Here is a 72,089-nt window from a genome sequence, read left to right on the forward strand (position 1 = left end):
CTCTTGTCTCTATATATACTATCTAACTAGGGGCTATGTGGCGACGTTCTATAGGACCTCCAATATGTGTTGACTTTGTAGGACACATGCCTTGACTTACAAGGCAAGTTTTTCTACGTGTGGGCCACATAGTTAGCTTGATCTTCAAGCTAACAACATGTGTGGCACATGGCCAACTTGTTGACCACGTTTCTAATCCAAAAAGTCAATTAAAGACACCTATGAAGTCAAAGCAGCGTCTAGGAAGTTTCTAGGAAGCTTCTATATTAAATATTATACAATTAACTTACTTTTATCTACTTTTACTTACTTCTACCTATTTCTATATGTAATTATTAGCTTACATGATTATGGCCGTGACATTACCCCCCCTTCTAGAGACGAGTTCCACGAGGAGCGGTCATCATATGTTGAGGAAATCTATGATGCGACGAATTGTATTCGCCACATACTCTGATCTCTGTTCTCTTCGAAGATGATTGATAGGGCCTCTCAACCATCGGTAGTGTCCCATACCAGGGCGGGAAGACCACCCAGTTATTTGATCATTATTGAGGCCTTCATAACTTCCTTCGAATAGAATATTCGGAACACCATCAGGAGTTGTTCCTACCTCTAGCAAAATCACCAAACATCGCGAGTCCCTTTCCAAATCATGATACCAAACGTGTTGTATCTCACCATCTGTTCGAGGAAGAACATGTCGTTCTTGAAGATCTTCATCTCGATTGCATCGTCTTGAAGGTTGTGACAATCGTAATGTCTCGTCCGGCAGGTCAGCAAACGAAGGTTTTTGAGTTGAATCTGCTGGTTATTGGCTCTCCATCTAATTAGCGTCACAAATGCAAAGAAGTTACAAACAAGGATAGGAAATTGAATGTTATCTTGCCTCAATCTTGTCTCTTTTATAAGAGAGATTTTCATCTTGGTTTTGATGGATGTCGTTGATGAAAAACTTTGACTTTAGTTGATGCATTTGCTAGATTCCTGGATGGCTCCCATGTGCGTTCACTAATATCATATCCGCGCCAATGAACAAGATATTCCAGCTTATTTCGGCGCCGCCTTGAGTCTAATATCTCTTCCACCTCAAATTCTTCATTATTATCTATTTCTATAGGCCCCGGTGGCATTTGTCTTCTTCCTTGTATATCCACTGTCTTATATGGTTCAAGAAGAGATACGTGGAATACAGGATGGATCTTCATTGACTCTGGTAGATGTAACCGATATGCAACTGGGTTGATCTGTTCAGAAACAGAAAAGGGGCCAAGCCTATGATAGTCCAACTTGTCACAAGGTCGAGTAGTCTTGATATTGCGACGAAGTAGCCATACCTTATCACCCACGTTGATCTGTGGTTGCTCCTTACGATATAGATCTGCGTTTATCTTTTGTCGTTCTTGAGCTTCCTTCAATTGTGTCTTCATTATTGCATGTAACTCTGACAACCGATTTGCCATATCTTCTGCTGCAGGATTATCAACTTTTGGAAAATCAAAAGTATCAAGTCGTGGATGATAGCCATAATTGGCAAAGAAAGGTGTTTGTTGCGTGGAAGAATGTACCGTATTATTATAAGCAAACTCTGCCAATGGCAGAAGGGTTGTCCAATCATCTTGTTGGTAGTTGATAGTACACCTTAAATATTGCTCCAAGACTTGGTTTACGCGCTCTGTTTGTCCATCAGTTTGAGGATGAAAAGCCGAAGATAGTTTTATGTCCACTTTTAAAATCTTGAAAAGGGTCCTCTAAAATCTTGACACAAATTGAGTTCCCCTATCCGATATGATATCTTTAGGTAATCCATGATAGCGATAGATATTATCAATGAAAAGCTTAGCTGTTTCTTCACCTGTGATAGATTTTGTACATAGCACAAAATGTGCCATCTTGGTGAAACGATCTACTATCACAAATATAGAATCATAAGATCTTGAGCTTGGAAGATCTGTGATGAAATCCATAGAAACAGAAGACCATGGTTGTTCTGGTATAGGTAATGGCTGAAGAAGTCCGTAAGGTCGATGACGAGGAATTTTTGATCTTGAACAAATATCACATGATTGTACAAAGTCTTTGACTGACTTCCACATTTGTGGCCACCAAAAATCTCTTGATATGAGTTCCAAAGTCTTATTATATCCAAAGTGCCCTGCTGCTGGAAAGTCATGACGTGCTTGAAGAACACGTAAACGTGCTTCTCTTTCTGGAACATATAGGCGTCCTTCAAAATATAATAGATTATTCTTGAACTCAAACTTAGAAGGATCATGAGACTTGGAAGAATTATTCTCGATATCATAAACAAGAGGGTCTGAGGACATACTGGACTGGATTTGCTTGAGAAAAGTTGAATCAACAGTCAATGTTGATTTCATTGCTCGGAGATGAAATTGCTCCGGTTTCAAGAGGACCGTTCTTTGTTGCTCAAAAGTTGCATCTCCTTCTTTTGGTGCAAAATAAGAACGTCTAGATAGGGCATCGGATAAACCTTGTTGTTTTCCTGGCCGATAAGTGATAATGAACTCGAATCTTGACAAAGACATACTCCAACGAGCTTGACGACGATTCAACACGCGTGCTGACATGAAATACTCGAGGTTCTTGTGATCTGTATACACAGTGACTGGATTAGAAGCGCCTTCTAGATAATGACGCCATTCTTGAAAGGAATCCACGATCGCAAGAAGTTCTTTATCGTGGATCTCATAATTGATCTCGGCTGCTGAGAATTTTCTTGAATGAAAAGCTATCGGATGGAGTTTGTCATCTGTTCCCATTTGTGATAAAACTGCACCCAAGGCAAAATCTGATGCATCTGTTTCCATAAAAAATGCCTTGGAAAAGTCAACACGATATAAGACTGGTGCAGAGACAAACGATGTCTTCAAGGCTTCAAATGCTGCTTCCGCTTCTTGATTCCATTGAAATTTATCTTTACTAGTCAAGCGTGTAAGTGGAGCTGCAACTCGTGAGAAATCTTTGATGAAGATCCGATAGTAATTCGCAAATCCCAAGAAACATTGAACATCTCTTACTGTCCTTGGAATCTTCCAATCCACGATTGTTTGGACTTTCTTAGAATCCATCATGAGACCATCATTTGAAATGATGTATCCTAAAAAGTCAACTTGAGTAGTGTGAAATACACACTTTTCCATCTTGGTGTACAATCCTGCATCTCTAAGTTTTTGTAATACTTGACGAACATGTATTTCATGTTCTTCGACGTTCTTGGAATAGATCAGGATATCGTCTAGATAGCAGACGACAAAATTGTCTAAGAATTCACGAAATACATCATTCATGAGATGTTGAAAAGCAGCTGGTGCATTCGTGAGTCCAAAGGGCATGACATTATATTCGAAATGTCCATACCTGGTTCGAAACGCAGTCTTCCATTCATCTCCTTCTTTGATCCGTACTAGATTATATGCTCCTCTTAGATCTATTTTTGTATAGATTTTAGCTTAATTCAACTGGTCAAGGAGTCCTGATATCAAAGGTAATGGATACCTGTTCTTGATTGTGATCTTGTTGAGTCCTCGATAATCAACACACATTCGTAAAGATCCATCTTTTTTCTTTACGAATAGAATTGGAGCTCCTGCTGGAGATTTTGAATGGCGTATGAAATTCTTCGCTAAATTCTCGTCAATATATGTCTTGAGTTCAGCCATCTCATCTTGCGATAAACTGTAAATTGGTCCAAATGGTGGTTGAGTTCCTTCCTTGAGGTCGATTGAACAATCATATGGACGATGCTCAAGAAGAATATCTGCATTCTTTTTCTCAAAAACGTCTTGATACTCCTGATATTGACTTGGAATGCCACTTGAAGTCTTTACGTTTTCAGAAATAGGTGCAGCATAAATAGCAAAAGTTGATCCTTCTTTTGCTGCGTGTATAAATGCTTTTGCACCTATCAGTACGGGTTTTACTGTACTAGACTTATAATTTTTTACTTGGTTCGTAGAACTATTAATAACGCTTTTGGAAAAGTCAAGTTTACGCGAATTCCAATCTATTCGAGGGTTATATTTTTCTAGCCAGGATAAACCTAAAATAATTGGATTGGACGGGGATTTAATTATGTTAAAAGCTATGTAGCTATCATGACCGTCTATTGTTACTTTTATAGGATGAGTTTCATGAGTGACATCTCCAGAAGACAAGGGACGACCATCTATGACTTCTACATGTACTGGTTTAGGTTTCTGTACAAAGGGTATTTTACGACTTTTAACAAATTGTTCATCTAAAAAACATGCTGAGGCTCCCGAATCTAATAAAGCAGAGGCTTTGTAATTCTTAGGTCCTAAATATAAGTCTATTATAAAACAAGGAGAGGGTTTTGAGGAGAGGATAGGACCTTCATTAGGAATTGTACAAGGTTCCAGCTGCACGGTCCCTATTGTAGCTGGACGAATCCGTTTTCCGACATGTTGTCTTCTTTGACCGTCGTACCCCTCATTTTATAGTTGCGTCATTTCTTTGGACAATGTTGAGCAGTGTGCTTAGGTTCTCCACAATATAAACATAATCCTTCTTGATGACGACGAATCTTTTCTTGCTCAGTTAGAGGTTTAAAACGTTCTGCGTCAATTTGCATGTTTTCTACTTCCGAATGTACGTTTGGCAAAGATGTTGATGTTGCCATTGAGTAATAACGTTGAGGTTCCCGTGAATGATTCTCAGATCGAAATTCAAAAAGTCGATTATCACATTTTACCGCAAAATCGATTGCTTGACTCAAAGTTTGAGGATCAGGTAAGTTGAGCATCAATTTCTTTACTTCGTATTGCAATCCATAAAGAAATTGACTGATGAGTGCAGCATCATCCCACTTGATGTCAATTGCAAGTTGTCAAAATTGTGAAGCATATACTGTTACTGAGCGATTTCCTTGTCGCAGAATTCGGATCTTATTTGTTGCAACACGAGTTGCATCGTGTTCACCATACATAGATCGAAACTCCGCCAAAAAAGCTTCCAAATTGTCCAATATTGGATTTCGTTGTTCAAGAAAAGACGAAAACCACGATAATGCAGAACCAAAAAGTAGAGTGCCAATAAACCTGACTTGTGATCCTGGAGTTGGATAGCTTTGCGGTTGAAGTTCAATTGCCAATTGTACTTGATTGATGAACCCTCGAAACTTTGATCTCGTACCATCAAATTTCTCAGGTAAGGCAATTCTTGGTTCTCTAGTGCTTATAGGGTGTACAATTGGAGAAGGAACGTGATTTGTTGTAGATGTTGAAGCAGCTCCGATCATCTCTATATCTCCACTTTCTGCTATTCTTATTCTTTCCTGTGTTGGTGAATTGAGTTGATGCATCGCAAGCATTAACTCCCTCATTTGCTCTTGCATTTGTGCCATTGCACTCTTCATTTCAACAAGCTCTGCCATAATGACACTAAGAAGAAAAATTTGTTTGATATTGCTCAAGACAAAAGAAAAGAAAGACTTGATAACAAAGAAGATACTAAGAACAATATCAGTTTAGAAGTGGGTAATCCGCAAACTTCTAATACGCTTATGTCTTGTCAAGAGAAAGGGGTAATCCACTCTTACTCAAGAAAAAACAAAGCTCTGATATTGTAAGTGTACTCTTGTCAATCTGTCAAGGACAAAGACTCGATGAGGAAAAATATACACCAAAAGGCTATCTCGATATAATAAGTCAAAATATAAACAAGTAGGTATATTAAAAGGAAACTGGAATGGCTATTGCCACAAGACAAGAAACTAAAGACTCTTGAACCTGGACTAGAAGCAAGAAAGGAGTTGACAAGAGTGAAGAAGCCTTCACTCTTGTCTCTATATATACTATCTAACTAGGGGCTACGTGGCGACGTTCTATAGGACCTCCAATATGTGTTGACTTTGTAGGACACATGCCTTGACTTATAAGGCAAGTTTTTCTACGTGTGGGCCACATAGTTAGCTTGATCTTCAAGCTAACAACATGTGTGGCACATGGCCAACTTGTTGACCACGTTTCTAATCCAAAAAGTCAATTAAAGACACCTATGAAGTCAAAGCAGCATCTAGGAAGTTTCTAGGAAGCTTCTATATTAAATATTATACAATTAACTTACTTTTATCTATTTTTACTTACTTCTACCTATTTCTATATGTAATTATTAGCTTACATGATTATGGCCGTGACAGTCGATTAGAAAGACATTCTAAATTTTTTGTATGAATTGAACTACCATTTCTATTCCTTTAGCTACCTTTATTATCATTGATGCAAGATTTAGAACTACCATATATATATATATATATATATCAATTTTTTATGTAGTATTTGTTTTTGCTTAAAGGTTGTCTCTATGAGTAAGTCTTTGATTGCAAATTTTCTTTCATCTTCACTTGATGCAGAGGTGCAAAGAGTCACCTTGTATCCAACATCTTTAAACGATATTATCATAACTATGCAATCAACTTGTCTATTTTCCATTTCTAGCTATGGCATATCAAAGATAACATCATATCTTAGGTTTTTCACCTTGAACTTCTTTCTTAAAATATAGGTGTCAGTCAACCTCAAGATTTCTTCTTCACATGTCTCATTCTATACGTTTTCTTGGTTATCTACAAAATATATACTTCTTCCTTTGATTATCTTAGTTTTGATTCGAAGTTGGTTACCAATATTAGTTGAGATGTAATTTTTCATAGAGCCATAATCTATAAGCACTTCACATGATTGTCTTCTTAGTAGTCTCATTAGATGTACCAGTTAATTCTTTTTATAATTATCTAAAACTATGCCATTTGTCTTTGAGAGACAATAGCTATCTCTAATATTGGCCCTTGGTGCCTTTACTGAGGAGCCATGTTTTTTTTACTTTGTCTTATTATTAACTTGGTGAGTTTTGAAATTGTGAATCTACCTTGTTTTGTTAGTGCTTGAATTTTGATATTTTAGACAACCTCCAATTTGATGGTCTAACTCCCGAAAATAGAAACAAAATCCCTTTTGTACCAATATTTGTTGTCTTTATGGTATCAATAATCCTTGTAGGATATCAATCTCCATTAATGTTGGTTTTTATGCCATAATATTAGATAGTGGAATATGACTTCATGCTATAAGTTGTGCTCTATAATTTTTAAAATCTATAGCATTGATCCTTTCTACAATCTGAATTACCTCTTCAAATGTTTATAAATCCTTTAATTCCACCTCTCTCTGGACGATAAGTTTCAAACCTTATAAGAATTGATCCATCTTGGCCTTTGAAACATTGCCAATTTGGAGACATATGAACTTGAATTGATAGACATAATCATGTACTAATTTAGATTGTATAAGATTTATCAATTGATCACTTATTATCTTCTCCACATTGATCAACCACAATTGATTCCTAATCTTGGTTTCAAATTCCTTCCAATGACAAAATCCACCTTAAGCTCTATAACTTTGAACTCGATGTCACCACCAAATGACTACTGCATCTCTTAAATAGCTAACTGAAGTCATAATTCCTTCATTAATATTTGTTCCAAATAGTTGGAGGTATTATTGAATATTAAAGAGCCATTGATATACATCTTCTTATCTTGAAGTCCCTAAGTATGTACTATGCTTATTCAATTTTAGCCTAATGTGTATTGAGTCCTTTGTCCTCAAGGCTTTTATTTGACTTTGTAAAGTAGCTATCTGGCCTAAAAGGTGTTATATTTGAACATCCATCTGGGATTGTTCTACTATATCTTTCATGCTATAATTTCTCCATTGAATTCTACTATTATAATTTATTTTCACCTCCTAATTGACTTTTTAAAAGTAGCTTGTGGTAGCTTCAACACAGTATCAAGTATGACTACAACAACTAACCTTGGACTAGATGATGACTATTAATACATTACCAAAAAAACAATCTAATACTTGCTCTGATACCAATGAAATAGGACAAGTCTATTTCAAGTGTTTAAGATCCTTGTAATCCAAATCAACATAAAATCTCATCACAAGATAGGACAAACTAGATCAGAACAAAATTGAATAAAATTGAATAGAATGGGACACAAAGAACAAAATTGAGCAACCAAAACTAGAACAAAATAAAACAAAATAAGAAGATACAAAATCCAATTGTATTAAGACAAAAGATCTGAAGCCATACCTAACTAAATATCCCTAAAGGCCTCAGCTAGTTCTATTTATATTTTATTCTATCACCTTGGACTTTCTAGAATGTTCTTAGATAATAGATCTCACTTAAATAACCGCTTTAAACTCCTTCTAGAAGGTTCTGTAGTAGGTCCTATCTAGATGACTATCCTAAGTCTTTTCTAGAAGGTTTTTTAGTAGATTCTACTTAGTTTACTAACCTAATTCTAATTTTAAAAACTTCCATGGTTCTAACTATCTATTCCTATGTACAAATATCTTATCTATACCTTTTTATAGAAGTTGTGTTTCATAAACATCCAAGAATCATAATAGGTTTCATCCATATAAAAAGAATGCAATTCAAATTTTAATTCAAAAGTACTTAAAGTCAATACAAAGTATTCAAAAATACTCTTTTTAATAACATTAATCATATACAAATTCCAAATGCCTTATTACTTTCATAATTAAGCAATTTCGATTTTTCTTTGCAAGCCCAAATCTTAATCAATGAGCTTTAATAAGCTATAACTCCTAATTTGATCATTTACTTGATGCAAAATTTTACACATAAATGCAATTACAAATCTCCTATATGTTTAAAAAATCTTAGTCTAATTCAACTTATAAATTATGATAAAACATCCAAAAAAAACTACATTGATGTCACTCAACTGCTCACATGAAAGTTAATACACATGTTTCAATAGTAATTTTTCTTTCTTCAAATATTAATTTTAATTCAAAATTAGTGTATAGCTTCATCTTCAAGTCTTCTAATACCATGCCAAATTTCATTTTGTTTCAACTAGTAGAACTTTAAATATCATAGAAATCCTACCTGATTGTAAATTATTAACTTCTAATATCTTCATGTATCAAAAACCAGATATCTCTCAACTCCATTATTAGATTAATAATAATATTTATATATACTTAGTGCATCTAATCAACCAAGTACTATCAAATTTTGAACTATAGATGTAATACCAGTTGCATAAAATAACTGAGAATATTAGCTCAAATTATATTGCATAAATTCAAAGTCACCAATACAAATCTTGATTTTGAATAATAATTGCAAAGATAGTCTAAATCTAATGAAAATAAGCCTTATTTCTTTAAAACAAGCTTAAAGCTTACTTTTCAATCTCAATTGCCAATCTCCAAATTCTTCCATATTTTATCTTATGCCGCTATTTTAGTGGCTAGAGGTTTGATTTTGATTGTATTCCACAAATGGTTGATCTTGGATATCAATTTAACCTATTCTAGGGATTTTTTAGCCCAATCCTATTGTCAATTTAATCCTAGTATCAATCATATTAATTATTTATCTTTTTTATTCTATTTTTATCAATTTGTAATTTTTGAAGGTAATAAAAAAAATTCTATAGCCTAAAAAATGAAATTACTAATCAATCTTTAATCTACTAATTATTAAGACAAGAAAATGAATTAAGATGATTTTATAAAAACCATGTTTAAATACCTTGAATTATTATTAAATTAAGATGATTAAATATTAATTAGAAATTTATTTTTGATTATATTTTCACTATGTAGTTGTATTATAACACAAAATTTACCTCCTCTAAATTTGTGCATTCTCCAATATGCACCAAATGAACCATATGTCATAATTGGTATCATATCATCTCTTCATTTTATCTTCTTTTGTACTTCTATAATCTTTCTTTATTATAGTACTCCCAAGAAATCCTTGAATTCTTCAACAATTCATGGCAATGAATTATCTCTCAATTTGTCTCAATTTTGCTCATAATTTGGAGGCACAATAAAAAATTATACTCCCATCTCTAATTCTCACTAAAAATTTATACTTAAACTAAACCATCATCAAGTATATTTGTTTTCATCCAAGTTGTAATAATATATGATTTCTTCAAAATGAAAGGATAAGATGTTGTATATTGAACAAAAAAAAAATCTCTATTACAATGTCACTAATTCAAATTTTTATAGTTGGACAAGCACTATATAACTTATCTTATATATTATTAGTTGTCTATATTATCCATCTATGCTTTATATCAATTAGCCACCTTTGTTTCATATAAAGATCCTTAGATATAAGATTTATTTCTAAATTAAGATCAATCAAAGAAACAACCAACTCATTCATATCTCCAACCTTCATCAATGCCTCCATTGTTACTCTAGCTCAATGCTTTTGAATATAATGGCTTAAAACCTCTTTATTCTTGTTACTTTAATCATTATAATGTATTCTTTAATTATGATTCCTTGCCTCACTTGTTGATTGTTTGCAACAATTATCAAATTCATCTTCTTCATTCTTACATACACATGCATTAATAGCATAATTAAAATCAAAATCATCTTTTAATTGTCTCTTTTGCTTAATACTATCAATAATAATATTATAAAAAAATTTCTTGATAATTTTTAAAATATCCTTCAATGTGAATTTAACTTAGCATTGAGCATATATTCTTCAAGCACTCCCTTTAAATTTGTTGTTGCCTTAATATTACTCAGTAGTTTATAAGTTATTGAATTATTTTTGTCTCTTATATCTTTTATTTTTCTCTTTAATAATATTGAATCATCTTCCATTGGTACTTTTTATAAAACCATTTCACAAGCCTTATCTCTTTGAATTTGTTTCTTAAAAGTACTTCCTATTTTTGTATCTTTAAAAATATTTGTCTCTTTTCTTCTATCAAGGCTTCATGATGACTCTTAACAACATATGCATGAACTAAAAGAACCTTGATAAGATCTTCTTAACTTATTGCACCATATATAATAGCTATAGTTCTCAATAATGCCTCCTGAGGTTTTTTTTTTTTTTTTTTTTTGCATCATAAAAACGGCAAAAGTCAAAAATCCGCTTATTTCTATATTTTCATCAAAGTCAACATCTATCTTAGTATAATAACTTGTTATTTTTTGTATTGTTACTTCATAAACTATTAAAGAATCTTGAATCCATACTTTCAAACATTCCTTACAAAAATTGGTTTGAAGGAGGTTTCTTGTATCTTTTAATGTCATCTTTCCATTGTTTCAAAAAATAACTCCTTGTTGCACCATATCATTAAATTTATTATAATTCTTCCTAGTATGAAAAGCATTGTCACACCAAATGTATCTTTATATATATCTTTATTTAAAAATAGACTTCAAATTATTTATAAAAGTCTTCTCTTCCAATTTTATCAATTTGATTTAAAGATCCTACATCCCACATATAATTTTTTCATCTCTCATATCTTTTTTCTTTAATATAGTCACTTAAGATTGAATAATTGGTATTATCAATTATATTTTACATACTTGAGTTTTAAATGTATGTATTACTTTTGAAATATTAATCTTATCTTTTTTCTTTTCTTATTTTGTAAGCAAAACCACAACATCTTCAATATTTTTCTACTTTATTGTCAATCTTTCATCTTCTTTTTTGTCTTTAAGAAGCAACTTCAATTTTTCTTTTAATTTTCCATGGATAGCTTGATGAAATAATTCAACCTTATTTGGCTCTATTATTAACTTTTTTATCTTTAATAATCGAAAATATTACCTCTCAAATTCCTTCAAAAGCTTCAAAGCTTGTAAGTTCTTATTAGGCTACTCTGTTCATTCTAAAAATGATTTCTTAATAACCTAATCAATATCTTCTAAAAAAATATTTGTCCTTTAATCCATGTGAAAATATCTCCCATGAATCTCCAAATTGGTTCATAATTGATTTAACATGTTTTCATATCTCTAATATTATAGTATGTCAAAATAGCTCAATCATCTTTGTTTCAAAAATCCAATTAAATTCTATTTTTTTTATATAATATTTCAAATATTTAAAAATATCTCTTCTATCAAATTAGTCAATTTTGTTAATCATTGCTTGTAATACTTTGGTTATCAAAGCCTCTTTGCAATTATTGCCATGTTGTTGTTACATAAATAATATAAATTCTTGAAACATATTTGTAATATTTGGATCAAAATATATATATATATATATATATATATATATCTTATTTATAAGTAAAAAATCCACTTAAAGCTCTATTTAAAGATCCACTTGAAACTCCATCCAAAACTCTATCAAAAATTCTAAATTAAACCTTCTTGCTTTCTTATACCATCAATTTCAAATAACCACAAATATAATCTAATATCTTCTACTTCAAACTTTCACATTGGATTTATAATTTAGGTTGTATTACATATTTTCTTATTTGAAAAAGCACGAGACACCTAGTTCTAAAAATTGAAGTTGTATTTCACAAGCATCTAAGAACCTTAATAAGTTTTATCCATATAAAAACAATGCAATTCAAATTTCAATTCAAAAGTCCTTAAAGCCAATACAAAGTACTTAAAAACACTCTTTTTAGTCATTTCAACCACATATAAATTTTAATTGCTTTATTACTTTCATAATTAAGTAATTTTGATTTCTCTTTGTAATCCTAATCCTAGTCAATGAGCTTCAATAAGCTATAACTCCTAATTTAATTATCTACTTAATACAAAACTTAGCATACAAATGCCACTACAAGTTTTCTATATACTCAAAAAAATTTAGTCCAAACCAACTTATAAATTGTAATAAAAAATCCAAAAAAATTACATTGATGTTACTCAATTACTAACTTAAAAGTTAATATACATGTTCTAGTAGTAATTTCTTTTTTTCTAATCATTAATTTCAATTGAAGATTAGTATATAGCTTGATCTTCAAGTCTTCTAATACCATGCCAAATTTTATTTTGTTCCAATTAGTAGATCATTAAATATCATAGAAATCTTATCCGACCTCAAACTACCAACTTCCAATATCTTCTTGTACCAAAAACCAAATATCTCTCAAATCTATTTTTAGATTAATAATAATATTTATATATACTTAATATACCTAATCAACTAAGTACTATCAAATTTTGAACCATATATGTAATACCAATTGCATAAAATAGCGAGAGTGCTAGCTCGAATTATATTGTATAAATTCAAAGTCACCAATACAAATTTTGATTTTGAATAATAATTACAAAGATATTCTAAATCTTATGAAATTAAGCCTTATGCCTTTAAAACAAGCTTAAAGCTTATTTTTTAATCTCAATTGTGAATCTCCAAATTCTTCTATATTTTGCCCTATATGGCCATTGTAATAGCTAGAGGTCTAATTTTGATTGGGTTCCACAAATGGTTGGCCCTTGAGTATCAATCCAACCTATCCTAGGATTTTTTTGGCATAATCCTATCCTCAACTTAATCTTAGTATAAATCATATTAATTAGTTATCTTTTTTATCCTATTTTTATCAATTTGTGATTTTTTCAAAGTAATAAAAGAATTTTTATAGTCTAAAAGATAAAATTACTAACCAAACTTTAATCTATTAGTTATTAAGACAAGAAAATACACTAAGAAACTTTTATAAAAGCCATGTTCAAATGCTTTGAATTATTACTAGACTAAGATAAATACATATTAATTAAAAAATTATTTTTTATTATATTTTTACCACATAGTTGTGTTATAAGACAACAATATTTAAGAGATTTTTTTTCTTCTACTATATAGTATGGTGCTCCTTTCATTTATTTTAGTATTATTTGACTAATTTCTATAATTAATATTTACAAATATTTTTAAGAAGTTGAAATATTCTAAAGAAGAGGAATCTCAAGTTATTCAATACAACAAGAAGAAAATGATGAAGAAAGAAGCATTGAATCAACTCATAACAAATCTTGTTCTAACACCATGATGTAGTGAGAGAGTTTAGAGGGTAATGCTAAAAAGAAGGACACAATGCACATAGACAAGGTATTTATGAAAATCATTACACTGACACTACTTGTTTTACTCATTGCTATTGTACTCTTTATAATATTTTATAATTATAGTTATATTAGTTTAATCACCAGATTAGATTTAGGTCTTTTACTTCAAACCCTAAAGAGACAAAGTCTATAGCTATTCATCCAACACCATACTCATACTCTTTGGTGAGTAGATTTTTTCTCAACAATTCCCAGACTTGAAAGCTTACTCGACTTAAATAAAAACCTCCACGAGTATCACTTGTCTTCATTTCAAGCCGATGTATTGCTGTATTTTCTTCTTGACTTTGAAGACTTTGATGTGAACCATTGACGGGCCCTGTAACGCTCTTGCACCTCACTCTGAACGAACGGATATCATAACATCATAACATTGCTTCAACAAAGTTTTCTCTGGAACTGATACCGGCAAGCTCTTGTCTATTGACATCTTTTACAACCGAATTTCTCCAATATATGTACGGTAAATGATGAATAATGCCTATTTAAAGTGACGAGTCTAATTGTCTTTGAAGTTTTAGCCGTTGGCAGAGGTGAGCTCCGTGGAAACAGTGAGGTCCCACGCTTGGACTTTGGAGAATACGGTGTCAAAGATGACAGGCGAGGTATGGCACCCGGTTTCCATAATTGTGATACCAAGGCACCAGATGCAGAGGCATTAGGAACCTGCTTGGCCACTCGATGGTTGTTGGATTGATGTTGTCGCATTGCTAGATGCAAATAAGTTACTCGTCATACTTTGATCTGCATGAGTTCCGCTTATGCAATTGTCTAATGCACATGTCTTACAGAATGCCTGATATCGATGGAGGTTCTGCTTACTCATCATCCATCTGATTGTTCTAATCGAACTGGCATAAGTGGTTTTGGAAGTACGTTTCAACAATTCAGCAATCGGAAAAGATATTCTGATGATGAGGAATGAGGTGTGACTAATTCGTTCACACCTCAATTGAGCTTAACAGTGCCGTGCTACACGAAGACTTCTCGGTAATGATTGAAAGTTTATTTTTGAATCATAAGAATTTCTGGTCGGACTAAGGTTTTCTCATCTGAACTTCATCACTCTGCGGATCTGAAATCTGTCAACAGTTTTACTGCACCAGGCGGATCTTCAATGTAATCATGTTGAAGAATGTTATAGCAAAGTACATTCCTAACCCACCCCATGAATTTATGAAGATGTCATTCTGGTTCAGTACTTGCAACATTTTATTTTCTTGCATTTTTAGCAGTTCGCTGGGATTCTCCTGAACACTTAGTTTTGTATCAATTCAGGACTCTGAAATCTGGTTCACCTGGATAGAAGTACTTGATTGGTCAATGTGGGTAGATCATTGCAGATATATTCATGGTAATATGTACTACCCTAATAAGCTTTTACACTCGAGTTATGTTTTGTGATGGAGGTGATCATAGAAGGCACTGGGACTGATTTTGATTGATAATTTGTAAATGCTGTAGTGAGATGAGTTGGGGATGATGAACGAAGCTCCGAAAAAATTCAACCGCAAGTACAGAGATGGATAATATCTCTCAGGTAGAATGATCAACTCCGCAGCTCTCCTCAAGAGACAAGAACCTAACCAAGGACGGTTGTTCAAGGACTCATTCTTCACTCAGAGCTAAGACTGGACTTCAAAATCAGATGTCAGAATGAGCAACAGCATGGATGAGGACCCACCTCATTCGAAGCAACGATCCTCTTTAGAATTTACAGAGCCTGCTGCCCATTTGACTCAAGCTAGGTCCCACCACTATCCATGTGATTGTAAGCAGTCACAAAACTTACTGTTTATGTGGTACTGTACCAGTCATTTTATGTTACCTGGAAGATGAAGTGAACGATGTGTCTGGAAAAATACGGTTTTGTCTTGGCATACATAGAGGATTATTATTTTTGCTTCTCCCTCATCTTCACTGCAACCAATACACTACACTTTGGGACTCGTGACTTTAGAAACCATGCAGTAAAAGCTTGTTACTTAGTTCGGAAGTTTCCATCTTTTACAGCATGAATGAAAAGATGACCATTGTATCTAAGAGTGGATACCATGCTTTATGAGCTAAACAAGGATCTCGGGGAATAAATATAAGTGCTAGATACAAAAAAATTGATGAAAATTAAAAATTAAAAAAAATGTTGCGTTTTCATGCAAAATGGTAATTTAATCTGCGAGTTCACAGCTCCTAGCTTGCGAAACAAGGTGCTCTAATTTCACAAGGACATTGTTGAGATCATTAAATGTAGCCGGCGCTCTCCATAATATTTATTATAGACTACAATAAATACCATAGCCACAGTATTTAGAGTCTAGTGGAGAAGTATTGTTTATCCTCTCCTCTTTTCTCTTCTTGTATACGAGACACAACCAGATGAATAGATTTTTATGTGTGAAGCTCTCTCTCTTTAGAAACCCTCTTATGTATATGACTTATTACTATTCTTGTGTGTGTGTATGACTTACTATTACTCTTGTGTCTTTCTAAACATTCTCAACACGTTAATAGCACGACTTTCTTCTACATACTATCACAATTTTTTGCTCTAGTCTTTGATTCTTCAAACCTGTTGCTACTGTTGCTCAATATCTACCTCATGATCTTGTTCTTCTTGCTAGCCCCTCACACATTAGCTACTTGCTTAGAGCACTTGTTCCACCTCTGCCCTGCTTACTTAAAATACTTGATCCAACCCAACTCCACCTCAGCTTGCTCTCTGCTCCTTGCTATGCCCCGCACCTACCGCCGAACAGCCATTGAGCTGCCGTCAAATCTGCCACTGCCGCCGCTGCCACTCTATCGCCTCTAACGCTGCCGCCCGCCGCCATTGCTATCCACCGTTGTCCACTGCCGCCTGCCGCCTTATTGGTACCTGCTGCCGCCATCTTATTATTGTTCTGCTGCATTAATCTATAATCTCCTTGAAATATATATATATATATATATATATATATATATATATAAATATTATTTTTCAAATTCAAATTTATCATTTTATTTGACTTTATATTTTAAGGTACGTTTTACTCAACTTTTCTACTTGATCTTGTATTTTCTTTACAGATTTATTTATAATGAGTGCTTCAATTACTTCTACTATGGTTCCAACTATTACCAGTGCATCCCAACATTTTCAAGCTCTTTTATTTCTACCATTGACTGTAGATGGAAACAATTATTTATTATGGGTAAAAATGGTAAAAGCAAATTTATTTGCAGAATAACTCTCGGATGCCATTATGTTTGAAGAATCTCCTACAATAAGTATTTCTATACCTCCTACTATTTGTTGGAAAGCACTTCTTCTCCTTCGTCGTCATCTTGTACCTGCATTACAACATCAATATTTAGAAATGGAAGATCCTACAGATTTTTGGAAGAATCTTAAATCTAGGTTTGATCATCAAAAGACCATTTTTCTTCCATGTGCATGTCATAATTGGACACATTTACGTGTCTTGGATTTTTCCAAATTTAAATGCTTTCAATAGTGAAATGTATAGTAATGTCTCATAATTATGATTATATAGACAAAGCATTTCTAAAGAAGAAATGATTGAAAAAATTCTCTCTATATTTCTTCCTGTATCTATTGTGCTTGCACAACAATACACGAACATGAAATTTTAGAGTTATTCTGATCTCATATCCTATCTACTTCTTACGGAGAAGCAAAATGAGCTACTCTTGCGCAATGCGGAAGCTCGTTCTATTGGAACTACAATTCCAAAATCTCATGTACTTAATATTTCAAAGTCTAAGAAGAAATTATATAAACATGGGAAACGTACTCATAAGTATTAGGGTAGTCATAGTCAAGACCATTTCTAACCATATAGAAAGAATAAACGTTCTACTATTAATTATAGTAGAAAATAAAAATCAGAGATGCATTCTTGCTATAAGTGTGGAATGATTGGACATTTAGCACATGCTTGCCGTACTTCAGAATATTTTATTAAAATATTTTAAGAAAATAAGAAATTGTGAGTTGAGGCTCGTGAAGTTCATACCATGGATGCATCTATGGATTCAATTGGTATTGATGACTTAGAGGCTTATATGAATGATAGAACCTCTAATGATGAATCAAATGATGCACTCATTGATTCTGTAATAACACATACTATCTTACGATATAGATGATTTTTTATTAAAAAATGTTCAACTTGGCAAACTAAAAATATGATGACCATAGCTCGAGCAAATGTGTTTTATTTCCAAGAGGGCACGGCGATGGTAAAATTATCTACGGGTTCCATCCTAAAATATAAACATGCAATGTTTGCACCCTCAGCACCTCGGAGTCTGATTAGCTATCGAGATGTGCATATTAATGGTTATCACCTCTCGACCGCCACTTTAAATACAAAAGAAATTTTGGTTTTTGCGAAGAACCATAAAGTTGTTGAAAAAGCTTTTACTACAGAAAATGGTTTATACCGAATTGTGATTCAGCCTCCCATTATATTTAATTTTGTATCATCTATCTCAGAGAGTCGTATTTCTCTCTGGCATGGACGATTGGGACATCTAGGATCCACATTATTTAGAAAGATCATTCCATGTATAACTGGGCACAATTTCAAGCCTGCAGATGTAGACTCTATGGAATTATGTCGTGCATACATGCAAGGTAAAATGATTACTTGGCCTTCAATTTAAAAACTTCCACAAGAGTTACCACCAATGCTTGAAAATTTACATGGTGATATTTGTGGTCCTATTAATCCAACATCAGGACCATTTTGTTATTTTTTGGTCATTATTGATGCATCAGGTAAACAATCACATGTTTCATTATTATCAACTCAAAACATGGTGTTTGCCAATCTTATATCTATGCTTATTCACTTTCGGGTACATTTCCCTGATTATCCTATAAAAATATTGCGTATGGATAATGCAAAAGAATTTGCATCAAAGTCTTTTGAAGACTATTGTACTACAACAGGAATCGAGTTGACATATTGTGTTCCATATGAACATGCTCAAAATGGACTTGCAGAGTCATTTATAAAGCGTATACAACTCATTACGTGGCTACTCCTCCTTCACGCAAATCTACCTACATATATGTAGGATCATGCAGTTTTACATGTTGCAGCATTAATACGCCTCTTCCCTTCTTCTCTTGAAATTGTTTCATCACATGAGCTCATTTTGGGTCGTGTTCCAAATATATCTCACTTACAAGTATTTGGTTGCCATGCTTGGATTCCAGTACCAAAACCTCAACAACGTACCATTGGAGCTCATCGACAAGAAGGCATATATGTTGGTTTTGATTCACCAAGTATTATTCGTATTGTTGATCCATCAATTGGCACATTATTACGTGCACGTTTGTAAAATTGCCATTTTGAAGAAACTGTATTTCCATCTCTTCAAAGAGGAGTATCCAATCAACAAAGAAATAAAGTACTCATATTTGAAGCACCAAAAATATTTATAATGAATCCCGATCTTAGGACATCTTTGACAAAAACTGAAGTTGCTAAGATTTTACATCTTAAACGGATCGCAGATGAAACACTTGATGGCTTCAATGATGCACCTAGAATTACAATAGTTCCTATTAATGAAGCTCAGAATGCACGTGCTCAGATTGTAGTGCCATTGACTACAATACCTCAAGTTATAACAACAACAACTAAAAGAACTTGTAGACCAAATAAGCTACCACGTAAGAAGAAAACTATGAAATTGACTAATCCTAGTATTATTTCTCAAGAAATTGCCACACATCTTGCAGGACTATCAATTCATGATGATATATCCATGCATAATGTACCTTCAATTCTTATGAAAAACAATCTTGGAATTGGAAGGAATAAGAACAAGTTGAGTAAAGAATTATCTATTCTGTATTATGCTACAGATGATATTTGGGACAGACCATCTATTATGGTAGATGAATCATTTACATATATGATTATAGAAGTCCTTTCTTGTGAAGAAGATGATCCTGAACCTCAAACCATTAAAGAGGCGATACGTCGCTTAGATTGGTCAAAATGGAAAACTGCTATTGAGGAGGAGTATGCCTCTTTGCATAAGAGGAAAGTCTTTGGTCCAATTATAGACACTCTTACATCTTGCCCTGTAGAATATAAAATGGTATTAATATGCAAGCAAGATCCTCAAGGCTAAATAACCCACTATCGTATTATAGGCTATGTTGCTTGAAAACGTACCAAGCGTCTGGTTGTGGAAGATAAAACAATGTTTGCAAGTATCCAGGTAGGCTAGTGGGTTTCAAACATCTAAATACAAACTATTTCGGATTTCAATGTAAAAGCTTAATCCCAATACAAAGTGCTTAGAAATACTATTTTTAATAACTTCAAGATATTATAAGTATAAAGTTTTTTGTTATTTGTTAGTTTTTATTTTTTATTTTATTTTTATTTTATTTTATTTTATTTTTAACCCTAACTCTAGACAGCGAGCTTCAGCAAGTTGTAATTCTCAATGTGACCGTCCGATTGTTGTAAATTTCTACTACTAGTGTCTTTGTAAGCCTTCTAAATGTTCAAGAAGTTTCAATCCAATCTAACTTACAGGTTGCAAGAAAATGCCGTTGTCGTATTACGTGCTTTCTTACTCGAGAACGCACCGGGCCTCTGACTGTAGAAGGTAGTATATAGATTTGCCAATATTCAAGCAGTTTATCGATTTTTGACTGTTGGAATATAAATAACTATAAGAATATACTATAAATCTATACGGATGCCCTTGGACTGCTTGTCGAAGTCCTTTTTATCCCCAGCCGATAGGTCTCTAGACGTTACAGAGAACCTCGAACAACCCAAACTACTAATCTTCGATACCGCTTTATACTCACGATCTTGTATCCACTGACTGTCTTATTAGATTAACCCAATAAATTTCATTCACTCCGCATACTCAATCCTATAGACACCCTTTTAATTCTTCATAACAGACGTAACTCGATTTCACAAAACAGTCAAGAGTAATCAAACCCACTTCATTAAAAATCCCGATTCACCATTACAACACTGACTTCAGCAACGATTGCCTCAGTCTTCCCAAAATCCTATGAAGAAAAAAAACCCCAATCTCTGTCTTTTTTCCCCGCCCTCAAGCATGAAACTAGCTCTTTGATCCTTCTCAAAAAAAACTTATTCTCTCCCCTCATTTCTTAACCTATCCTCCTCTTTAACCCTAATTCTCCCTTCTTTCAAACCCTAACCTCTGAATTTCTTCAATCTTCCATCTTCGATCCGGAATTGGCTCCCGCCATCAGAGTTCTCTCTTTCGTTTTTACCTTTAAGAGATCCTTTTACCGAAAACAACGTTCCTTGAAATGGCACAGAGAACAGGACAGCCTAAAACAGAATCGAAACCGTGTAATCGGGACCAAATTGAGTCGCCCGACCAATTCAGGTCTCATATTGGCTAAGAAGCCCATAGTAAGACCTGGATATTCCCGTAACTGGGTCAAATTGGTCCTTCACGTCAAATTGGCTAAGAGGCCTGTAGTAAGACCTGGATTGGATGTCTTGAAATTGGATCCAATTGGCTCTTCGAACCATGTTCACCCGTCATTGAATTGGTCCTTTCCCTTCCTGCTGACTCCCGTTATTGGAATCGAACGGAGCATTTCAGTATGCCCCGGCTGACTGTAACGGGGTGACTGACCCTGGCCTCTCAGTATTTGCACTGGAATTGGTCGTAGCTCCCAATATTCGAGGTAACTGAATATTAATAAAAGTCCCCTTTCTTTATATTTTCACGGTATACTCGTGTTACAACACGACACCGTTAATCTACACTAATGTATTTTGACTGCCGCCTAAAAGTCCTCGACTTACCACGTCAAAAGCCACCTTATTCCAATTGATAGATCTCCAGATATTATAGAAACCCTAAACAACCCCAATCTGCTAACTTCCGATACCTCTTTACACTAATGGTCAAATATCCTCTATCTATTTTGTCAGATTAACACAAACTTTTGCATGCACTCGACATACTCAACCCTCTAGACACCTCCAAGTTTCAACCATAGAAGATTCTTCAATTTCACAAAATAGTCAAGAATACTAGCCATTACTTTATTGTAAAAAAAATCCAATTCACCAATACAAACACTGACTTTCAGCAACGATTGCCAAAGTTCTTCCAAATTCTATGAAACCCAATTCTACACCTTTCAAAGGAGCTTGAAAATCCTGATTTCCAAATGCTTCTTTCCTTATCCTCTCCTCCTTTTTAACTCCGTGTGGTCTCCTTTTTTCCCACCCTGAACTCCGAATTAGAACAACCGATGGCACTTCTCCGAAATTCCTATCTCTAAGAGGATCTTCCCATCGAAAGGACGTTTTCTCCGAAACGGCATAGTCAACAGAACAGCTTGAAATAGAACCGAAGCCTCCATATTTGGGACCTCATTGGATTGCCCAACCAAGTCAGGTCTCATACTAGATAAGAGGCCCGTACCAGGACCTGGATTGGATGTCCCCGTAATTGGGTCAAATTTGCCCTTCACATCAGACTCACCCGAATATTGAATTGGTCCTTTTTTCTTTTTTCAACTCTTGGTAAGAACAGCTCGGATTCATTCCACTCGATTTACTGGAGAATCTTGAGAACCTTGATTTATCTCCTCAATTTTTCCTTGGCTTTGGATCTACTGATCCCGTTTATTGAAATTGGATGGAGCATTATATTGTTGATAAGTATGCCTCGATTACTTGCAATTCCTTCACACTAGTGCATAATCATAACTGGCTTTGGGATTAAAACATTCATTGACATAATGACCAACCTGTCTGCAACAAAAACGACAAAGTGGTCTTCCTGCACCCCCATCATGCATATTGGGTGTTTCCACTGGTATATACCTACTAGGCTTGTTCCATGTAGGGTTGGAGAATGATCTTAGTTGTCCCGTTGGTATGGAGGGCATTTGGTTCGATGACGTCGGTGGAGTGACATTAACTGACCCTAAATATTGGCACTGCAATTGGCCACTGTTTCTAACATCCAAGATGACTAAATATTAGTAATATCTTTTTCATTTATATTTTCACTATATAGTCGTATTACAACATGACACCGCTATAAAGCTCATCTTGTTGCTCAAGGATTTACTCAATGATTTGGCATTGATTATGAATCTACATATTCTCCAATCATGGATTCAATTACATTTCGATATATTAATGGAATGATAGTTCATGCCACCCTTGAGATACATCTGATGGATGTAGTAACTACATATCTATATAGTTCTCTTGATACAAATATTTATATAAAAGTTCTACCTGGCTTAGAAATAGGAACTTCAAATCGACCCGCTCTAGAAAAATATCGTGGTATTAAATTATGTAAGGCCTTGTATGGTTTAAAACAATCCGAACGCATGTGGTATCAACATCTTTGAGATTATGTAATTACAAATAATTTTATAAGTGATCTACTAATCCCTTGTTTGTTTATCAAATGAGATAAAACTCGTATTGTGATCATCGCTGTATATATTGATGATCTTAATCTAGTGGGCACTACATCTGCATGTGTTACAGCTACAAACCTACTTATATATGAATTTGAGATAAAAATGCTAGGAAAAATAATTTTCTATATTGGTCTTCAAATTATGCATTTAACAGATGGAAGCATTTTTCTCTACTAACTAACGTATATTAGACGAATCTTGCAAAGATTTAATATGATTGATGCTTATCCATTATCCACACTAATGGTTGGACGTGGTCGTGATGGTCATGATCCATACTATCCATGCGATGAGGAAGAGGAAATATTGGGAGATCAATATCCATACCTCACAATGGTTGGTGCACTTTTGTATTTAGCTACATCTACAAGACCAGATATTGCATTTGTAGTTAGCGTTCTTACAAGACATAGTGCACGTCCAATACTACAATATTGGAATGGCATCAAATATTTATTACGTTATTTAAAAGATACTGAAGACTTGGGATTATACTACACACAATCTACAGATCCAAAATTGATTGGATATTGTAATGCAGGATATAAATCTAATATTGCAACAGCTAAATCTCAAACAGGATATGTATTCTTAAGACATGGAGCTGCAATATCATGAAAATCAAAGAAACAAAAAACAACTGCAACTTCATCCAACCATGCAGAAATTATTGTCATACATGAAGCATCTTGAAAATGTATTTGGTTGCGATTAATTAATAAATTCATTCAAACAACCTATGGATTTTCATATGATGATTCTCCAACTATCTTGCATGAAGATAATAGTGCTTGTATTGCATAGATGCAAGTTGATTTTATTAAAGGCAACAGGACAAAGCGTATTGATCCAAAGTATTTTAGTTATACCCATGACTTGATTACTAATCAAGCACTTATAATTAAGAAAATTGAATCTACAAATAACCTTGCTGATCTCTTCACCAAAGCTCTCCCATTAAGCAATCATCGTCGACTTACTTATGGCATTGGTATGCGGCGACTTGCTCTTCTTGAATAAGAAAGTTAATGAGCTCTTTAAATAATTAAAGAAAATGATGTTGTATTCTTTTTCCTTCATCTATGGTTTTGTCCTTAAATAAAATAAGGTTTTCTTAGATAAGGTTTTAATGAGGCAACAATTGTTAATCTTGCAAGATCACAGAAAAGTATAGATCATAATTCTATACAAATTTTATATTATGTAAATATTATGATAAGCGAGGAGGAGTGTTGAGATCATTAAATGTAGCCGGCGCTCTCCATAATATTTACTATAGACTATAGTAAATACCATAGCTACAGTATTTAGAGTCTAGTGGAGAAGTATTGTTTATCTTCTCCTCTTTTTTCTTTTTGTATATGAGACACAACCAGATGAACAGATTTTTATGTGTGAAACTCTCTCTCCTTAAAAACCCTCTTGTGTGTATGACTTACTATTACTCTTGTGTCTTTCTAAACATTCTCAACAAACATCAAAGAAACTCTATATGACCAAGCTTTATTGACTTCTCATTAGGGACAAAAAGTCCTAGTAACTGGCCAGCTACTGACAAGCGTCTGCTCGATAGTTTTCCTCACTTGTTCATAATTTGGCTGGCATGTTGCCCTCACAAGAGAATTCATGTTGGCACAATTTGAGTGGAATCTCTTCACTCGGTGATGTACAGAGATTTCTGCACTCGGCAGTCTCATTGGAGGGGCTGTAGGCAATGATGAGCTAAACTGGCTGCGACTTCTGCTCTGACGATGAATGAGAACAGCAATTTTACATGGTAGCACAGAAGGTTGAGTTCTAATAAAAATTTACCAACTTCAAGAGGTGCAGTGCAATATAGAAAAGTGTGTATAACGATTTCCTGTGTGTCCCTCGTGTATAGTCAGCTGTATGACAGTTAATAAATTTGTAAACAAATTCGATTGAATCAATTCTCCGAGGTCAACAATGCTGTTCTGAGCGTTCCTTGTTTCTCTGTTCTTGGTCTACTTGCGGACTGTTCATGTAAGTATTTTTGTGCATGGAAAATGTTTTATAAGCTGGTGAGATTAGCTATTGTCCAATTGTAGAGCCCACGAAAACTTGCTGCAGAAAACAGTGTGAGGATTCCTCTCTTGGATGCTTTGCACGGACGGACCGTGATCAGAAAGGCGTTTACATACAGGCTGTTTCCATATTGAAAGGTAGACCTAGAACGCAATATCTAAAGTGTTCTCAGTTGATCTATTTTAGGAAACTAATGTAAAGCTTATGATACTGCAAACCTGGTTATGCAGCAACGCCGGCAAGCGGATTCAACTGGGCTCCCAGACCATCATTTTTTGACATTAGGTGCAGTCACACTTTTATTTTGCCCACAGTGACACAGTGTCTTGGCTTTGTTTTACAACTACCCACCAAGTCTGCTATTAATCCATCTTCCCTAACTGAACAGGTAAGCCATGAAAACATTGCTTTGATTACATCTGTAATATTGAAAGATCCATTGGACTTTGCCCAAGTCACACGTGATTCTCTTTCAGGAGAGTACACCTTAGTTGGTGCGTAGCAGAATGGAGAGGGTAGCAGATCCAGTGCAATCGCTTGTAACTTAGAAATTCACAAATTCCTTTTGAGCACCAAACAGAGAGTCCGAATCCCAGCGGTTGTCTCCACGTTACGCAAACTTAGTAAACCGAACACATGAAATGTGTGAGCCAACACATTACTCATGTTATTTAATTCGATTATGTGCTGTATGTATCTTACTAAAGACTTATACGTTTCTATTACAGGAAAACTTGGAAACGATCAAACAAATCGTGTCAACAAACACTAAAAGCTCAAACAATTTCGTTCCTCATTTTTCAATGATTTTTTAATTCGAAATTCGGAAGAATAAATGAATAAAAATAGAAACATTATAAACATTATAAAAAAATACAAAAAATAAAAAAAACATTATTCGGTTCAGCAAAAATTAGGTTTCACCTTGGAAATTAAGCTGGTGCCCACAAGTTCGCAATAAATCGCTGTGACGTTAATGCTGAGTTGGAGTATCTCCATCAACCAGAGACTGAGCATATTCTTCCAGATTCAGCTGAAGTGACTTGTGGGGCAGTTTCGCAACAACACCAAAAGCAAGCATCAATATGGACTCACAACACACTGTAATGCGCTTCTGCAGATCGCGTCAAAAGCTGATACCCCGATACCTTTGTCCAAAACCTTTCGATGTTCAACGTGAATAAACAGAAGCTTTTCGACCGCCAGGAATTTGACCAAAGATGTGGCACTAAAGACGTGAAATTTCGACTTGACCGATCTAGCCGCCATATGTGATATTTTTCCCTGCAGACTTCTGTCATACTCTTTGAAGGCACTATTTACAGTTCTATAAAGATGCTCCATGGTGTTGAAGAGAATCATGTTTCGCACTCATCACGTCGAATTGGTGTCGCCTTTGAGAGAGGGGGATCTCAGGGTAGGCAAGCGGTTGGCCTTCACAGTTGTGGTATTTGTCGATCAGCCTTAACTGCGTGGGTTGTTGCACCAGACGGGATCAGATTTTGTGTCAACATTAGATGATTTTGTGTCAACATTGGCAGATCCAGTGCAATCGCCTGTAACTTAGAAATTGAACACAGATCTACTTCAGGATCGGTTTCAAGTGCCCACCGACTCCTGTGGAAGTGTAAGCATATTCCGCTTCTGTGAATTGGAATTTCAGGATTAGGATTAGATTGTGTTTCGAAAATTGGGAGTGTTGCACTGAATGAGCACTTGTAACATGGGAGTTTATCTGAAGACCGACCGACTGAGCTCATTCTTTTTAGCAAGTTCTGCTTCACCTCTTTCAGAATCCCTGTGCCAACTTGTCATAGCTGACTCCTAAATCACGCCAGCAGATTTTGTTCCGTTTTTATCTCAGTTACTAAGGATTCAATGTTATTCGGCATTACGCTGGTTTTGTATCTACTATTTTAACAGATGATTGTCATATGTGCAGAAAAAAATTCACGTTTTCATTGACATTTGCGCTGCACATCCTTCAGGCAGAAATCATGGCTCTAGCGAATGGTTCTCTGATTGTAGCACGACGGACCGAAAGCAACCCTCCTTTCATTAGTTCTTTCATTGGAGACCAAATCTCTATCAAGTTGCCGGCGCAATTACGACCTCCCCATTTGAAACGCAAGAACAATCGTGGCGTCCGCATTAATGTCACCGAAGCCGTGCACTCTGCCGAGCCTTTCAACGCCGTCAAGAAAGTCGAGAAAGAATTTTCAAGCACAGAAAAGAAAGGTGAGTTCATTTCATTGACGCAGAAAGCTCGACATGAGGAAATCGTCGTCGCAAGCATCTTTCTGGTCTGTAAGAACCGCTTTACTGCATCTTTCTCATTTGTGGGACATGGTGGCGGTGTGGTTATTGCAGAAGGTTTGCAGGCAAAGTATTGGTCCCTCAACAGTTGGAGGAATAAGGTTGCTCTCCAACAGCCCAACTACCCGGATCTTGAGAGGCTTGCAGAGGTCGAGAAGACACTCGCAGACATGCCTCCCCTTGTTTTCGCTGGTGAGGCCAGGAGTTTGGAAGAAAAGCTCGCCGATGCAGCCCTTGGAAAGGCTTTCTTGCTACAAGGCGGAGATTGTGCCGAAAGCTTTAAGGAATTTAATGCAGTTAACATCAGGGACACATTCCGGGTTTTGTTGCAGATGGGGGCAGTGCTCATGTTCGGAGGCCAAATGCCAGTTGTGAAGGTGAGATTGCACTACCCTTATCAAATGCAATTGTTCTGGAAACTTGAAACTGTGAAAGCCTTAGCACACTTATACTTTGATTAATGCCCCACACAGATCAGTAATATCTTGACAATTGTCTTCTGGCATGCTTCAACTTTTACAAAAGAACTGAAACATACTATCCATCAAACGGCAGGTTGGAAGAATGGCAGGACAATTCGCCAAACCTCGGTCTGAGGACACAGAGATGGTTAACGGCACAGAGCTTCCAAGTTATAGAGGTGACATTATCAACGCCGATCTACCAACGCTCGAGGCTCGAGTCCCCGACCCCACGCTCATGGTGCGCGCATACGACCAGGCCGCTGCCACACTGAACCTGCTGCGTGCTTTTGCTACCGGCGGTTTCGCTGCAATGCAGCGCGTCACTCAATGGAACCTTGACTTTGCAGCCAACAGCGAACAAGGTGACAAGTACCGGGAGCTCGCTCACAGAGTGGACGAGGCCCTGGGCTTTATGGCCGCGTGTGGGTTGACACCTGAGCATCCCGTTATGACAACAACCGAGTTCTACACATCGCATGAGTGCCTCCTCCTTCCATACGAGCAAGCATTCACACGAATCGACTCAACAACTGGGCAATGGTACGACTGTTCCGCCCATATGCTCTGGATTGGTGAGCGAACTCGTCAGCTCGACGGTGCTCACATTGAATTCCTGCGCGGAGTGGCTAACCCTCTGGGAGTGAAAGTGAGTGACAAGATGAAGCCAGAAGACTTGGTCACCTTGTGTGAAACGCTGAACCCAGACAACAAGCCAGGAAGGCTAACCGTAATTGTGCGAATGGGCGCCGCGAAGCTCCGTGAGAAGCTGCCCGCGTTGGTGAGGGCTGTGCGGCAGGCTGGATGCATGGTGACCTGGGTCAGTGATCCCATGCACGGGAACACAATCAAAGCACCTGGCTCCGGAACGAAGACGCGACCCTTCGATGCCATTCTGGTAATTGTCGAACCTTCGAGGACACAATCTTCATGAATTTCCTCCATCTAGATAGCAAATCTCATCCAGCCTGTCCCGAAACCAATTAACACCATATCCTAACACCAGTGTTCTATCACTGAGGACGCTGTGGCTGGTGTCTGGGCCCAATGCAGGAGGAAGTAAAAGCCTTCTTCGACGTTCACGAGCAAGAAGGCACGCATGCGGGCGGAGTCCATCTCGAAATGACAGGCCAAGACGTGACGGAGTGCGTGGGTGGCGGCATCAACCTATCTTACGAAGATCTAAGCTCCCGGTACCACACCCACTGCGACCCTCGCCTTAACGCTTCCCAGGCGCTCGAGCTGTCCTTCATCATCGCCGAGCGGCTTCGCAAGAGGCGACTGGATGGCGCAACCGATTCATTCCTCCACAACCTAGCCGCACAGATATCCAACGTATGCTGACACCGTGGGAGCACACGAGTTACGTAAATCCGACGACGAGTTACGTCGACGGTGTGTTTCTGTATCAACCTCGAACCCAGAAGTCCCAGAGTCTAGAGATGCGGCATCCTCCAGAGATCGTAATAAGCAAAATTCAGTGTAGGTGTGATCATGAATTGCCTTCGTATCAATAACATACATGCCTTAGAAGCATGCGGCGATTGCCATCGACCCTGATGGCCGAGCGCTTCTCCGGGACTCACACGAAGCTCGGCGCCACTAGTCCAGAAAAACACGCGACGAAGACCCATCGTGTGAATGGGTCCCTTTAGCTTCCCCTTTCAGTTCCCCGCTGTTGCCCGGGAAATACGTGTCACAATTTCATTACACGCTTCGATGATTAATGTTGGATGAATATCTTTAGTGGTAGATGGATGAACGGCTGTAGGTGCTACAACTTGTGATTACATTGATGTTTACAACATAAATGAAGGGGGATTGATTATTGGATGAACAAGTGTTGATAATTTCATGGCTACATGTAATTCTTTGCATGTAATTCTTTGCAAAGAATTGTGAATAAAAAACACGGTTTTGTAGGGATGATGACAGTAATTTTGTTTGATTACTTTGAATATATAATTTGTTACAGCATTAGTTATTTATTTTAAAAATCTAATCTAAAATTCATATGATGTATATTATATATTGATAATACCATAATACTAATCCTTAATAATCATTAATTATAATTCATGATGAAGATTTTTTTAATGTACATAAAATTAAAACTAATGATTATTAAGGATAATACCATGCTTTAATTTTTAAAGAAAAAAATCTTGAAATAGTGACAATATTTTTCTTTGCATAATACATTATTCAAATTTTAATGATATTTTTCTTATTGAATGCTATAATTTTCTTTAGATGAATATAGTGTTATTTAAGTCGTTTTGAAATATCTTCTTATTATTATGAAATCAATCAAATTCTTTTAAGAAACGTTTGTGTTATATTATTTAATTTAAAAGAAAATAAATTATGGACCTAAAAGTAAAAATGAGTGATCTTTGAAATTAGACTTAATCCAAATATTTGAATATTTAATAATACAATTTCTATCTAAAATTAAATTAAATTATATTTTAAATTATTTTCTATAATTTGTTGTATACAAAAGTTTTCTTTCAATGCTTTATAAACTACATATTGATATGTAGATAGAGCATTCTTTGCCTCAATAGAATAATAATAATAATAATAAAACTCTACACAAAGTGCACTATTTGTTAATCTTGTAGTTCTAAAATAAATAATATTTTATTATATATATATATATATATGTGTGTGTGTGTGTGTGTGTATATATGTATGTATGTATGTATGTATACCTACCCTATTGAGAAGAACAAGGGAGATTGGATTAAAGAAGGCTAGGAACATAAGGAACAAGGGGTTGGAATGAAAGAGGTCAAGATGAGGGCCCTTATTCTAATGATGGTTATTAGAGGTAATCCATTTTTTTTTATGATGGCTGTAATAGGGTGGGTTGATTTAATAAATGGATAACTCATTTTAATATATATATAATAAATTCACATACTATTTTAAAATATTTTTTTATGAATTATTTTATAAGAATAGAATTTACACTTTAAAAATTAAAAATCTTATACTTGCTATCTATCTAAAAATAATAATAAATAGAATCATCATCTAAATTTATTCAATTAAATTAATAAATCCAAATTTCCAAAAATAAATATAAAGATAAAAAAATCATGTACAATTTTTTTTTAGTATAGATTTAGTTAGGATGAACTCAATGTATGATTATATTAAATTAATACAGTTTTTTTTATGTTGAATTAATAAATTTTGTCCAAACATGTTGATAAATTGAATTAATCAATGTCAAATTAAGCAAAAAGAAATATATATATATATATATATATATATATATATTTTATAATATCAATTAGTTATAAGAAATTTTAAATATTTAGAAAAAATAATTATATATATAATTTTATCATATCTATTTTAAAAACCTAAGATAGCTTAAAACTTATTAGATATATCTTCAATTGCTATAATTTTTATTTTTTAAGTGTATAATTTATCATTTTTTTTTCTTTCTTACCACAAAAAAAAAAAAAAAAAAAAAAAAAAAAAAATCTAAATAGAAGAGAGATTTTGAATATGTAAAAATTTAAATGAAATTACTGATTCTAAATTATGATATTTAATAAAAAAAAATATATGTATCTTAATAATAAATAGAGACGATTCTTTAGATGTCAGCTGTAATATATTAGTATTTATTTGTGATATTTGAAGTTCTTCAAAATGAAAAGTATATTATACATAGAAAGTAATACATTGCATTCAAATTAAAGAGATTTTTATTATATGGATATGCATGTATGTGCATGTATATATACATGTATGAACATATATAAACATACAACCACATATGTGCCATTTTTTTAAATGAGTGAGTTGATCACTTCCTAACCTCAACTTGCATGGTTAGTAGATTTGTTAAAATTGGTGGTAATATGTGATTTTACATTGGCTTGGTTGTACAATTTTAATAAGATTAATATAAGTATAATGAATTCACGGTAATTCCCATTAACTAATGCATAAAACTATTTAAGATAAATCAATCAAGATTAAATACCATGAGTTAGGTAATAATATAGAATTTAATATTGGTTGCTGATACGATTCTAACAAATTGGTAATTTTCTCTAAGCTTTGATGTTTTGATCAATCATAGATATAAAGTTTCCAATTTAAATTTCTTTTCATAATATTTTAAATATAATATATTACAGTCATTTAGCAAGCTACAAATAATAAATATTAATTTTTTCGTACTTGTCTTAATTGATGAAACATTAATGTATTAATAAAATTATTTAGATATTTTGTAATCTATTGTGATAGATTTAAAGGATGTGCTATACTTTTAATAGCGCTTAAAATCACTAAGTATTATAATTACCTAACAAGATGTTAGAGTATTGTGAAGATATTAAAATGTATGAATAATTATAAATTTTGTAAAATATAGAATTCATGAAAATAACATTTGCAAAAAATGTTTTATTTTATTAATTGTTAGTAAACAAGCAAATAGACATAAGTAAGCTATTTTACTTATTAACTATTCTTATAGATGTTATTATTGTAGTGATGTGCAGCAACAAAATAAAAATGGAGAAGGTGCATAGACCATGAGAATTATATGCTAGAATATCCAAAAATATAATAGAAATCAAACAACTCTTTAAAAGACATCTTTGTTTTATTAAGTGATATATATATATATATATATATATATATAATTGATTGTGTAAATTAGATTTTTTTTGTGCTTTTGTAATATTCAACTTTTATTTTATTTAGCTTTAGTACTAAAAAAAACTAAAATATTATTTACAATAGCATTTTATGATGTCAAAGTCTAAATTGAATCCACAATGTTAATTTGAGTTGTCTGTGTAGACTAAAAGCAAGCAGAAAAAAGAAATAAAGAAATAATGAATTTAAATATTCTAAATTTTAAATTGATATACTAAAAAACCATATTGTAATAACATAAAAATATAACAAATATTAAATTAAAAAATAAAAATAAAATAGTTGAATTGAATTATTTCTGTTTAATAATGTTCAAAAATTCAGATATCGAATATTTATTTAAAGCTATTTCAATGCTAATTTAAGAACAAGAAAAAACTACTTTGAAAGTATTATGATTAGTTTTAAATCAATAATTAATACAGCATATCAATTGAAAAATTAACATAAAATTTTATTGTGTGTGTGAGTGTGTGTACATGTATGCATTTGGGTTCAAAATGTATTTTAGACTGTCTCATAAACTAGCAACATCAACCACAAAAAAATGATTCTATTAAACTTTCGTAATGTAAATTTCATATAATTTCAAAATCATTGCTTGCATTATTGCCGAATTTATTATTTTCATTAAACAACAAACAACTTTGGACAAATTATCTACAATTTAAATTTAAATCAGAAAGCATTGGCTTTTGCTTGTTTACTATGTGCTTTTCATGCATTCTGTATCGACATTCTCTTTTCATTTCCACCATGTGTTTTTATCATGGAAGTGTATGCCATTACCTGTGCAAAACTCAATTAAAGAAATAAACCTTGAATTCAACCATGGCTAGCTACTATTCTTTCAATGGATATTTTCAATGAATTCAACCCAGCATTTTACCCAGTTGAAGTAAAGTGAAGCAAACCTGTGAGAAATGGTGTTGTGAGGAACTCTTCATCCAATGATCTAACCACTTCGCAAAAGATGAAACCTATCTAGTTTGTTTGTGTGTGTGTGTGAATGTGGATGTAGGGTTAGCAACAATGGCAGTATTGGGATCAGTTTGTGTTTGTGATTATTATTTTGTCGGTTAATTATTCCTTTACTAAGGAGAGGGAGTAGAGTGGAGTGGAGGGGTCGAATGTTGTGTGAAGAGAGTTTTTTGCTCCTGGTTCACCCTTGCTGCTGATTCTCAAGGCATGGCAGCAGTGCCTCACCGAGATCCTCCCTTCCCATTATCGCATCCAACTTTGCTGCTGAACCGGAGCTTCGGAACATTCTCTTCAGCAACGTTGCGTAGCTGTTCATTTGACTCCTTTGAATACTACCATGGCGCAATTGTGAACTGGTTCTGCGTGGATAGCGCTTTTTGCATTTCATTGAGAAACAGAGAAAGAGAGAGCGAGAGAGACAAAGCGGGAGAGAGTTTGAGAGAGCTTAACCTTAAGGTGAGTGATGATCATGCTTATGGTGGTTTGTTATGCAACTGCGGGGATGCTTAGGGTTTCGGAGTTCACAAGGGGTTTGGCGAGTTCTTTGGGAGTTGCTGGCGTGGCGTTGGAATAGTAGTCGCTGGATGTTGAAGTGCTTGGGGTTTGGGGGCGGGGATGAAGTGGATAGAGGTTTAGCAGGGCATGGAGAGCAATTACAGAGTGGGAGGAATGATTGGATTGGAATGTGTGTTCGAGTTGGACATGGAAGTGGAGTATTGGCTTAGCATTGCGAATAATGCGAGTGTTGAGTGATGCATGGAGGAGAGAGTGGAAATGGCTGAGGTGTCAGAATTGCTTGGGACTAGTGAGTATGCTTTTGGAGTGTAATTTCTATTCTAGGTTGGGAGGATGGAGTATTGTGAATGTTGTGCGGGGTGAAGGTTCAGGTTGAGAAATAGCTCCTGAGGTTGATTCATGCACGAGGAATTTGCCTCTTGTTTGTAATTTTACCTTTTCCCCCTAGTGTTTCTGTTTCGGCTTAAACTCTGGTTTTTGCAATCACTTCATGCAAGGGAGTGTGCTGTGGCTGAATTGGTCACTGGCTTTTCTCTTTAAAATTATTAATGTCCCATTGTAGTGTAGTTCAGAAGGTGATGTTCAAGTTGCGCTGCCACGACGGAAGGGGAGGTGCTGGATTTCATAGCATTATGAACAATCAGGCTGATGACACTCACCTTCTTTAGCTGCGTCTTTCAATAGAAGCGCCCTCACATTTGAATCGATTGGCTGTCGATTCTGTCTTCAAACAACGGGGGGGGGGGGCTTGTGAGTTGGAAGGCAGGGGTATCGAGTGCGACACATGTTCAGAATCAACTCATGAAGCAATTTTGAGGAAACGCATTTGACTACTTGAAAGACTTGAATGAAATGAGCGATCGTACCGTCTAATCGAATGAGTGATTCTCAACCCGTTTTCGTTTTTTCTGGCCTCGTCCGTTCAGCTCATAAATAGTATTGTGTTTTTGCGTTATCGTTAAGCAATCCAAGTTCGGTCATGCTGCATGCCAAGTTTGGTTGATCAGAGTAATTTGTTTTGCCGCTTCCCTATCTTAAATTTTGGAACAGATTTTTTTTTCTTTTTTTCTAAAAAGTAAAATAGCAACTCTGATGTTGCTACATTGTAGAATATTGACTTGAGCACGCGCCTCAAGCGTTGGATGAAAATTTCTTTAAGAGTCTTCATGTTGAACTCGGAGGACTGTCGATCTATTCAATTAGATTCCAATATAGCTATCAACCCCCCGCCAGCGACTCCCATTATTCGCATCACTAATTAAGCGTTTCACAGGTTTTAGGATATGTCACTTAATAACATGGATAGCTCAAGTGCATTTGTGCATTGTTAGGATTGGGTTCTCTGCGTAGGTTTATGTGTTCAGCACGAAGAACTTTCATTTCACCTCACATAGTAGTGAGAGCATGTTCTGACGTGACGATCGTCTCTTTTTTTTTGGACTAAGTTTTCTAATAGAAGGCGAGCTTGCCGCTATGTTACCCTGGATATTACAACTGCAGATGTGTTGCTTCAAAATTAGATTACATGTCTCTGGGAGTTACTGGCATGGAATTGAATTGATGTTGTTCCTGTTTGTAAATCGTGTCCGATGTTGGTGTTGTTAAATCAATTTCTAGTCACATATGTGATAGTGCGTTCTATCGGGAAGCACATTCCGTCATCATTAGCTTGCTTGTTGGCTGTTGTTAATCCGAAGGCTGATTACTTCTTAAAACATCTTTTGTTGACTGATTTTCAGGAATACTGTTATTTTGTTGTACTGGTGTCATTGGAATGGTGATTCGGTCGATACATTTCAATCTGTGGAACGTAAACCCATAATTGACTCCTTGCACTGAATCAAAATGCGAGCAGAGTGAAAGACTTATCCAATTGTTGATGGTGAAGTTGAGATGGACGCCTCACTGCCTAGGGGGTGTTCAGCTCATAAAGTCTCTCTTCAAGTGGAGAGCTCTGGTGGTACAGAAGTTGGTAATAGCTTTTCGAATCAGGGGATTTTGGGCGTCTTAGAATTCCAGTCAGTTGGAGCAACACGTGTTGAGCCAGTAGCATACGGGAAGGTGCCGCCTGCGGATGGCAACTCAAAAATGGCACTTCACGTGTCAAAGGGGGCCACTAACGAGGAATTTAAGCTTGCGAGTTCAAGTATGATTGGGAATCATGTCGCGGCTACTGTCCAGAATCCTGAACAAAGACATGATGAAACCTTAAAGAAAGGGCGTGGACTGAGTTCGATAAAGAGTTCAACTGAGAATGAAGCACAGAAGGAGGACGAAGGAAGAAATGGGCTCAAGGTTTTCACCCTATCTAAGGTGAGAATCTTATGGGAAGTGCCATGGGAATAGCATTGTAGGGATGATCCTTCGCAAAGAGCCCGACTCCTAGCTTTTAGTAATTTTATTTGCTAGCTTGAGTGTGAATCGCAAGTTTTCCTTTCTACGACAAGTCGGGGAATCCAAGTTTTCAATGATAATGAAATGTCGCGAAGTTCAAACTGATGAAGACTTACACCAAACTCTTTACACCTCTCGCTTTTGAGGAGTGTTTTGCATGGTTAATTTAGAACATGCTTCCAATATAAACTTGGGAAGATTCGTCACACAAAACTTAACTGAAAAGATGAGCTTGCAGGAATGTCAAATTCGTGGGAGTTTGATTGGTAGGATCTCACATTTTCCTTCACTTAGCTGTATTTAACTTCACCATCATCCAAGTTTTTGTGACGTTTTGTATCAATGTCCTTGCATCTAAAAACTTATGACTGCTTAGGTGTAAAACAACTTCATTAATCTGCATATTTCTGTTAAATTTATATTTTAATGTTTGATCTATATTTGCCATAAAATTATGTTTCGCATCGTTTAAGTCTTTCTTCCTTTCCATCACCTTTTCTTGACAATTTTTAACTTTGGAAACACATTGAGTTCCTGAGTGTTCTAGCTGAGAACCTGATAGGTTAATCACTTACATTTCGTCATCTCTCCACTTATCGTGAAATCGAGATGCAAGTCTGAAGTTACTGTTTCTCCTGGAGATATGCCAAAACCAGCGTTCCGAAGGTTAGCCTTGTAATGTTCATCATGATGAAATCTGGTTGCTAACAATATATCGGGTGTTTCTCATTAGTCGGAAGTCCCAATGCGTCAATTGGCAAGGAAGGGTGGATTGTCGAAAGGAGAAGCAGCCCCTGCGCCAAAGCCTCTACTATCCGTTGCCGATGCAGTGAAGGAAGGTAGTTTTGCGTAGGATCTTGTATGTTGGGAGCCGTCTGCTTTGTTTTGCACTTATTTTATGGTATGTGTTTTTTTAATCTGTTGCCTCAATTTTGTAGTAGGCATAACCTACAATTAGAGATTGTTGGTCTCACCGTATTTCATCATATATTTGAAAAACATGAAGATGCATGCTTGCATGTTTTTGTCTTTGCTCAAAATCAAAGTGGATGTGAATGTTGCGAAACAAAGACGATGAATGAACTGTTGTTGTCATTCCACAAGGTACATTCTCTCAGATACTGTGGCTCTGGTGGTGAGCTGAATAGGGATACTGAAGAAAGAACGCGAAGAGCAAGATAGGATGGAGGCGATAGATGCTGTAATGGGTATTCATTGGAAAATGAAGGAAATTATTGGGTATGCAGCTCCCTTTCCTGGAGTAGCAGGGCCTGAAAGTGGTAGATTATGCCAATGTTGTAATAAGCCGGAAAGCTCGAAGTCCACTATATTTTGTGACAAGTGTGAGAGGGGGTTTCATGTGGATTGTGTGAAGAATTGGCCAAAGCCCGCTCAGGAACTTGATGTGTGGCACTGTGGACCCTGTGGTCTACAACCTGGTCACTACTGGCCCTTGGGCAAGGTTTTGATAAGTTATGATAATGCAGTCGCCGAGTACAAAAAATATTCCTCGAATTTTTTGACGACATTGCAAAAGGTGGAATCGAGCTTTGGTACCTTCTCACAAGGCGTAGGTACACGGACACATGAGAAGTCCGACGGATTTGAAAGTGTTCCAAAAGTGAAAGTAATCAGAGATTTCAAGAAAGAAGCCCGAAAGGGTAATTCTAGAGTAAGCGTGGCCATTACCGCCAGTCCACCAGTCGCCTCAAAGGCAGACCCTGGCACGCCCATGCATACAAAAGAATTTGGAACAACGGCTGGTATGCCAGTATCAGGAGAAACTCAATCACAATCAAAGTAAGTATCAATGATTCATCTGTTTTTATTAGTTTGTGAATGTGATGACCATGTTTTCAAGATTGCATACTAGGTTTGCAGTAGATTAGATATTACGATTGCTGTGAAGAATTACTTTCGCTTGTTCAAGAGTTCAGATGTTGAGTATCTGGTGCAATGGACTGTTACAGATAGACTATGATGTTTAATCTAAGATGCTGTCGTTCGCAGGATGCTTGGTTATCCTGGATTTGTACAGACGCATCCCATCTCAGTGTTCAACTCTGTTGCTCCAATTGTGAGTTCCATTGTCTCTCAAGATGCAACTGCTGTCAGGACGTTGATAACTCCACATGCTCCCATTATAGCTAGTCATCAATCAAGGACCGTTTTGCCTCTGACTGAGTATCCTGTGAGTTGTACACCACCTGTTTTTCACACAGAGTGCATATCCCCACATGGAACTCCATCGAAACTCCTGTATACGACAAATAATGATTCAACAGGTCCAACAGCTATGAAAGCGCAATTTGAAGTTGCTCCAGGTAGTTCTCAGTATCCGAAGACCTTGGTTACAAATCAGCATATTGCTTCATCTGAGCCAAATATCTTAGGCCGTTTAAATTTGTCTTATGCCCCAAATCAAACCGGCGTGCAGCAGAAAGCAGCTCCAGCAAGTGGAGCTGTTGGAATAGAGATTTCCTCTTCCGAGACACTCAGGCCTTTGGCGGTTGGAGAACGTTTAACAGAAAGAGAGGAACTTCTGAAAGAAGCAAAAGAGTCTCTGAATCAGTTGCGAACTTTCATAGCTGCTCTCAAAGGAAACCTTGCAGAAGGTTGGAAAGTTGTTTTAAGAAAGAGACCCACGGGTGCGCAAGAGAAATTTTATCTCTCTCCGGCTAAGCGGAAATACAGGTCTAGACAAGATGTGGCTCGGTTCCTTGGGCTCGTGGATGATCCCAAGTGTCAGAGAACAAAACCCAGTAACCTTGGGACATCATTAGATAAGCTCGTGGACAAGCAAGAAATCAACTTACCATCAATTCAAGCCTCTGAAGTGGTTTGTGCACATGCGTTTGAAGTTTTCTTTCAGTATGTTTGCATTTTGTAGTATTCTTTATTAGAGTGGTGTTGTGCTGTTGTTTGTTATACAGGGTTTCAAATTGCTGTTTTCTATGTTCGTTACTTGCACCTACTAGTGTACTGTATCAACGCTTTTACATATCTATATATTTTGTTCAAGAGCTGTAGCCTTCTATGGACTAGGAATTCCATCTGATAATATTGTGACTCTAGTCATCATGTTAATATCATCCTCTAGTTTGGTTTGTAATTTACCCACGTGTTTTCGTGTTCAAGCTTTCCAGTACACATAGGCTCAAATTCTCATCACCTGTAGGAACGTTCGCAAATGTTGTAATAATTTGCTACAGAATTAGGTCTGAAGTTAACGTTTCAGCTGACCTCTTTCCAGTTTTCAAAGGTTGGTTGTGGTAAAATGACAATTGGTTGATGACTTGTTTATACTTGCAGGCAAATCTACCCATGTTCTGTGGAGATGTGATGATTGAAAAGCTGGGTGTAATCGACTCTCGGCCGACATATTCTGACGAGTATCACATTTGGCCTGTCGGATTTCGGTCGTCGTGGCATGATTCTGAGACTGGGTCATATTGTATAAGTGAAATAGAGGATGGTGGAGTATTGGGACCCATTTTTCGGGTCACTAGAAAGCTCGCGAAAGGTGCTGCTGACAGCAACAGTAGTTTTTTTGCATCTTCAAGGTTAGAGAAATTTGTACTGGACATTAGTGGTATTCCTGGTGAACCTGCGAAAATGAAGATTGCTGAGGAGAAATCAAGTCCGCCCAAGAGCACATCAGGAGTGAGTGGTAGGATTGTAGATGGTGGCGTATTCAAAGTGTCTGCAGAAGGCATTCAAATCGATGCTCAAAAACGGCACTCGGGAGATGGCCGTGGAGAACTCATTAAGCACACTTACGAGCTTGGCGAAGACGACAAACCATGTAATGAGAAAGAGGAGATTGTTTTACTTCAGGAGTGTCAGGAAGGTGGAAGCAGAATCATAAACGGTGATGCTTCACATGCTTCGTCAACGAACCATAATGTGGCCAGTCAATCTGTTGGTGAAGTTGTCATTGATCCCATAGAGGAGAAGGAACTTCCTGTAAAACTTGGTTCGGATAATTCATTGGATGTAAGTGTGTCTACTTTAGATGTGAAGGGTGACTTCAACCTCGCAGAAACAGGTAAAGACGTAGGTGCCTTAGAAAGTTTGAAAGTAGACAGTCACCACTCAAAGCCAACCCTTGTTGTTCTTAATTTGTCTGGTGAAGAGGATGAGAAGTCTTCAGCTATAGTTTTTACAGACAAAAGGCCAGCCTCTGTAGAAGAAGGCATAGAAAAAGTGTCGAGATTTGTACCACCGCACATCAAACCTCTGCCTTACCTCCCGATGAATGAAATCACTGTGGAAGCTCGGACGCCAGGAGAAGCATGGAAATCGTTCGGTAAGAAATTTGTCGAGCATTACAAGAATTTTTTGGAGTCTGAGGTTAGTTCCTCAATTCATAACATAGACACTATCAATGGCTACATGACTTCCAACTCAGGCACTTCCAATCTTGGGAACGAAAGCATTGATGTTTCAAGTCCAGCTTTGTTGAGCCAGAAATGCACTGACAATGAGGAGACTACAAATACCGTGTTTTATGAAAGGCTGGAGAAGAGATTAGGGGAGAATCATTCCGGGCTGAACTTACCAACGGTGCAGAACATGATCAAGGCTCTTCACATTGGAAAGCTCTCAGGTCATAACAAAACATGGGTAAAGGAAGTTGATCAGATTGTTGAAGTTGCACGTACTGCAGCGTTGCCTTCACCATCTCATGCCAAACAGGTTGCAGTGAACTCATCTGATCCTTGGAAAAGGAAGAAGAGAGTTAAAAGAACTGATTTAACAGGTATGTCTGAGCGCTAAATGATTATTTTTCACCATTTTCGCTGGTTATATATTCTGCTAATGTGTTTGTGAATGCAATCGACTGGTAGTATCTTAATGTGCTAGTATCATACGAAAAGCTGTAGAAGAGTCTTCCTCGTATAAAAATTCTGGTCTGCTTGAACTATCATGCTTCTTTGGGTGTTGCTGTGTCGTAATGTATTACTTACTTTTGTGTTCAGATTAATGATCTCGGTTGCAATTTGCTTGGAACGTGTTTAGTGTTTTCGTGTTACAATTCTCTCAAATGTGTGAGTACGTTAATTACTTTTGGGCACATATGGTCCGATGCTCATGGCTTACTGATTTCATCAACAATCTTCAGTGGTTCAATCTTCACTGACCTCCTTCGAACTTCTAAAAGTTTTAGAGGGATACTATCTATGTAGAATTTAGGATATTAATGATAGTCTAATCAAACATCTGAATCTGAACTCTCAATGTTTTATCTGTTGCACTTCTATGTTAACAATGCAGCTGAAGAGAGTGTGAAAAAAATGAAGCGATCATGTGCTGAACCGGCAGTCCCACCTCTACTCCAGTTGGCATCAGAGGAACAAACTGGAGTTGAGAATGCGGTTTTTAGAAATTTTCCACCTGTTGTTGCGCCAGCACTTGTACCTCCTTTAACTCCGGCTATCGGGTCAGGGCAAGCAACTGAACCCTCAACGACAGCTCCACAAGTGCCTCATCCTGTAATTACAGTTGAAGAGCCTCGTCTACCACCTCCAGCTGGGCAACCTATTTTGAAGAGGTTGCCTTCAGAGTTGGTTGGAGATTTACTTCAGGTTTGCATGCCGCTCTACAACCCAATTAATGAATACGTGTGTATCGATTGTGTGTATCTCCGTGTCACTCGCAATGTATGTAGTATAAGTTGAAGTGGTACCACTGCAGTCTTGTGCTTTTTGTTTTGAATCGTGTAGGCGAATGGGGTCAAGCACTTCTTTTTACACATCGCATTTGTGTGATATAATGGCGCCAGGTGTGGGAGTTCTTGTGTCGATTCTCAGACTTATTTGGGCAAGACGTACACTTCACCCTTGAGGACTTGGAAGCAGGGCTATTAGATGTGGTACCTGTCAGAAGTGTTGAAGTCACGGGTAAAGACAAGGATTGGTCTAAAAAATGTTGTAAGAATGAGATGGTTAGCACTGTGGGGGATTCTCCTGAGCAAAGCGTGAGACTAGGACAGGAAGGAGAGAGAAATGTGATTGATCTTGACGAACCACTGGAAAGAGATCCAATGGGAGGTGACAGGGTGTCGGACAAGTGTATTGTTGCAGCAGATAGGAGGCAGGAGAGTGAAAATTCTGATCTTGGGCAAGATTTGAATGCCGCAACGGTGGCTCAGACTGGGATAAAAAGTTCCCTCAGTTCATGCTTGGAAGATGCTGAAGGGGAAAAGGAATTCTCTGAGGATCTGAAACGTTTGGGCAATAAGTCGGAGGGCCTGGATGCATCTGATGGAGAACCAAACGAAGTTAAGAATGGAGTTGAGTTTTATGAACAAACAGTGAGCAGGGCTCTTGCACTTCTTGCAGAAGCACACATTCCCTTGTTGAAATTTCTTGTGTCTGATCTAAAGTTCCGAATTTCAAGAGGTCTAAATGAGGATGAGGTGGATGAACCTAAAAAGAGAGGAAGAAAGCGTGTTTGTGATTTAGGACTTCTGCCTCCTGAATTTAGTGACGATCTTCCCATGAATGCTGTTACATGGCCAGAAGTTGCTCATAGATATCTTGTTGCCATTTTAGAGGTGAAAGAGCAGGGTGAAATAACAGAGTTAGCACCGGAAGAGCGCAAAAAGCTCGTGAGGTACTTTGAAGGAGATGGTGGTGTGATGGGTGGTGCTGTTGAGGGAATTGTGGGAGTTGAAAGCGATGCCCAGGTCAGCATTAATCACAACTTTATTTCTTGTGTTCTTGTTTTGGTTTCTCAGCATGAAGCGAGTTTATATTTGGTCATGGTTGCAATTCGTATCAATTCATAAGGTATGGCCTATTGCGATTAATACTGCTTTTCTGAATGTTGTGCCAATGCTAATACATCGTAGATTATCGACATTGCTCATCCCTAGACCCGACCTTAAAAGCATTTCTTATGGCTACTTAACTATCATAATTTTATGAATCGATCCAATATTGTTTACAGCTCTGCAATGGATAGAAAAATGAGAACATCTTTTTGGTTCATGGGCTTCATATGTAATAAAATCTCTTGTTATTGACGAACGCTACGTGGGTTTGATGTATATTTTGCTTAAGTTTTCTTGTGCGAGGTGAAATATCGTTGTTTCACTGATGATGCTGGCACATGAGAATGTAAGATGTTGTGTTGCTAGGTGTCAATGTTGGTGTTTAACTGAAGTAAAACTGTGTTTTCATTGCAGGTATTAGCAGAGGCAGAGAAAGAGCTAACACTTAGAGTGCCAAAAACAGTTGAGAAAGATATAGTGATTTTTGTTCCTCAAGAATGGGATGTTGCATTGACGCCTATTAATCCGGCCCCCAGAAGGGCCGAGGGTGGAAAAACTGGGGAACTTGACCCTCTACCAAAGTGGGTGGAGGCATTAGAGCCTGTACGCAAAATGCCAACTAATCTGGGTACAAAACTCAAGATTCAAGTTCAGGGAGCATTGGATTGTAACCCCCCTGACTGGGCTAAAGCCACGCTGGAGTGGTCACTTAGTAAGGGCACTTTTAAAAGCAATGCCGCTGGCACTACTAAGGTAATTGCAATGTCCTACTGTTTCATGATTGTGGGAGTTAGACAATGCAACTAATCATGACAGAAAGAGAGGCTTGTATCATACTCAATTTTCTTCGTCGTCCTCCGCCTTTGTTTACTCTTATTCTCGCTCTCGCTTAGAATGCTATATTGATTTTTTTCCTTGTGACAAGTTGTGTTTCCTTTGTCAACAACCTTGCAAAGCTTAGGCTTAAAAGTAGTTCTGTACAGAGGGTCCGAACCCCTTAGTTTTATTATTACCCATGCGGTTTATGCAATGTATTGTGAAGTGTCTCTGGAGTAATACAGAACGTGTTGCTTGCAGAGAGCTGTTTTGGAGGTCTTAGCACAGTATCATGGTGAGGAGTTGAAGGCTATTAATGCTCCTCGTATTCGGAAGGTGAAAGCTGCTCCATCTGCGGAACACCTGATGCAGCGGTGTAGAATTGTTTTACGTGAAGTGTCAAAAGCTGATAGCAAACAGGTCTTTAATAATCTGGTGGGTGGTGCTTTTCCTGTCAAGTCTAGTAAGAGTACAGTATTATTGGCACGGCCTTTTGACTTTCGAACCATTGATGCGCGCCTTGCTGCGGGAGCGTATGGAGGATCAACGGATGCATTTGCTTCTGATATGCGACAGGTTCATCCATGCCTCTGGTTTCGTTATTAGTTTTACAAGGACGATTTTTAATTTTAATTTTTTCTTAAATTTTAAAATTTTTATACATTTATTTACGTGCAGGTGCGTAGTGTATCTAATCGCTGGCTTACTTTCTGCCCTAGTTATATCCAATTTCGATTAAACTCGCAAAGTGGCTGTGTAATATCATGATAAATCGTTCCTTCACACGCGTTACTCTTGACGGATTGCCTCAGATTTGGAAGAATGTAGAAGCGGTGCATAAAAGTGGCAGCGCAATACTGGAACTAGCCAATCATTTGTCTCAGTTATTTGAAAAGCTGTATCAAAAGCAGGTACGCTCTCATGAATTTTTGTTGTTTGTAAAGCTGTACCTTTCATAGGAACCTACTTTTTCTTGCGAGTGCTCCTAGAACCTTGCCCTTCTTGGCGACATTATTTGTTTATGTATGTTCGAGATATATATTTTTTTCTTGTTGGGCTTCTATCTTTCCTAATCATTCTGTTCGATCATTAGAGTTATCTCGTCTGAGTCGGATGAATTTTCAAGCTCTTTTTTTTTTTTTTTTTTTTTTTTTTTTTTTTGTTTTTTGTTTTGTTTTTTTTCCTGAATCAGCTTCGTGTTGCCCGTTCCTCTCTTTACTAGAAACATGTCTTTGAAAATTACTTGTGGAATATGTTTTCTCATTTTCTATTGGCACCGCCTTCTAGGCACTTCGTTCCGATTTATTGGAACACTGGTATGTTAGAGAGTCCTGTTGGATACGTCTTTTTATCAACGTTTTTTGCGTCGTTGTGTTTTTCAAACTGTTGAATGGAAATTTTGTTGATTGAGTTGTCTGTAAACATTTCCTACTCTTACCTTCTATCTTGTTCAAATCTTATCTTACTGCTCCAAAATTATACTGTGTGGTCATCAGACATGTTTGTGGTCTTATTTCCGAAATTTTGATTCTTGATTTCAGATACTGATTGGTTGTGATAACATTATGGCAGGTGATAAGCCTAATCAAGGGTTTGGCAGAAAATGAAGACAAGGAGAAAGAAAAGGCCAGTATTGTGCATACAAAAGTTGATGATTCAGTAAGAAAGTCAAATAGTAAACCAAACACAAAAGGTTCTGGAAATGCCGTTGACGACAAGCTTGGAAAGGCACCCTTAGAGGATGATAGTACTTGTCGGGCGTGTGGCGTAGATGAGGACTATGACAGCATACTCCTCTGTGATGGTTGTGATGCAGAATATCACATATACTGTTTGGTTCCTCCACTCGAGAGAGTTCCTAAAGGTAACTGGTTTTGCCCATCTTGTGTGGCTGTCGAAGAAGGCTTTCCAGAGACATCTTCTCGTGGAGAGGCTGAATTGGCGGCATCACAAGAAGAAATGGAGAGGCCTGTGGCAGGCAGCATACTGAAATTGGAGTACGAGGATGTAAATGTGCATCCTGTTTTAGAAAGCAAGCCCGAGGCGGGAAGGACGGGAGGAGTGCTTAGGTCGGGGACTAAATCGGAAACAGATCCGGAGGATAATATCCTGAGTGAAGAACCTGATACTCAATCTCCTGCCATGGAAAGCACTGTACAAGGATTGCTCAAAGAGTTGGAAGAAAAAGAATATTGGCAATTGAGTCTCCCAGATGTAAGTACATACTTATCTTGGCGCTCTATCTTGTTCTAGCATCACACTTGGTGTTCTTAAGTTGCAGCTCTGGAAATTCCATCCAAGCTGGACTGTTATATTATGATTGGACTGCATTTTGCACATTGTAATAACTTGACAATATTTGAGTGATAATGTAGGTTCATCCTAATGTTGGGATGTTTAAGTTCATTGGTAGTCTTATCTAAAAACCATGGACCAGTCAAAGTTATGAATTGTGTTTGAAGTGTCCTTTTATACTTTATTATCTAGTTCTGTTTATTTGAATCTATGAAGCACTTCACTTTTGTGTATAGGTAAAACTACATATTTTCAACTGAATATGGATACTGATGCTATAAATATGTTATTTATGTCATTTCAGAAATTATTTCTGTTGAAGTTCCTTTGCGATGAAGCTCTAAAGACACCTCAAGCTCGTGCTCACCTTGAGAAGAGCGTAGAAGTTGCCCTAGAATTGCAACATCAGCTCCGAGATCTGGTTGCAGAGCGCTTGAAAATAGTAATTCCTATGGACGTCATAAACCATCCAAAAAAAACTGATATTGAGACTCTACACAAGCCTCAAACGAATTCCCTATCAGGGCCAAGCCTAGGTACAACACAGCTCAAAGATGGAGCAGAGGCAGTTGCACAAGCTCCTAAACCTGAATTGCATGCATTAGAAAGAGCTGAAGCCTCAACTGCCGCTACATTTTCATCTTTAGCGCCTTCTAGTGGCATTGGTATTGTATTGGTTGGGGATAACAGATCTGAAACGAATACACAAGAAATCAACGTGGAAGTTGATAAGGTAGTGCATTATCTGGACCTTAATGTTACAGCTGGAAAGGAACCTGAACATGATCATTTACGATTAGACCGTAACACACAGAGTGCGTCAGAGCAGGGTCATAAGTCACGTGAAAGCGAGAGCGGCTATCTTCATGCGGCCATTGTTGGTGAGGGTATAGAAGGTGATATCTCTATTCAGCCTGACGCAGCTCCCAGACCTCTGAATCTTTTGAAAAGGAGTTTTGAGACGACAGCGTCTGTTCTTTCAAGCGCAAGTGTGAGTGGCCCCAAGAATGTGAAAATGGCTAAGAAAGAAGACAATGCAATTCAAATCTCTCCTCTTAGTGTGAATGTTGCTGAAACAAATGGATCAGCCGAGGAATCGTCAGATACCCAGACTGCTGCTTTAAAGGTTCTAGATGATAGAAATGTCCGGATTAAGGCATTACAAAGTGCTAGAGATCTGGATTTGAAAATCACAAAATTGGGAGCTAAGCTTTTTAATCTCACTTTGAGAAGAGAGCACATGGGCTCAGATTATCTTGGGAGAGAGTATTGGGCCCTGACCGGTAACGATGGGAAACCTTGGTTAGTTGTTGCTGATTTGACCTCTACTCCTCAAGGCCAGGTTGGCAAAGTCACTAATCTTGATCCTGTCTGTCAAACGGTACAACTTCAGGGCCTTGGAGTCCGTATCCCTTCTTCAACACTTCTATCGGCATCTAAAGCTCCATCTGGTATGTTGTGCAGTTTTAGTCTTTTGTCGAATTTTTTTCAAGAACTGCACTTCACTGTAGTAAGATGTAGAGTCTAGGAAAGAACACATTGGTATCTGATGCATTTGGTCTACCATTGCTTTCTCTTCCTCATGTTGAGGTGAGCCCTTTGATCTAGCAGTATACTACTGCACTCAGTCTGATGTGCGTTGCCTCCTGGCTTTCTTGTTGACTGTGTTGTAAATATCAGTTTAATACTGTTTACTTCTTTAATTTTCATTTGAGTTATTCTGGATTAATAGGATTAGTACCTTTCTTAGGCCACACATTTGAACGCTACTAAAGCTATTCTATCTCTGCGTTGGGTTCAATAAACATTTTTGTATTCGTCTTCAATGCTTATGTCTGTTGAGGTTCCTTTTCTGTCTACTTCTAGTCTTTATTCTGATTTTCTGTATATCATGTGTGGGACCTTTGTGTGCACGTCTCCACAGAGGATAAGCTGCAGGATGATCCAGAAGTGAAGACAGTGCAGGAAGGAATCAAGTGGATTTATTATAAAGGTGACAAAGCTTTAGATGAGCTGGTCAAGTGGCTAAGTCCTAGAGATCAGCATGAACGAGTACTTAGGATAGCCATCTATCATTGGCGAAGATCCTTGTACTCGAGGCATCTTTGGGACACGCCTGCAATCACAACTGCACCTAGTAATGGCCATGCTGATACCATGACGGAGCCAAACAACGTCATCAATAAGCCTGGGACTATTAAGGAATCGCCTCTCTCAGAAGAAATGGAAGAAAACAGTAACATCTGGAGTTTTCCCGCAGCAAAAGCAACAAGGTTGCTGCAGAAAAGATATTCCCAATCAAATGCTTCTCGCAGCGATGATGTGTCGGACGAGAATGACCCTCACAACCAAAAAGAGGTTATGGACAAGCATGTCAGGGTGCTGAGGCGATGTGATTGCCTTGAGCTGCTGTGGACTTCTCGACATCATTGTCTGAAGTGTCATGAAACATACGAATCACTAGCCGAATTCCAGACTCACTCAAATAATTGCCCTCTTGGAAGTAAGCCTAGCGCAGAAATTGGGTCCAAAGACACTCAGCCACAAATACCTGCAAAGGCCAAGAAAATCACTCATGATAGTAGCAAAGTTGCAGTGAAAACAAAAAAGTTGGCATCTTTTGATAAATCATCAGACTTGTCCCAAACCTTTGCCAAGTTTGGGAATGCAACTAGAAGTGAGAGAGTTAGGAGAGGTCTGAAGAGAGGGAGTTCTCGACCAATTGTCGATGATGATGTGGATATGGAACCTGCTGAATCAATGAGGTCCCTAACTGAGTATGTTGAGAATTCGCAGACTCAGAAGATAGCAACTCCTGAGGCGCAGGAGCTTACTAAGTACACTCCTTCAACGGGTCTTTTGAAAGCTTTGGAAGAGTTAGTAGATACCTCTTCCTTGGCGATTTTGTCCCAAGCACATGGGCAACTCGTGGAGCCTACACCGGAGTCAAGAGAAGAAGTTGCCACTTTTGAAACGACTTTTACTGTAGATGATTTTGAAACTAATACATCGGCTGCAAAGTTTGATTTTAGGAGAGAGCAGGTTTCGGATGCTGTTCAGTTGCCCGAGCCTGAGGTTTTGAGTGCTAATCAATTGAATCTGAATCACTCAAACAATCTACAGAATGGTCAGGACAATCGCTCAAATAACCCTCAGGGCAATGAAGGGAGCATCAGTGGTTGGGCGAACGACTTCAACATCTCCGACCAACAGTTCAGAGACGCAAAATTGTACCTGCCTCAGTCAAATTGCTCAATTCTTGCACAGAATTGTCAAGGTAGTAACGGTGGATGGATGAATGGCTTGAACGTTTCTAGCCATAGCTTCAGCAACCATGTGCTGGATGCCAACAAGTTGAAATGCTCAAACAGTGCTCAAGGTAGTCGTGGCAATAGCGGTGGATGGGCGAATGATCTGAACGTTGCTACGCAACCCTTGAGAGAAGATGCTTCTTCATTTGGGTATCATCCTCCAGCTCCAGCAATGATTTCTACTCAGTCCGGTAGAGAGAGGACGAGCCAGATCGGTTTTTCAGGCCGAGATTCATCTTTTACACTCTCTGTGCAAAGCCCTCTTGCTTTTGACGCCTCACATGTGATGTCATCTTCTCCTGACTATCCATCTATTGCAGGTTTTAGTTCTCTAGAACCTTCAAACCCTGTGGCCTCCCAGTATCAACAGTTTAGGCCTCCTCGCAACGTTCTGAGCCAAGCATCTGTTCTAAATAGTAACTTTCCGCTCTCTTCAAATGACGCAAACCTTCAGTCTGTGCCTTACAATCAGTACCTTGCCCCCTCAGATCATACGAACCCTCAGCAATCAAGCTTTCAGCAATTGCTGTCTTGTTCTGATACTTTGAATACCTCAAATTCATCACATTCTAACTTCTTGCCTGATCCAGAAAATATGAATAGTATCCCGTTGTCCTACACTAACCTTCTCCATTCTCGTGACAGTAGAAACCCACAACCTTTACTGTACTCTCAGTATATTCCTCTACTCGAGAATATAAGTCCCAGTGCAACCAACCCCTCAACTTCCTCTTTTTCCAATATAATTTCCCTAAATCCATCTAGTACACCTTATTTGAATTCAAACCCCAGTTTTAACCAGCCTGACTCACATCACGCAGATTTGACCCATTCTAATATTCCTGTGCACACTAACTTGAACTCTAATCTAAACCATTCTTCACGTCTTACTGGCTTGAATATTAATTCTAGTTCTTTGTTCCCTAATTTAAACTCAAATTCGAACCTCTCTGTCCCAGAACACGTTGGCATGAGTGCCAATCGTAATCCTTCTTTGTGTACCAGCTTGAATGCTACCAGCCCTCTTGCCTCATCATCCAGCCACTTTCCTCTTAGCAACAATGTTGTGGACCCAGAAGCCAAGAAGTTTGAAGTAGGAAGGTTCAACTCCAATACATGGTTTGATTCTCAAATTCCTCCAGAGCCGTCGACGTCAGAGCGCCCTCCAATTATCCCTACCAAACCTACTGCACGGCGAAGTTCGACTTGGGATTATCTGATAAATCTTCCCTTGCCCTCATCTCAAGGAAATGAGAGGCCAGTTCAAATGCATCATATGAGGGCTTTTGGAGATCGTTCATCACCTCCATCTTTTGATTTGATGTTGAACAAGCTACAGCACGGAGATTTGAATATGCATTTAGTTCGTGAAACCAATGGTACTCAAGCCCTAGATCGGGTGTTTGATGGACAGCAAGTTGAAAATCTAATCAACAATTCCTCTCGACATGCAGTTGCTATGGGAGAGGACTCTGTTACTTTAGATTTGGTGCTCGAGAAACATGAGCAAGTGAATGGGGTTTTTCCTGCAACTGGTCCCAGTGAAGTGGGCTCTTTTCCCTTAGATTTGATGTCCCTACCAGAGGAACAGATAGAGATTGTGCAGGGGGATACTATGGACTCTGCCGAAAATAGATGCACTGACGGTGTGCAGGTTGTATCAGTTAGAGCTGCCGAAGAAAAGTGTGGTGGTGATTTCCATAATGATTGTAATGGAGCTGCCAGAGGATCATGTGAAGACATTGTCCAAGTTGATTGCTCTGAAGCTCATAGAGGTTCGTGTGGAGACACTTCGCAGGTTATCCCGGATGGAGCCCATACACTTGGTCGTGTAGATGATCTCCAGGTAGAAGCACAAGGAAAATCTACATTAGATACAGTGAAGGTCGAGGAAGGGGATGTGGGCACAAGCTCTAAGCAGGGAGCAATTTTACCACTTCCTGTTCCTTTAGCTGTTGCCTCAAGTGGGAGAAAGCCAGTAAAAAGATTTCTTGTAGCGAATGCATCAGTGCACCCTTTAATAGGTGAACAGAAGTATTTGTTGAAAGGACTGCAAATTAGTTTGTTGGATATGGAAGCTGCCATGGCTGATGACGTACTAGATTCTTCTCGAGCCTCGTCAGTGAGACGGCGTGCTTGGCGGACATTTGTGAAGTCAGCGTCTTGTATCTATGAGGTAACGCGTCGTTATTTACGCTTTTTAATTACTGTCCTACCCTGCTATATCTTGATTATTCCGAGAGTAGCAAATCGGCAGGGAATCATTATGTATGGTTATCTATTGACTAGGGAATTTGCAGGTACCTCGTCCTGTTTCTGCACGAAGTGTGCTTATATTTTACTTTATTTAAGCTGTTGGTTAACAGATGTGTTGAATTAGCAGGTGACGAAAGCCATTATCCTTCTGGAACTTATGGTGAAGGCGGATTGTTTGAAGCCAAACTGGGGTTATTGGTCATCTTTTACAGCAGCTGCCCGGTCTTCCTCCATGTCTTCATTGGCCTTGAGGCTCTTTGCGTTGGATTCATCTATTACGTATGAGAGGGTAAAGGCTCCAGGAGGTGAGAAGGAAGCCATCCAACCCAACAAAGGTTTTAAGGCAAAGAAAAAGAAATTGCCAGAGTTGCCTCTGCCTCCACCTTCTAAGAAGAAAAAAAAAATGAAATGAAATTCAAGATAGCGATGGTTTTAGATGTCCCTGCTGCCTGCCTGTTCCGTCCATAGTGACTTCCAAGCATGGCGGATAGTTAAAACTTCATCTGCAGCCGGTAGGTATTCCGACGAGCGATTTTTTGTTCAGCATTGTAGAGCATCAGAAGCGAGTCATTGTTCTGGCTCTCCTCGGGCTGGCCAGTCGTATATTCACTTTGTTTATATTCAACACGCCTGGGTCATACAATTTGAGCGGATCGTATTTGTTACATTCCAGCTCACGTCATAAAGTTGAAGCTGCCAACATGTTTCTTACCATCTGTTCTGTTAGTTGAAGTAGCTTAGTAGGTTCATGCGATCTAGGTCTTCGAAGATATTCAAAAAGCCCTGCTCATTTGATGCCTACGTATTTTTTGGAATGTTGGGATTCAAGTGCTTTAGCAAAATGGGTTGGCGTGTTGGATCGTATTTTCTATATTTTTTTCTTGTGTCATTGGTCATTCCTCTAATAACCAATAATGTAAGAATCCTAACAGGTGCTTTATAGTGAACTCTCGGGGTTCATGAAGGGCTCTTAGCTTCTGAGCGCTAGCTTAATCTTCTTCAGAGATTCCATACTCCATATGTTCTACAGGGCATTGTTCCTTGTTATCCACATTCATTTAATTTTTATTTAGATTCTTATTTAGTTTAGAAATTGTATTGTATTGTATTGTATTGTATTGTATATATATATATTTTTGTAAAAGTATTATGATGGTTTGATTTATGCAAATACAATTAAATTGTATTGTATTGTTTTTTATTTTATTTTTTGATTGATTTTAATATGAACTGTTAGATTATTTTGAACTATTTGACATATTTCATTGAAAAGATGTAATGCTTAAGTTTTATAAAATTTATAAATACAATTGTCTCTTTGATAATTAATCTTCCAAAAACTAATAACCTCTAATTATCAATAATTTTTCTGAGAATTGCTTCTATTCTTCCAAGCATAATTCATTATTTTTTATGTTTAATATTTACTTAACTTTTATTGATTTTTATTAATTATTAGAAAATAGTACTTATATAATCTAGATATCTAATGTTGTTGGTTATTGTTCCATAGTCCAATGTTGTAGCTCCTCCAAACCTTTTAGGCAATAAAATGTATGAGTTTTCATAGATCTAAAAGAAAAATTATAGCCTAAAGGGCATAGATCTTATTTGTATGGTATTGTATTCTAATAGAACTATTAGGTAAAAGAGTACATAAAGACTAATAATCTATAAGGGCTTTGTTAAAAATATAGTAGAAAATTATTTTTAAAATCATAGGTATAAGATAGGAAGAAACATAATTTTTTTTGTTTATGTTGCCTTTTTGTTTTAAAAAACTTTTACTTACTTTGTAGGACCATAAATAATACAAAATAAGATAGATTAGCAAAAAAAAAAAAAAAAAAAAAAATACTTTGAACAACTTTAGAAAAAAATAAAAGATAGTTTCCATCAAATATTATTTAATAAGACCTTGCATTGATACCCAAGGAGGACCAATTGTGAATCAAGGTGAAACCAAACCCCAAAGTACAAAATCACTTGCTTAGGATAGATGTAGGATTCTTTGTTTGATTGGAGAGCAAGATTAGAGAACTAACTTAAGATGGATCCTATGAGCATAAGTTTTGAAGAATATGGATTTATAATGAGTTTGTAAGAACTACGCAAAGTTAGAATTAGATTCAAGTGACTCTATTTTTATGAAAATAAAGTGGAATATATATATATATATATATATATATATATATATATATATATATTTAAAAAATTTGTAGCAAATCTAAGTTTGAAATTTTTGGATTTGTGAGTACAATTGTATTAGGTATATTTTGAAAATTTGAGCTCTATTGGACAGCTAGATTAAAAATTATTGGAATTCAAGTAAGTTAGAATATTGAGAATTGGAGATTTGTGGACTAATAAGGTACTAAATGGATTGAAGATGTGGCTAACATGGAACAAAGTTGTGGCTAACATGGAACAAAGTTGTGGCTACATGGTCATAACTAGAAGATTGTTATAATTTGCTATATGGGACAAAGATGTGACTAACAAAAAAAGAAAAAGAAGTAAAGAAGTGTTCTTTTTGTTCCAAGTGAGCAATATGGATTTGGATCAATTGTTTTTGTGATGTCAATCTAAGAGATGTTTTTTAGTCAATTGCACGCTCCATCAATATATTGTTATTTTGTAACACAATTATAAAGTGAAAGAAAAAAAAAATCTAAAAGAATTTAATTAAAAAAGTTATTTCAAATTATCTTAAAAGTATAGATAATATTAAAGGAGGTAGTAAAACTAATAAGTGCTAATATTGCTTCTTTGCAAAATGGGTTTCTCTTTATTTTTTATAATCATAAATAAAGCAAAATAAAGTAAATAAAAAAAACTAATATAGGCAGCTTAAAGAAGTTAAGAATAATTTTTAGCAAAAAATTACTTTAATAAATTTAGAATCGATATCCAAAGAGGATTGCTTGCAAACCAAGGTTGAAATCAAACCCCGAGATACAAAACCATGCATCTACAACAATTTTGGGATTTTTTTCTTAACCAAAGAATGGGATTAGATAAGAGGCTTTAAGGGGTTTTTTTTAGCATTATTTTGAGTTATTTGGATAGATCTTAAATTTAGGAGAGCTTTTTAAAATGAAAGATGTTTTCCATTATTTTGGATTTTGAAAAAAAAAAAAAAAAAAAAAAAACTTGCATATTTAAAGAATTTGTGAATATTATAGTAGGTGAACAAATGGATTTATATATCTCATTTATTTTAATTTGACTTATTTATGTCCCTATAAAGTGAGTATAAGTCTCTTCTACAAGTAGGAAATATTAGCACTTATTTATTTTTACTACCTCCTTGTCTATTATTTATATTTTAAAGTTAATTTTCTAAAATATTTTCTCTTTTTTTTTACTTAATAGTTGTAATACTATATGACACTGTAGCTGAATCAAAACTCATCCATGTTGCAATTATGTTGATGTAGGTGTTTTGACATACTAGATTATGCCAAAAGATTACATTATTTCAAAGAAACATAATAGCCAAAAATCTAAAGGTATTAATATGAGGCAATTTTAGATCATGAGTTCTAGTTGATTATGTCTTTAGATTTATTTTCTAATGGTATTTTTTAGAAGGTCTATAAAATTGAGTAATACATAAATTTAGAATTATTCATCATAATATATTTTATTGAATTGATTCAATATGTTTAAAGCCGTGTAGTCACCTTGCACCTTGTAATTTAAGAAAATTGCCCATTAGTAAAATATTGCAATCAAAATACACAAATAATTTAAAAATTAATAATGAAGGAATACTAGCTCTAATCAACACAATTAATAAGCAAGTAAATCTAAATGATTAGAAAAAATAGATATTTGCAATTTCTAAATGAAAAAAAATAAAAGAGTGGAAAAATAACAAAGAGAGAAAAATATGTATATACACTATCTCCCACATTATTAGCCATGATTAAATTACATAGAAAGCAAATAAGTCTTTGCAAACTCAAAGATTCAGCAATTACTTATCAATTAATAAAAAAGCATGACAAAAAAAATTCATATTGAATAATAGAATGTGGGCAAATTTTATCAACTCTTATAAAAATGATGAAAAAAATTAAATGTTGGTAGGACAAGATACATAGATCATGATTCAAAGTTGATAAGGGAATATAGAATTGAAAGATGCAACAATAAAAAGAACTAGAATAGCATGGACAACTATTAAGGACATGAATTACAAGGGACCAAAGGATCAATATACTTGTATCATTTAAAAAAATAGATATTAACTCAAAAATAATATAATATTAAAATTAAAATAGTTATTATTAGGGATTTTTGAAAAAAAACTAAAATATATATATATAAAAAAAAGAGTGAAGAAGGCTTCACTCTTATATCTATATATATATTATTTAACTAAGAGCTATATACCAACATTTATAGGACCTTTAATACATGTCCAATTTATGAGATATATTTCTAACTTGGAAGATAAATTTTTAACATGTGCTTTTCTATAAGATATTATCAAATCTACTTACTTCTATTTACTTCTAACTATACTTTTAATTTAGATAAATATGTATGTCCATGACATTATCTTCCCTTCTAGAGACAAGTTCTATAAGAAGAAGTTATGACATATTGAGAAAGTCTAAGATGCAACAAATTGTATTTGTTGTGTACTTTGATCTTTGTTGCCTTCAAAGATAGTTGATAGGTCTTCTCAACCATTGATATTATCTCATACTAGGACAAAAAGTCTAGCATAATATTTAATTTTTATTGAAGTCTTTGTAACTTCCTTCAAATAAAATATTTGAAACACCATCAAGGGTGGTTACTACCTCTTATAATATCACCAAATATTAGAAGTCTTTTCTAAAATTGTAATATAAAATATGTTGTATTTCATAATTTATTCAAAAAAAAGAGTGTTGTTCTTGAGAATCTTCATTTTTATTTTGTTGTCTTGAAGGTCGTGATGATTTCAATATATCAACCAATGTTATATAACATGTTGTCTTACAAGAAAATGCACCACATACTTGGTTGTGGAAGATAAAATTAGAAGTTGCAACAACAAAGGTCCTAACAATTCTAATAGAATTGTAAATAAACTTCAATTAAACCTTAGAAATCCTAATAACATATTGATTAAATTTTTAAATAAATATATTTTTTTAAAAAATAATTATAATAAAATCATATATATATATATATATATATATTTTAAATTATAAATATAAATTTTAAAAATATTTATAAAAATAATTTAAAAATAAATTTAAAAATACTAAATAAATAATTAAATAAAATATTAAATAAATATATAAATATAAATATAAATAAAATATTAAAAACTTAATAAAAAACCTTAAAAAATAAAATAAAAAATCCTAAAAAATCTTATATAAATCTTAATAAAATCTTGATGTATTTCTAAACAAATCTAAATAGATATTAATAAAATATTTTTAAAATATTAATAGAACTCTAAAAAAATTATAAATAAACCATAATCAGATTGTAATAAAACTCAAATAAAATTCCAATGAAATTCTAATCAAATGCCTATAGTAATTTTAAAATCTTAATTTCTATGAATTAAACCATTAATATTGACTAATTTTTTTTTTCCACATTTTAATCTTTAAGCAAAAAAAATACACAAAATATGAAAAAAATTTAACTTATCAATTTAGAAATAGAATTCATAATTTTTTAGATGTTGGCCCTCCTCTTTTTTCAACTTGAATGTGAATCTTCTAGCAGCAATCTTTCCTTGTTAAATTGTTTAATTGCTCCTCAAATTAGAAAAAATATAGAAATCAAAGACTACTATGCTCTCACAAAATTTTACTTCAATCAAACAAGCATATTTTTTATAATCACACATTGATCCTTAAATCCAAATGTTTGAGACCCTAATTCAATTAAATTTCCATATTCTTCAATCTAATTGCTTGATTGATCTCAAATTTTCAAAACACATTCAATACAAGCACATTTACAAATCCACAACATTTTGCTTATACATTTACGATATATATATATATATATATATTTCAAATATGTAATCTTATTATTTTTCATAATTCCAAAATCATTGAAAACATCTCTCACTTTGAAAAGCTCTCAAAAACTCAATATCCATCTAAATCACTTGAAACAATGTTTAAATAGCTCTTCTAAAATCTACTTTTTAATCTAGCTTTCCAATTAGCAAAAGAATTCCAAAATTATATTTTTTGTGCAATTTTATGCCTTAGGATCTGATTTTGACATTGATTTACATTTGGTTCTTTTCAAGTATCAATTCTTCGTTTCTTGAGGCATTTTTTGCTAAAAACTATTCTTAAATTTTTCCTAAAGATTTCCTTATTATTTATTTTTCTAATTTGTGAGCTAAAATAAACCTCTACTAGTTGGAAATTTATTCTAGGTCACAACAAGTGAATTATCATTATAAATTTTAGTAGTTATAGCCATTAATTAAATTCTAATCAAACCACTCCTTATTCTCCTTAAATAATCCAACAATCATGCACAATTTCTACAACCCATAGTTCACTTTTACAATAATAAATCACTCGACCACTTAATATCATAAAAAATTCCTTCTTTTAGTTAATTTTTTCTCATTTTCATTATTATTATTATTTATTCTATTTTGTCTTAATCAAAGTTCATCCATTAACAAAAATTCATCCATGAATGAGAATTCATTCTTGAATAACAATTCTTCCATATACCTCATCCATGTTCACAAACTCATCCTTCACTCAAACTTCATCCAAATTTTAACCTAATATCAACCCTAATTTCTAGTATTAAATTGTATGTAATTTAACCTGGTTGATTACATCCACTAGCCCTTCAGAAGGTCTCACAGAGTTCTGAAGAAGCATTGGTAAATCTGCTGAAGAATGAAGTGCGCCTTCCCTACTTGCTCATCTTCGGAACTTCACTCCATTCTCAACACTTGGGCTTCGCACTTCACTGCTCCAGATCATTGATGAATGCCCCTTTGTCAATACGGATGGGGTAGATGCATTCCTTGGCAACAGGGCTTGAGCTGGAGCAATACGATCTTTATACCCCCTTCATCAAGTCAGCAGGAACTTCAACTATTCCCTCCCTGTAGCCGATGCCCTATCAGGGCTGAATTACAGATTCAATGTAGTACGAAGATCTTCACGACCTTGATGGGAATTGTGAACTCTCAATGGGTAATGACAACTTCGATGATATCGAACCACGTGATGTCGAGGGGGTTAGAGGAGGCTATGTGCTCCTGGGACTACAAGCAACCGAGTATTCACCGATAACAGCAATCTTTCTTACAAGCAACTCTCAAGGCACAGCTTAAGTTAAGCAGCCGAGTCTCACCCTCCTGGAACGATTATTCAACCGACTTCAAGAGAACCAAGAGCCTCTTGCAACACGGATAAGTGCTCTTACTTGCCTACACCCCCCACATCGCTCAGAATAGCCACCGCAAGTCAACCCCGCTGCTTGCTGCACCAATTCCGTAACTCCCGATCGCACACCAACGTTACCCACCGCAGAGGTAAGAGTGCAATGATTCCATCGTCAATGGAACGCAGGTGCATTATAGGAAGACGAACCAAAGGATTCTGCTTAATCATGCACAGAAGCTTACATTCTTCATCCAATCCACCGTGTCGGCAGAATCAACACAGACGGTGAGCCGCCAGCACAATGCCGTAGGAGTGTCCTAGGTAGATCGGAGCAGCCCCCTCAACGAGACAGCTACATCCATACCAGCGATTTCGCTCCACCGCATTAGAGCGACAGCTCCGATACTTCCAAGGCGTTGCACTTTTAGAAGTCTACAACCGTCGAACAACAGGAACAACCCCAACAAGGGAAGGAAAAAAAAACTTGAGTGACACCGCCACTCCGTCAATACCTCTAGCGGCAATCTACCTTTGCGCAACTTCTATCACGGAGCAAATCCCAATGGAATCGCACCGAATCGTAACCACACCGCCACCAACGTAGTGGAAAACAAGGGAGGACAAAATAAATAAATAAATAAATAAATTATCAGGATCCTTTCCTTGCAGAAAATAGGAGTGAGGGAAGACCAAACCAGAGAGCTCGACATGTCTTTCTTTTCTCCCTTTTTCTTTTTCTCTTCTTCTGTTTCTTTTCTGTTTCTTTCTGTTTCTATCTTAATAAATTCTATCTTAGGCTATCTATCTGCTATTAGCAATTTATTCTCTATTTTTTCCTAAATGTTCTACCACTAATTCACATAATCTGTGATTTTAGGCACCACAATTATATTTTTTGTACTAAAATTTTAAGTGAGTCAATTGTGTAATTTCCATAATCTACTTTAAGTTATCTTATTTATGGCTATATAAAGTAAATAGAAGTCATTTTTTTATAAAAAATGACATTAATATTAAAGACTTTTACTACCTTCCTATCTTTTATCCATATTTTGCTACTATATTTTTCAATTAGACTCTTTTATAATAGAAATCATTTTTTTTCATCATATTGTTATATTGCAATATAATATCAATAACTTAAGGCAAATAATAGCTCTTGAGCTAAATCTACTAGTTATCGATTCTTCATCTCTTTAGTATCACAAATATATAAAAATGATAAATAAATAAAAGATAAAATATAATATTTATTGAACTTTATGTCTTTTATAGTAAAAAATTGTTGAATTTTTTTATCTTGGTATTGATGGATGTCATCAATAAAAAAACATCAACATTTTTTTTTTTACATTTACAAGATTTTTGGTTGGCTCTTGTATGTATTCACCCATATCAATATCAAAATTGACAACTAATAGATTTTATTTTAAATTCTTGATTGTTATCCCCTTCTATAAGAGGAGGTGGTATTTATCTCTTTTTTGAGATATTCATTATCTTGTATAACTCAAGAAAAAATATGTGGAACACAAAATGGGTCTTCATAGATTGCAATAGTTGTAATCAATAATCAAATAGATGATTTTTTTCACAAATAATAAATGATTTAAATCTATGGTAATTCAACTTGTTACAAAGGCAAATAGTATATTATGAAAAAGTAATCTTATCTTATTGCCTATATGAAATTAAGGTTGTTTCTTGTAATAGGCATTTGAGTTGATTATTTGTTGTTTTTAAACTTTCTTTGATTGTGCCTTTATTATTGTATGTAGCTCTAATAATATATATATATATATATATATATATATGTATATATTTCTTGCAATAAGATTATCAATTTTTTAAAAGTAAATAGTATCAAGTAATAGATAATAACTATAATTAATACAATAAGATATTTGTTGATTAAAAAATATATATTATATTATTATAAGCAAACTATGCCATTAGCAAAAGAATTGTTTAATTATCTTGATGATACTTAATAGTATTTCTCAAATATTACTCCATGACTTGATTCACTTATTATGTTTGTTTATTATTTTGAGGATAAAAAACTAAAGGTAGTTTTATATTCACTTTTAATATCTTAAAAAAGATTTTTTAAAACCTTGATATAAGTTGAGTCCTTCTATTAAATATAATACATCTTATAAATCTATAACAGCAATAAATATTATCAAAAAAAAGTTTGATTATATCTTCAGTTATAATAGTTTTTGTATATAATACAAAATATGACATCTTATTGAAACAATCTACTATCACAATTCAGAGTCACAAAAACTTAAGATTGAAAGAATTATGATAAAGACCATAGAAAGAAAAGATCATGATACTTTTGGCATAAGTAATAGTTGAAGAAGTTTATAAGATCAATGATTAAGAATTTTTAACCTTAAACAAAGGTCATATGATTGTATATAGTCTTTAATTGTCTTTTGTATTTAAAGTCATGAAAAATCTTTTAATATAAGTTCTTAAGTTTTATTGTATCCAAAATATTATACAACTAAAAAGTCATGACAAGCTTAAAGAGTACATAATCATGCTTCACCTTTTGAAATATATGAGTGTCTCTCAAAATAGAACAAATTTATTTTGAGTTCAAACTTAAAAATATCATAAGACTTAGAAAAATTGTTCTTAATATTATAAATAAGAAAATTGAATGATATACTTTATTAAACTTACTTAAGAAAGGTTAAATAAACAATCAATATTAATTTCATTACTTTAAGATGAAATTACTTTAATTTAAAATAATAGTTTATTATTTATCAAAAGTTATATATATATATATATTTTTGTACATATTCTTGTCACAAGATATGAATCATATATATATATTTTTGTACAAGATAAGAATATCTAAAAAAAGAAATTGATTAAACCTATTATTTTATAAATTGATAAGTAATCTTGAATTTAAATTGTGATAAAGACTTATTTCAATAAGCTTAATGTCATGGATATATATCTATTATAACTGTTACCTATGGAATATAAATAAGTAGGATTAGGTAAAAAATAGATTAATTTTATAAAACCTTTTAAAAAAACTTCATAGAAGCTTCTTAGATGCTATTTTGACTTTACAGATGTTTGTAGTTGATTGATAGGTTAGAAACTTGATCAACAAGCTATACATGTGTTACATGTATTGATAACTTTCAAAACAAGCTAACTATGTGGCATCCAAATAAGAAACTTGCCTTGTAAGTTAAGATACATGTCATGCAAAGTCAATTCGTTTTTGGAGGTCCTATAGAATGTTACCACATAGATCTTAAGTAGATAATATATATACAGGCAAGAATGAAGCCTTTTTCACTCTTGTCAACTCCTTTCTTGCTTCTATTCTAAATTCAAGAATCTCTAGTTTCTTTGTCTTTTGAAAATAGCCATTCTAGTTTCTTTTTAATATACATATTTCTTTATTTCTATTTTTTTACTTTTTTTTTTATACAAATTTCTTAAATTTATGCATTTTCTTTCAGTTTATATCCTTGACAGATTGACAAGAGTGCATTTATAATATTAAAACTTTGTCTTCTCTTAATTAAGAGTAGATTACTCTTTTCTCTTGATAAGACATAAAAATATATAAAAAATTACAGATTATCCTCTTTCAAACTAATATTATTTTTAATATATTCTTTGTTCTCAAGTCTTCTCTTCTCCTTGTCTTGAGCAATATTAGACATTTTTTTCTAAGTGCTATCATGGCAGAGTTTCTTAAAATGAAGAGAGCAATGACATAAATGATAGAGTAATTGAAAGAGTTAATGCTTGCAATATATCAATTAAGTTTATTTCCACTTAAAGCAACAAAAATGGCAAGAAGTGAAGATATAAACATGATTGGAACTGCTTCAACATCTATATCAAATTACATCCCTTCTTCTATACTAAAACACCCTTTCAGTATTAGAAAATTTAGAGTTGTCTTATTCAAGAAGTTTGATGGCATAAGCACTAAGTTTTAAGGATTTATCAATCAAGTACAACTTGTAATTGAACTTCAACTTCAAATCTATCCAACACTAAAATCACAAATTAGATTCATTGATAAACTTCTTTCAGGATTGGTATTATTATGGTTTTCATCTTTTTATGAATATAAGATCCAATATTGGATAATTTGAAAGTTTTTTTGGTGGAATTTTGATCTATGTATGGAGAACATGATGTAATTTATATTGCAACTAAAAAGATTCATATCTTGTGACAAGACAATCGATCAGTAACATCATATGCTTTATAATTTTGACAACTAGCGATTGATGCCAAGTAGGATGGTACTATCCTTATCAGCCAATTTGTCTACAAATTATAATATGATGTAAAGAAATTGATGCTCAACTTACTTGATCCTCAAACATTGAGTCAAGAAATTGACTTTATTATGAAGTGTGACAATCAACTTTTTGAGTTTTAATTTGAGAATTGCATAAGAGAACCTTCATGTTTTTATAATTCAATGACAACACTAATAACTTCTCAATCTAAACATTATGAAAAGACATGCAAATTGATGCATTACATTTTAAACTTCTTACTGAACAAGAAAAAAATTATTGTTGTGAAGAAGATTTGTATTTATATTATAGAGAAGATAAGCATACTCCTCAATATTGTTTGAAGAAATGATGCAATTAAAAAATGAGGAGTATAATTGTCAAAGATGAAAAAATATTAAAAAATAAATTTATCCAACTACAATAAGAACCATGCATCTAGAATCTTGTACAAATGAAGGTCCAATCTTTTCTTCGATACCCTCTCCTTGTTTTCTAATAGATGTATATTTAAGACCTAATAATTATAAAGCCTTTGATTTAATAGATTCAAGATCCTCAACTTATTTTTTAAATGAAGAGTTTGTTAAAAGCTATAAAAAATTATTAGTATAAAAAACTAAACTTATACATGTAGAAGTCATAGATGGCCATGCATTATCTTTAGGAGATATTACTCAAAAAACACTTCTTATAGATGTAGCAATAATTGGTCATAATAGTTGCATAATTTTTAATATAATTAGGTCTCATTTTAATCGAATCCTTTTAGATTTATCATAGCTAGAAAACTATAATCCTCTAATAGATTGGATTTTTCATAAACTTGAATTTCCTCAGAGCACTATTAAGAGTTTTGTAGAAAGCCATGAATGTAATGTAGCTAAATCTATACTCGTAGGCAGTAAAGATTTTTTGCATGCTGCAAAAGAAATATCACCTATTTTTATTTATGCCACACCTATTTTTAATGATGGAAAGACTTCAAGTGGTATTTCAAGTCAATATCAAGATTTTCAAGATGTTTTTGAAAAAAAAAATATAGATATTTTCTTGGAGCATTGTTCAAATGATTGCTGAATCAAACTTAAAGGAAGAAGTCAGCTCCAACTTGGTCCAATTTATACTTTATCACAAAATTAATTGCTTGAATTCAAGAATTACATTGACAAGAACTTGACCAAGAATTTTATAGGTCATTTGAAATCTCTTGTTGGAATTCTTATCTTATTTGTGAAGAAAAAAGATGGATCAGTGCAAATGTACATAGATTATTTAAGACTTAATAAGATTACTATCAAGAATAGACATCCTATATCTTTGATATCTGGACTTTTTGATCAATTAAATCAAGTTATGATATATACAAAAATAGATCTACAAGGAGCATACAACTTGATTGGCATAAAAGAAGGAGATGAATGGAATACTACATTTTAAACAAGATATAGATACTTTGAATATAATGTCATACCTTTGGACTCACAAATGCACTAGCTACGTTTCAACATCTTATAAATAATATTTTTTGTGAATTTCTAGATGATTTTGTTGTCCATTATTTATATAACATTTTAATTTATTTTAAGAACACAAAAAATATAAAATTCATATTTGTTATATATTACAAAAACTTAGAGATACGAGATTGTCTACCAAGTTGAAAAAGTGTGAATTCTACACTTCTTAAGTTGACTTCTTAAGATATATATCATTTCCAATAAAGGACTTATAATGGATCTAAAGAAGGTTCAAATCATTATAGATTGAAAGATTTCAAGAACAGTAAAATATGTGCAATACTTTTTGAGCTTTGTTAATTACTTTTGAAACATCATCTAAGAAATTTCTCAACTTGCCACTCTTCTTACATGTTTAATATGCAAAGACAAACTTGATTGAAACAAAGAAGCTAAAGAATATTTTGAAGCTTTGAAGTCGGTATTTATTTTTGCACCAATCTTGTATTATGTCAACTTTTCAAAGGCATTTTTTATGAAAACAAATACATCATATTTTGCCATATGTGTTGTTTTGTCACAAATAGGAGAAGATGATAAGTTCCACTAAGTAATTTTTCATTCCAAAAAATTCTTAGCAGTTGAGATTAATTATGAGATCTAAGACAAAGAACTTTTTGTAATCGTAGATTCTTTTCAAGAATGGCATTATTATCTAGAAGGCACTTTCAATTCAATAACAACATATAGAGATAATAAGAACCTCGAGTATTTCATATTAGCACGTATTTTGAATCATTGCCAGGCTCATTGGAGCATGTCCTTGTTAAAATTCAAGTTCAATATTACTTATTGGCTTAAAAAATAATAAGGTTTGTCTGATGGTTTTTTAGAAGTTCTTATCTTTTACCTAAAGAAGGAGATGTAGCTTTTGATCAACAAAAGATAATTTTATTAAAGCCAAAATAATTTCATCTTCAAGTAGTAAAATCAACATTCATTGCTGATTCAATTTTTTTCAAGAAAATTCAATCAAATATGTCCTCTGATCCACTTATTCATGATATCAACAATACTTCTTCTAAGTCTTATGATACTTCCAATTTTTAATTTAAAAAAAACTACTTTATTTCAAAGGGTACCTATATGTTCTAAAAGGAGATGCATGTTTATATATTCTTTAAGTATGTCACGACTTTCTAGCAGCAGAACATTTTGAATACAACAAGACTTTGGAGCTAATATCCAAAGATTTTTTATAGCCACAAATGAAGAAGGATATAAAAAGACTTTATTCAATCATGTGATATTTTTTTAAAATCAAAAACTCTTTGTCATCAATTTTATGGACTTCTTTAACCATTACTTATTCCAAAACAACTATAGTATTTTATTTCTATGGATTTTATTATAGATCTTTTAATCTTGGGTTTGTATGATTTTATATTCAAAATAATAGATTATTTTATTAAGATAGCACATATTGTACCTACTATAAAATTTATCAAATGTGAAAAAATAACTAAGTTTTTTATTGACAAAATCTATTATTTAAGATTCTAAAGATGGACATAAAACTATCTTTAATTTTTTATCTTCAAATTGATAGATAGACAAAGTATGTAAACTAAGTTTTGGAGCAATATTTAAGGTGTAACATCAATTACCAAAAAAATAATTAAACAACTCTTTTGCCATTAATAAAGTTTATTTATAATAATATGATACATTTTACTATACATTTTTTTTTTTTTTTATATTAATTATAATTATCATCTATAATTTGATGCTTTTGACTTTTTAAAAGTTGATTATCTTACAACAAAAGATTTGACAACTTATTTATTTGAGATACATATAATAATGAAGGTACAATTAAAAGAAACTCAAAAATAATAAAAGTTGAATGCAGATGTCTATCGCAAGGAACAACATCAATTCCACACTCACAATAAAATATGGTTATTTTATCACAATATCAAGACTAACCACTTTTGTGATAAATTACATTATTATATGCTTGAACCATTTTCTATTTGTGAGCAAGTCAATCATGTTGCTTATTGATTACATCTATTGGAGTCTATAAAGATTCATCCTATATTCTATATATTTTTTCTTGAGCTATATAAGATAAAGAATATCTCAAGAAAAAAACCAATGCCACCTCCTCTTGTAGAAATGGATAATAATCAAGAGCTCCAGTTAGAAGAAGTCATAGATTCATTGTGATGCCAAAATAGGTTGAAATATCTCGCTCATTGATGTGGATATGATATTAATAAATAAACATGGAAGTTAGTAAAGAATCTTGAAAATATAGCAAAGAAGGCTAAGGCTTTTTATCAATAATATCCATCAAAACCAAGATAAAAAAATAAAAAATATTTGCTATAAAAGAAACAAGTTCTAAAAAAGATAGTATTCTATCTTCTTTTATTTATTTGTAATTTTTATATATTTGTGGCACTAAGAAGATAGAGAATTAAGAATCAATAAATTCAACTTAAGATCTATCATTTGCTAACTTATTGGATAAGATATTACAATTATCACAACCTTCAAGATAATATAATTAAAATAAAGATCGTCAAAAATGACATGTTTTTTTTCTCAAATGAATGGCAAAATACAATGTAATTGATATCACAATCTTAAAAATAGACTCTTGATGTTTGATGATTTTATTAGAGGTAGGAACAACTCCTAATAGTATTCTAAATATTTTATTCGAAGAAAATTATAAAAGCTTCAACAACAATCAAATAATAGGGTTATTTTCCTATTCTAGTATGAAATATTATGAATAATTAAAAGGATCTATCAACCATCTCCAAAGAGAACAAACATCAAAGTATGTAGCAAATACAATTTTTTGTATCTTAGATGTTCTCAACATATGATGACCGCTCTTTATTATTATATTATAATAGGACTATATAGTAAAAATATAATCAAAAATAAATTTCTAATTAATATCTAATCATCTTGATTTAATAATAATTTAAGATATTTAAATATGGCTTTTATAAAAGCCTCTTAGTTTATTTTCTTTTCTTAATAGTTAATAGATTAAAGGTTGGTTAGTAATTTTATCTTTTAGGCTATAAAAATTCTTTTATTCCCTTAGAAAGGCCATAAATTAATAAAATTAAATTAAAAGAGATAAATAATTAGCATGATTGATACTAGAATTAAATTGAAAATAGGATTGGACTAAAAATTCTTAAGATAGGTTAGCTTGATACTCAAGGATTGATGGTTTATAGAACAGGGTTGAAATCAGATCTTTAGTCATTAAAACAACTGTCTAAGGCAAGACTAGGAGGTCTTTTAAGATCAAAAATTAGAGTTAGTGAACTAACTTTAAGTTTGTTTCAAAAGTATAAGATTTTTTTCAAAGAGTTTGGAATGACTTTGTAATTCTTGTTGAAAATCAAGGTTTGTATTAGTGATTTGGAATTTATGCAATACAAATAGGGCTAGCACTCTTGACTATTTTGTATAATTGGTGTCACATCTATGATTCAAACTTTGATAGTACTTAATTGATTAAGTGTACTAAGTGTGTATAAAATTTTATGTTAATCTAATAATGTAATTCAAAGATATCTTTATTTTGATACAAGAGGGTATTAGAAGTTAGCAATTTGGAATTAGATAGGATTTCTATAATATCTAAAGATTTACTAATTGGATGAAGGTGAAATTTGGCATGCTGTTAGAAGACTTCAAGATCAAGCCACAAATTGATTTTGAATTGAAGTTAATAGTTGGAGAAAGAAAAATTGCTACTACAACATCTATATCAACTTTGAAGTTGGCGGCCAAGTAACATCAATGCGGTTTTTGGACTTTTTCTCATAATTTGTAAGTTAGATTGGACTAAATTTTTTTTGAGCATATAGAAGACTTATAGTGGCATTTGTATGCAAAATTTTGTACCAAGTGGACAATTAGATTAAGAGTTACAGCTTGCCAAAGCTCATTGACTAGATTTAGTACTTACAAAGAGAAATAAACAATGCCTAGCTATCAAAGTAATAAGATAATTGGATTATATACATGGTTGAGGTTTCTAAGAAGAGTGTTTTTGAATACTTTGTAGTAGCTTTAAGCACTTCTAAATTAAAATTCAAATTACATTCTTCTTATATAGATAGAATTTATTAAGATATTTTAGATATTTATAAAATTCAACTTTACCTTCCACATCTAGATGCTTGGTGCATTTTCAAACAAGACAACACGTAATACGACATTGTAGAACTTATTTTTGGAAGGAGAGATAATGTCACAAATATACATATTTACTCCAATGATTACCTATATGATTAAATAAAAATAAGTATAATTAGATTAATTTCATAATATCTTCTAGAAAAGCTTTTTAGAAGCTCTATAGATGTGGTTTTGACTTTACACATGTTTATAATTGATTGATATGTTAGAAATTTGATCAATAAATTAATCATATGTGACACATATTGATAGCTCTTGGAACAAGCTCACTATGTGGCACACATATAAAAAACTTGTCTTGCAAGTTAAAACATGTGTCTTACAAAGTCAACACATATTGGAGGTCCTATGGAACAATGTCATATAACTCCTAATTAGATAATATATATAGGGGCAAGAATAAAGTTTTCTTTATTCTTATCAATATCTTTTTTATTCTTAATATAGTTTTAAGAATCCATACTCTTCTTGTCTTTGACAATAGCCATCTTAATATTAATATTAAATTACTTTTAGAATAAATATTCATTCTTTTTAAGTTATATAAGAAAGTTCTAAGGTTCTCCTTATTTTGATTTATGTCCTTGAAAAAAGGTATTGACAAGAATGAAGAAGGCTTCATTCTTGACTTCATATATATTATCTAACTAAAAATTACATAGTGATATTATGTAGGATATCTAATACTTGTTTAACTTGCAAGATAAGTTTTCTACATATGTGCCACATGACAAACATATATTACAAGATGCCAATATGTGCAATATGTGGCCAATTTTTTGATCAAGTTTCTAATCTCTCAATCAACTATAAAGTCAAATTTGCATCTATGAAGCTTCTAAAAAGCTAATATATAAGATATTATCAAATATACTTTTATTTACATCAACCTAACACTTTTTATTTAAGTAATTATGTGTGTCCATGACAAAGGAATATTTGACTTTTCTTTTGAGGATTATATTATGTCCATCATTTGTAGAGATTTTGTTCAAATTATAGCTAAGACAATTTTTGATAAAGATAGGATTTGAAATGTCTATTAAAAAATCTCAATGAAAATTACTCAAGAAAATATGAATAGATCTTAGAACCCTTATATTTATACATGGACAATTGTATGTTGTCCTTTTATAATGCAGTTCTTTGAATATGATCAAGATCCTATGTCTTAAAAACAATGAAGACAAAGACACCACTATAAATACAATTTAACTTAAAATTCTTTTAATTTAGCTATTTAAGCTTTTATAGAGAATAAAAATTATGTTTTTCAATTACATTAAAGAAACATAAATGATTCCGTTGTTGTGTATATACTCTTTTCTTTCTTTCTTTCTTTCTTTCTTGGTCAACATTTCTTTTGGAGTGGTCAATTTTTGACTTAACAATCACATCTTAAACTTTTACAACTTTTTTGTCTATATATATATATATATTCATAAACAAATGTTTGTTTAAAACCTATTACAACTGAGAGATGAATGTTAAAAAAACATAGGTGGACCCACACATCTATCCACTCAACCAGGATGGATGGGTGACGTTCAAGGTCTGTGCATTCATTCTCACCTTGACAGCGTCCCCCCTGTGTCCGTGTTTCCCAAGACCGCGTCCCCCCCCCCATGTCCCCAGAGACCCTATCATTGGGAACGTGGACACGTGTCAGGTCAGTCCCATGTGGTAATATCGGTGGACGTCTTTAACGGCCACAGCTGGTCTTGGTCAAAGTCCTTGGTCTCGACACCACATGTGTATACTCAACACTTTAAAGTTCTCTTTCTGATAGAGCTTTTTACTTTTCTCTTCTGTTTTGAATGGTGTGTGCATGAATGATATTATTTAAGAGCTGCATGCCGTCCAATCCAATCATAGTACTTTCTGGGCAACGAAATAGTACTTAAAGTATTTTTATTCACCTCATTCTGACTAGCCGCAAATTGTAATGATTCCTATTATTGCTTGAGGTCTGATTTATTAATTTCTGATTCGGTTTTTTTTATTTTTTATTTTTTAGGGCTAAATTTTTACTTGAAGTCATGTGGAATTTCATAAAAAAAGGTTTAATTTATTTGGTGTTACTTTTTTTTCTTTTCTTTTTTTAGTGTTTTAAATAGAGTTAATGCAAAGTGCAACAATCATGTGGTCGTGTAACAAGTGTCGGATTTAGAACACGGTGGAAAGGTGCACTTTCTTATTATTTTTAATCAATTACAATTTTTGAACAGATTAAGAAATACTATAAAAATCAATGAATTATTCATATTTTTCTTTCAAAATATCATTTAAATGTTGTTTTATGAAATTTGAAATTGTTTTTATCACTGAAGTTAAGTTATT

The 72,089-nt window shown here is 34.4% G+C and overlaps 2 protein-coding genes across 12 annotated transcripts; both read left to right on the forward strand.

The window, feature by feature from the left end:
• Positions 1-26,797: 26,797 nt before the first annotated feature.
• Positions 26,798-30,134, forward strand: LOC112293910 (phospho-2-dehydro-3-deoxyheptonate aldolase 2, chloroplastic). Of its 4 annotated transcripts, none has more exons than XM_024543881.3 (5): positions 26,798-27,151; positions 27,467-27,762; positions 27,895-28,217; positions 28,396-29,199; positions 29,355-30,134. In XM_024543881.3, exons 2-5 carry the CDS (start codon positions 27,522-27,524, stop codon positions 29,643-29,645), a joined length of 1,659 nt encoding a protein of 552 aa, XP_024399649.1. In that variant the 5' UTR covers positions 26,798-27,151; positions 27,467-27,521; the 3' UTR covers positions 29,646-30,134. The 4 variants fall into 4 exon arrangements, with proteins under 4 accessions (XP_024399649.1, XP_090104490.1, XP_073387309.1 ...); XM_090248364.1 differs by having other exon boundaries at positions 29,308-29,496; XM_073531208.2 differs by having other exon boundaries at positions 26,881-26,971.
• Positions 30,135-34,020: 3,886 nt separating this feature from the next.
• LOC112278519 (uncharacterized) lies at positions 34,021-53,439 on the forward strand. 8 transcript variants are annotated; one of them, XM_024512126.3, is made up of 16 exons: positions 34,021-34,436; positions 35,064-35,377; positions 36,236-36,809; positions 37,624-37,729; positions 38,039-38,690; positions 38,901-39,729; positions 40,203-41,652; positions 42,168-42,478; positions 42,676-43,581; positions 44,083-44,421; positions 44,746-45,060; positions 45,297-45,395; positions 46,057-46,698; positions 47,084-48,230; positions 48,704-52,266; positions 52,474-53,439. In XM_024512126.3, the coding sequence occupies exons 3-16, from the start codon at positions 36,390-36,392 to the stop codon at positions 52,756-52,758; spliced, it is 11,064 nt and encodes a 3,687-aa protein (XP_024367894.1). In that variant the 5' UTR covers positions 34,021-34,436; positions 35,064-35,377; positions 36,236-36,389; the 3' UTR covers positions 52,759-53,439. The 8 variants fall into 8 exon arrangements, with proteins under 8 accessions (XP_024367894.1, XP_024367903.1, XP_024367910.1 ...); XM_024512135.3 differs by having other exon boundaries at positions 35,059-36,809; XM_024512142.3 differs by having other exon boundaries at positions 35,069-36,809.
• The last annotated feature ends 18,650 nt before the right edge of the window (positions 53,440-72,089 follow it).

This window comes from Physcomitrium patens, chromosome 2 (genome assembly GCF_059467195.1).
Source record: "Physcomitrium patens ecotype Gransden chromosome 2, ASM5946719v1, whole genome shotgun sequence".
NCBI lineage: Eukaryota > Viridiplantae > Streptophyta > Bryopsida > Funariales > Funariaceae > Physcomitrium > Physcomitrium patens.

Excerpts from the sequence above, each read along its gene's own strand:
- LOC112278519 (XM_024512135.3), top strand. The coding sequence starts at position 36,390 with ATGGACGCCTCACTGCCTAGGGGGTGTTCAGCTCATAAAGTCTCTCTT. Across the intron at positions 45,061-45,296 it reads TTGCTTCTGATATGCGACAG|ATTTGGAAGAATGTAGAAGC; the intron begins GTTCATCCATGC and ends GGATTGCCTCAG. Across the intron at positions 45,396-46,056 it reads AAAAGCTGTATCAAAAGCAG|GTGATAAGCCTAATCAAGGG; the intron begins GTACGCTCTCAT and ends ACATTATGGCAG.
- LOC112293910 (XM_024543881.3), top strand. The coding sequence starts at position 27,522 with ATGGCTCTAGCGAATGGTTCTCTGATTGTAGCACGACGGACCGAAAGC. Across the intron at positions 27,763-27,894 it reads TTCAAGCACAGAAAAGAAAG|AAGGTTTGCAGGCAAAGTAT; the intron begins GTGAGTTCATTT and ends TGGTTATTGCAG. Across the intron at positions 29,200-29,354 it reads GACCCTTCGATGCCATTCTG|GAGGAAGTAAAAGCCTTCTT; the intron begins GTAATTGTCGAA and ends GGCCCAATGCAG.